The 69,840-nt window shown below is 37.3% G+C and overlaps 7 protein-coding genes across 22 annotated transcripts in view; 4 read left to right on the top strand and 3 right to left on the bottom strand.

Moving 5' to 3' along the window:
• Positions 1 to 1,065, bottom strand: part of LOC122403970 (protein fuzzy homolog) — a 1,887-nt gene extending 822 nt beyond the window's left edge. The window contains exons 1-4 of the mRNA XM_043407808.1: positions 976 to 1,065; positions 669 to 781; positions 202 to 594; positions 1 to 141 (exon numbers count right to left, since the gene is read on the bottom strand). The exon at positions 1 to 141 is cut by the window's left edge and continues 57 nt beyond it. Coding sequence (XP_043263743.1) covers positions 1 to 141; positions 202 to 594; positions 669 to 746 — 612 coding nt within the window. The 5' untranslated portion in view covers positions 747 to 781; positions 976 to 1,065. The remainder of the gene's footprint in view (positions 142 to 201; positions 595 to 668; positions 782 to 975) is intronic.
• A 1,453-nt stretch (positions 1,066 to 2,518) lies between these two features.
• On the top strand, positions 2,519 to 9,278 carry LOC122403983 (serine/threonine-protein kinase Warts-like). Of its 4 annotated transcripts, none has more exons than XM_043407832.1 (5): positions 2,519 to 2,952; positions 3,821 to 4,178; positions 4,278 to 6,858; positions 7,061 to 7,341; positions 7,802 to 9,278. In XM_043407832.1, the coding sequence occupies exons 2-5, from the start codon at positions 3,900 to 3,902 to the stop codon at positions 8,231 to 8,233; spliced, it is 3,573 nt and encodes a 1,190-aa protein (XP_043263767.1). In that variant the 5' UTR covers positions 2,519 to 2,952; positions 3,821 to 3,899; the 3' UTR covers positions 8,234 to 9,278. The 4 variants fall into 4 exon arrangements, with proteins under 4 accessions (XP_043263767.1, XP_043263764.1, XP_043263763.1 ...); XM_043407829.1 differs by having other exon boundaries at positions 2,519 to 2,958; positions 3,858 to 4,178; XM_043407828.1 differs by having other exon boundaries at positions 2,519 to 2,958.
• A 3,240-nt stretch (positions 9,279 to 12,518) lies between these two features.
• Positions 12,519 to 13,653, top strand: LOC122403986 (mitochondrial pyruvate carrier 1-like). Its single transcript, XM_043407835.1, has 3 exons — positions 12,519 to 12,819; positions 12,946 to 13,046; positions 13,463 to 13,653. Exons 1-3 carry the CDS (start codon positions 12,764 to 12,766, stop codon positions 13,615 to 13,617), a joined length of 312 nt encoding a protein of 103 aa, XP_043263770.1. The 5' UTR covers positions 12,519 to 12,763; the 3' UTR covers positions 13,618 to 13,653.
• Positions 13,654 to 14,724: 1,071 nt separating this feature from the next.
• Positions 14,725 to 18,412, bottom strand: LOC122403985. Its single transcript, XM_043407834.1, has 12 exons — positions 17,587 to 18,412; positions 17,386 to 17,504; positions 17,169 to 17,313; positions 16,959 to 17,088; positions 16,713 to 16,878; positions 16,450 to 16,630; positions 16,024 to 16,382; positions 15,798 to 15,954; positions 15,502 to 15,633; positions 15,233 to 15,350; positions 14,961 to 15,115; positions 14,725 to 14,836 (listed from the first exon to the last, which is right to left on the bottom strand). The coding sequence occupies exons 1-12, from the start codon at positions 18,231 to 18,233 to the stop codon at positions 14,734 to 14,736; spliced, it is 2,412 nt and encodes an 803-aa protein (XP_043263769.1). The 5' UTR covers positions 18,234 to 18,412; the 3' UTR covers positions 14,725 to 14,733.
• Positions 18,413 to 21,251: 2,839 nt separating this feature from the next.
• Positions 21,252 to 44,514, top strand: LOC122403964 (heterogeneous nuclear ribonucleoprotein Q-like). Of its 9 annotated transcripts, XR_006259665.1 has the most exons (13): positions 22,848 to 22,996; positions 23,932 to 24,317; positions 24,405 to 24,512; positions 24,628 to 24,804; positions 27,727 to 27,862; positions 31,570 to 31,775; positions 31,871 to 32,020; positions 32,241 to 32,383; positions 32,540 to 32,655; positions 35,013 to 35,161; positions 39,516 to 39,681; positions 41,313 to 44,433; positions 44,474 to 44,514. XR_006259665.1 is itself a non-coding variant. In XM_043407796.1 (12 exons), exons 2-12 carry the CDS (start codon positions 23,934 to 23,936, stop codon positions 41,558 to 41,560), a joined length of 1,983 nt encoding a protein of 660 aa, XP_043263731.1. In that variant the 5' UTR covers positions 21,252 to 21,708; positions 23,932 to 23,933; the 3' UTR covers positions 41,561 to 44,514. The 9 variants fall into 9 exon arrangements, 8 of the variants coding, with proteins under 8 accessions (XP_043263731.1, XP_043263732.1, XP_043263730.1 ...); XM_043407796.1 differs by lacking the exon at positions 22,848 to 22,996 and adding an exon at positions 21,252 to 21,708 and having other exon boundaries at positions 41,313 to 44,514; XM_043407797.1 differs by lacking the exon at positions 22,848 to 22,996 and adding an exon at positions 22,668 to 22,787 and having other exon boundaries at positions 41,313 to 44,514.
• Positions 44,515 to 45,958: 1,444 nt separating this feature from the next.
• On the top strand, positions 45,959 to 55,872 carry LOC122403969 (cubilin-like). Of its 4 annotated transcripts, XR_006259667.1 has the most exons (17): positions 45,959 to 46,733; positions 48,044 to 48,104; positions 48,221 to 48,319; positions 48,876 to 49,053; positions 49,119 to 49,145; positions 49,346 to 49,557; positions 49,839 to 50,046; positions 50,281 to 50,489; positions 50,556 to 50,787; positions 50,887 to 51,072; positions 51,232 to 51,477; positions 51,581 to 51,801; positions 51,884 to 52,066; positions 52,343 to 52,472; positions 52,623 to 52,807; positions 53,863 to 54,002; positions 54,946 to 55,070. XR_006259667.1 is itself a non-coding variant. In XM_043407805.1 (16 exons), exons 3-16 carry the CDS (start codon positions 48,229 to 48,231, stop codon positions 55,398 to 55,400), a joined length of 2,763 nt encoding a protein of 920 aa, XP_043263740.1. In that variant the 5' UTR covers positions 45,959 to 46,733; positions 48,044 to 48,104; positions 48,221 to 48,228; the 3' UTR covers positions 55,401 to 55,872. The 4 variants fall into 4 exon arrangements, 3 of the variants coding, with proteins under 3 accessions (XP_043263740.1, XP_043263741.1, XP_043263742.1); XM_043407805.1 differs by lacking the exon at positions 53,863 to 54,002 and having other exon boundaries at positions 54,946 to 55,872; XM_043407806.1 differs by lacking the exons at positions 45,959 to 46,733; positions 53,863 to 54,002 and adding an exon at positions 47,081 to 47,372 and having other exon boundaries at positions 54,946 to 55,872.
• A 3,793-nt stretch (positions 55,873 to 59,665) lies between these two features.
• Positions 59,666 to 69,078, bottom strand: LOC122403968. 2 transcript variants are annotated; one of them, XM_043407803.1, is made up of 11 exons: positions 68,729 to 69,078; positions 68,012 to 68,587; positions 67,792 to 67,939; positions 67,321 to 67,446; positions 67,010 to 67,161; positions 66,765 to 66,881; positions 66,575 to 66,635; positions 66,207 to 66,499; positions 65,951 to 66,085; positions 65,585 to 65,806; positions 59,666 to 65,478 (listed from the first exon to the last, which is right to left on the bottom strand). In XM_043407803.1, the coding sequence occupies exons 3-11, from the start codon at positions 67,911 to 67,913 to the stop codon at positions 64,334 to 64,336; spliced, it is 2,373 nt and encodes a 790-aa protein (XP_043263738.1). In that variant the 5' UTR covers positions 67,914 to 67,939; positions 68,012 to 68,587; positions 68,729 to 69,078; the 3' UTR covers positions 59,666 to 64,333. The 2 variants fall into 2 exon arrangements, with proteins under 2 accessions (XP_043263738.1, XP_043263739.1); XM_043407804.1 differs by lacking the exon at positions 67,321 to 67,446.
• Between the last annotated feature and the right edge of the window lie 762 nt (positions 69,079 to 69,840).

Here is a 69,840-nt window from a genome sequence, read left to right as displayed (position 1 = left end):
TGCAGTAACAGCTATTATTAACAATTTCCTTTCTATAGGGTTTAAACTCCACCATCCTTCTGTGGCAACTGCTAGGCAGCCATGTATTAAAATACATCCGTATATAGAATCCAAACATTCCACATAACCCTCTAAACAAGTCTTAAATATATTATTATTTAATACAGAAAATGAGTTTTCAATTTAAAATATTCAGATTACCTGAAGTAAATTATTTTCATTGCACATAATACATTCCGTCATATTAACAATATCAGTTTTTAAAGAGATTCCATCTCCAGCATCAAGACATTGTAATAAACTATCAACAATTGGACTACATAAGCGCATGTCTTTTTTAAGCTTTTCAATATTTTTTGCACTTTTTACTTCATCGATACCAACAAATAAAATCATAGCACCGAATATAGCATCAAGAAATTGAGTTAAAATATATTTTGTAGTTCCAGTTGCAATAGCTATTAATGTAACGCTTTGTTCAAACTCCTTCCACATTACAGTAGTATCTGGTAAGTCTGTGTATAAAAGTTTGATGTCTTGTGACTTAAGAAACATGTGTATTCCATTTAGAGATGCTATTTTAGAAAATGTCATCTACGAGTATTAGAAACAGAAATATTAGTGATATTTATGTAATTCTTATATTCTTTGTTGAATAAGTTTCCTACCGTGTCACCTTCTCCTTTTTGTCGAGAGAATAATGGAATTCCACCAGAAGAAGTTAAACACATAATGTGAGCTACCATTATAATGGTGTTTTTCTTCTTCGTACGTCAAAGATCTAGTTGTACATAAATTTGTATTATTCTTATTCAGTCAACTATGCAAAAATTTTCTCTTATTTCCTACTGTCCAAGAATAAATATTACATTTTCTTTCTGTTATTCTCAATAAAGCGTGTACATTCGTGCAAATATATTTTTCTTATTACAACTGTACTGCTTCACTTATTAAAATGAAATAAAAATTATTTACCTTTCGGTTCATACCGATCCAGTATTTTAGTTTATACATACTTATTTCATTTTACAATACAAATGCAAGATGGCGGTTGTCTTTTTTTTTAAAAACCTACATGTGAATAGGTACCTACGTAGGTATTTACTCATGGAAACATCAAATTTGTAAAGACTTCTGATTGATGAAATGATATTACTGACTTCTAATTGGTAGAATGTGACGCTGCCAGTGTCATTCCACCAATTGAAAGTCCAGTGCTATATATGATTTCACAATAGATTCTATACTGTTCGGTGTACACTATGCACTTCGTTCAACTAGATAAAATTTTAGAGGTCTCTTGCACAATATTTCGCAAGTTAATAACAGTAGTGATTTTACATGTAAATTCCTTAATATCGTTAACTTTTCAAAAATATTGTACAAAAAGCTATAGTAGATGGTATTGTTTGATGGGTTAGGTGACATTATTAAAACTTTATGATAGATAATCGATCCAATGAACAAATCATCGTTTATTAAGTATCATTGCATTTATATGTATCGAAATACATTTAACGACTAGTAATTTATTTCTTGAATTTATAACAACTTCAAAATGTACATACCACGGGGCTATCGAGATATTTCATAAGAACACACGAGAGCTGTCACATACAGATTATGTCTCAAATCCATTATTAAAACGTAACGATATACAATTAATAACTAATAATTTATTACTTAGCTTTGTAGCATATTTAAAAATTCTAATGTTGCAAAGTTACTAACAGAGTAAAACTAGTCATATTGTATAGATTGATTAATCGTGTCGAGGTTAGATGTTCAATATGGTAGGAACGTCATTTAGTGTTCTAGCTAGACAACAACTAGAAACTTATGGAAAAAAGAAAAGAGATCTGTTTGGTATGTCGTATTCCCCTCAAACGGCAAAAATTTATCCCCCTTAATGCATACAAAATATACATATGTCTATGAGCACTTTCAACAATTTTCTACATCAATACTCGTAATTGCGAATACGATGAATAAGTTTTGGTAAATAAAGTATTTGAAAACAATTTCTAATATACGCAAATATTAAGTTTAAAGAGTAAATTTTGCAGTAATACAGATAATTGAAAGAAATTTTATTCATAATTTAATGCAAGTACGAAATCAATAAATAGACAATTTTTTCTTTTTGTCACAGTTGGATTCAATGTTATTTTAATATTACGCCAATTTTAGTATTAATAAACTAGGTATATACTCAATAATGAGAAAAAGAGGAAACGTATCAGGGAGTTAGTTGAGTAATTTTCTATTTCTAATCAGAATTAAAAATGAATTCAACCAAAATGATTTAATGATAAGGGTTGAAGGGTGCGTAAAGTAATGTTTTAATTGAAAGCTATTTTTGTGCTAATTTTGTTATTATTTTTATATACATGAATTATTATGACCATAAAATTGATAAATGTAGCAAAGATGTACATATTCGAGAAGAGTTTGCTTAAAATTTGAAAGTAATTTTAATTGAAATTGGACCAGTTTGAATATTGTTAAGATAAAGGGAATAGCTTAGTTGAATAGGAGAACAGAAGCGATTGGTATAATGTTGACATCCATTTGGCACGAAAAGGCAGTTGCAATTCGCTGAAGAATCAACTTTTTTAATATAGCTTTTTAAAATCATCGTCCGTTTTTTCAACAAATGACAAACATTATTCATCAAACGTACGACAACGTTAATTGCGAAGATCAATTTGTTTTTTCGCGCACGAGCTTCGTGTATGTACACCGTAAATTACGAAAAAGAGTGTCAAGTCGGTGTAGGAATGTGGCACTTCAAAATGGCTGCCAGTTACTTTAGTAATTTACGGCTGTATCTTTCTTTGTTGTTGCTGATGTAATTACGATTGTGTATCGGAATATCGGAGAATTGATTTAAAGGAAAAATAGTGGATCGAAAGTTCTACGTACACATTACCCTCGTCACATGGGTTTTGGGTAAACGTGAGAATAGAATATGCTCTGAAGTCGTTCTCTCCCGATTGCTACTTCGATCGAATTTATTTCAAGACATTTCTCAGCCAATGCCTTCTCTTCTACGAAGAAAGTGTGTTATTGTAGCTTGTTCTACGTATAAAGGACTTTTTGGATCGATCCGTTACATATCTAACGAATAGGTTAGATTTCAGATCGATCTCAACATCATGTACAAAGATACGGAGTTTGTGAGATTACATACGAATCTGTTTTATTCTATAGTATGAGCTTCTAAATAATATATATGTATATATATATATATATATGTATGTATATATACATATATATATATATACATATATGAAATTATGGATGAACAAGCAAAACAATTTTATGCTACAGACAAGACTTTTGGCATAACGAATAACATATTTTGGTGTCTATCGACTCACTAATATCGATATAATTTTGTTATTGCATGTAATTATAAATATTTGAAAGAGAAGTAGTACATATTAGAATTAGCAATGCCTGTTGTTGCTCCTATATCAAAGCGACGTGTTTGTTGCGTGTGGCATAGTACACTACCGCTGCAATGACACTAGAAAAAGTCTGTGCTAAAGCTTATTAGCATAAAACTAGTTCTGTAAGCATCGTGTTAATATATTTATTTGATTCGCAATAAGAAACTTTGTACAATATATACTATAATTTAGTTAACACAACGATACAATTGTCCTTTAATAACCTTAGTAATCGTAAAGTACCGTTTGGATTATAGTACTTTGGGGAAAGTAACACACTCAAGCAATATCGTATCATGCGTGATACAAATGTGTCGTAGAATTTTTAAGACGCTATAAGAAAGCAACTGAATATTATGTTTTAGATGTATGTATGTATATATATATATATATATGTCACAGCCGGATTAAAGCTAGGTCTCAGAGGGCCTAGCATGGGCCACTATGAATCCACCCGCGGTTAGTAAATCGAGCACTCGTGGCTCTGGATACCATCAAAAGGCATTAGCTGAAATTCGTAATTCTTTGCTGCCTTTTGCAAATATTGGAGGAGCAGGTGAAGTAGGTTCCAGCGCTGCCAGTACTATATCTACTTTATCGACAACCAGTGGCATTAGTTCTGCCTCTGGTCTCAGTGGTCTCTCAGGAGCTTCGGGTTCTACTATCGACAAGTCTGATCAGCGACAACTATTGGTACAACTACTAGCCATGGGATATTCGGAGGTGCGTAAGTCATAGAAAAGTTTATCAATATCGGAAACTATTTTTATCCGAGAAAAGAGAAAAGAGTCGTAACGTGCCTTATAAATTCTTAATACGCAGGAAATTGCATTGCGTGCTCTGAAGTTGGCCGGTTGGCGTTTGGATGCCGCTATAGAGTTTTTGAAACAAGCGCAAGGGGAATCGCTGAATGGACTTGGTAAACTTAACACCAAGCTTATAAGGAAACCTAGTTTGGAAAGGGAGTTAAGTTTACAACGTGGTAGTCCTGCACTGGACAGTGGAGCAGGAAGCTCGCGATCCGATAGTCCTCGTTTGACAGAGCTTAGTCCGCACCCGCAGTTAAGTCGACAGTATTCTCCGAGCAATTTCGTAGAACGAGAACCACCTCCACCACCGCCGCCTAGATGCAGTTCTACGCCCCCACCGCCGCCGCCACCTCACGCTCCGTATAACCAGCCAAATGTACCTACTAATATGCAGCAAATGCTCAAACGCATGTCTCCTGCTCCAGTCGTTCCTACGCGACCGCCTCCCACCGCACCTGGCAATACCGGACCAATTTCGACATCAGTCAATTTGCCGCAAAGAGGTACAAGTCCGGTGGCGAGCTCAAACAATAATTCGAATAGCCGCCAACCTATGATCGTTCAAAATGGTCCTCAAGTTCAACAACAGCTTTCGCAGCAAATGCAGGCTCTCAGCATATACCAAACGAGCAACAACAATTCTAATACTCAAGTTGAACCGCCACCCCCGTATCCCATAGTCTCTTCTTCGTCGGCTGGTCCGGTACAACCACCATCTTACAGTGTTTCTATACAAAACAGGCAGAGTCCTACACAGTCTCAGCAAGATTATCGTAAAAGTCCTTCTTCTGGTATTTATTCCGGTCCGACATCGGCTGGATCGCCAAGCCCCATTACGGTCTCCGCTATATCACCGAATACTCAAGCTTCTATGGCTAGACCGACCCCGCTGCAAGCTTGGGGTGCGCGACAGGCCAAAACGCAGCCACCAATAATTATGCAATCCGTCAAGAGTACTCAAGTGCAGAAACCTGTCTTGCAGACCGCTATCGCGCCGACTTCTCCTCAACCTATTTCGACCACCAGCAACACACCACCACCACCACCTCCGTCTTATGCGTCTTCTATTCAGCAAAAGCAACAGCAACCTCAGCAGCAGCAGCAGCAGCAGCAGCAACAGCAACAGCAACAGCAGCAGCAGCAGCAGCAGCAGCAGCAGCAGCAGCAGCAGCAGCAACAGCAACAACAGCAGCAGCAGCAACAGCAGCAGCAGCAGCAACAGCAGCAGCAGCAGCAGCAGCAGCAGCAACAACAACAACAACAACAACAACAACAGCAGCAGCAGCAGCAGCAACAGCAGCAATCGCAGCAACCACCGCCTGCGTATCCACCGGTGAATAACGTTGGCACGTCATCTGCGAACAACATAAACGTAGGTGTTTCGGTAGGAGTGCCAACCACAGAGCCACCAAGTTACGCGACCACTATGCAAGCATTAGCGGCACAACGTGGTATGCATCATCCGCTTCCTCCTCCTCCGTATGGGACACCCACCACCGAAGACTCGAGCGGAATGTCCACGGTTGAAAATAGCACGAATCTTAGGTCGTCTCCCGTCGCACTGCATCCTCCGTTACAAAGAAAATATTCACCCGCGGACAATTGTCAACATCCTATTGAAACGCCGCCTCTACCTTCGGTAACATCGACTTCCGTAACCACGAGGAATAATAATAATGGTAACAACAATAACAGCAGCAGTAACGGTGGTAACAACAGCAGCGGCAGCAATAACAATATCAACAACAATAACAATCATTCACCGGATAGCAACGGGGCTAAGGGAGGAGGTAGTTCGCCTTCGTCTTACAAGATCAAGCATCAATCACCAATACCGGAGCGGAAGCACATGAGCAAAGAGAAGGAAGAAGAACGCAGAGACTGTAAGGTACGCAATTATTCTCCTCAAGCGTTCAAATTTTTTATGGAACAACATGTTGAAAACGTGTTGAAATCCCACAAACAACGATTATATCGTCGGCTTCAACTGGAAACAGAGATGGCTAAGATAGGCCTTAGCGCGGAGGCGCAGTGTCAAATGAGGAAAATGTTGTCACAAAAGGAATCGAATTATATTCGATTGAAGCGGGCGAAAATGGACAAGTCGATGTTCACGAAAATAAAGCCAATTGGAGTGGGTGCGTTCGGTGAGGTAACGTTGGTCAGAAAGCTTGATACCAATCAATTTTATGCTATGAAAACTTTAAGGAAAGCAGACGTATTGAATCGCAATCAAGTTGCTCACGTTAAGGCTGAAAGAGATATACTGGCGGAGGCTGACAACGAATGGGTAGTAAAGCTCTATTATTCCTTTCAAGATAAAGACAACTTATATTTTGTAATGGATTATATACCTGGCGGTGATTTGATGTCGTTGTTGATCAAGTTTGGCATTTTCAAGGAACCATTGGCAAGATTTTATATTGCCGAGCTCACGTGCGCGGTAGAAAGTGTTCATAAGATGGGTTTTATTCACAGAGACATTAAACCGGACAATATTTTAATCGATCGAGACGGACATATAAAGTTGACAGACTTTGGATTATGTACGGGATTTCGCTGGACTCACAACTCCAAGTACTATCAACAAAATGGTAAGAATAAACGCTAATCAATTATCAAAGTACCAACAAGTAAAGCGACGAAAGCGGAATCAGTAATATCCATATTATACATACATATGTATAAAGTCATGTACATAATTTGTGGTAAAAACAATTAAACAAAACAGATTGTAGCGTTTGTTTTACTAATTTATTTATACAGTTTATTAGATAATAACTATTACCACAAAAGCAGGTCACGGAAAGCAAGATTCCATGGATCCCGCTGATGACTGGAACAACGAATGTCGTTGCATTCAGTCAAAACCATTGGAACGCAGAAGGCACAGAGAGCATCAGAGATGTTTAGCTCATTCGTTGGTTGGGACACCAAATTACATTGCGCCGGAAGTACTACAAAGGACAGGATATACTCAGTTGTGCGATTGGTGGAGCGTCGGTGTAATTTTGTATGAAATGTTGGTCGGTTCTCCACCATTCCTTGCCAATACGCCCGCCGAAACACAATACAAGGTGAATACATTTTTAATTTCGTTCAAATCGGTTTCCATAGTAGAGAGGCCATAAATATGGTGTCCAAACTTTTTCACAGACACCTCCTTAACGATATAATTTTTTACTCGTTGAATATAAAAAATTGTTTAGGAAAACTGCTGGCCAAATTAAATACTTAAACAATTTCAGTCGTAATTAATATATTATGCATACATATAAGGTGATTGTAGAAAATGGGGCAAGCTATGTGTAGATAAGACAACCGGTATGTTGGAAATAACAAAAAAAAAGAAATATTCTTGTAGTTGTTAAACTCTGATGATTAGTGTATTGATAGAATGAAATGTTATTCCCATATTTTGACATTAAAAGTGTTTTAATTGTATGGTGAAAACATTACTGTGAAAAATATTACACTATAGATATAATTAATCAGAGTCTAGACGCGATAAAAATTTTCTAATGTTTCGCGTTACAGGTGATCAATTGGGAGACGACTCTACATATCCCGAAGCAAGCAAACCTCTCTGCAGAAGGTATGGATCTGATATTAAAGCTTTGCGTTGGTGCGGATCGTCGGTTAGGTAAGAACGCGGATGAAGTAAAAAGTCATCCGTTTTTCGCGAGTATCGACTTTGAAAAAGGATTACGTCGACAAGTAGCTCCTCACATACCTCGGATACAGTATCCTACCGATACAAGTAACTTTGATCCGGTGGACCCCGATAAATTACGGAATTCGGAGTCTTCCGATTCCAATAAATCGGACGAGTTATTAGATAATGGTAAACCGTTTCACGGTTTCTTTGAATTCACGTTTAGACGGTTCTTTGACGACGGTGGTGGTCCTGCGTATCCTAGTCGAATAAGTTTGGACGATAACGACAATCAAGGTCCTGTTTACGTATGACAGTAGGTTAATAAGTTTTATTCGTGGCAAAGATGAGATAATGCAATATTTCACGTTCGATCGGAAAATTTTTTGTAAATATTGTTCAAAAGAGATTATTCTGGATTAGGACGGGTGTTTGAGTGATGCGAACTGTGAAAGATTTTGTTAAATCGTCGTCAAGGAATGTATACCGTACTATATTATACAAGCTGAACAGAACGGCTGTCATCAAAAACAAAAACCCTCGCTTTCGTTCCTTAATTTCGATAACAGGATATATCGACGGTGTAGAGCCATGTGTTTCGTTATTTGTATTCTTGTGTTTTATTTTCCTAATTTTTCCTGTACCTTTCTCAACCCCATCTCCACCGCGACCACCACATATTTCATAATCATCGAATCCCATGTTGGAATCATCTTCTCAGAGATCAAATTTTACGAACGAAACTCTAATCGATAATACGACAGGACGGAGTTACACTTCATCGCGGAATCTAAAATTTATGGGCATTTATCGTGTGTTTATGATACAGTTTCTAGAATTTTATTATCACACAATGTGACACAATATATCTTGAGTTAAGATCTCGAGTTATAATAACTTTTAGAATTTCATGAATTCTGCTAAAGATTGTACGTACAACTTGAAAAAAGAAAGAAAAAAAAAGGATACTAATTCGTTTACAGCGAGGTATATGTAATCTCGAATACAATTATGAACGTGATGGTCGATCGAAAAATAAGAAAGTAAACGATCGATGGTTAGGCAATGTATACTCTTGTGTAATGTGTTTATCGAAGAAAAGGTATTGTGCTTGCCATTCTTATTGGAATTGGCTTTCGTGCCTATCGGAAACACCTGTTTGTATGTTTCAGCAAGTACTGTGATATTGCAAATAATTAGAATAATGTGGCTTTTAAATGTATCGGCCTTCTTATTTAACGTCTTTTTTTACATTGAATGCTACAACATATAATAATTATTAATAAATATTAATTATTATTGTATAGATTCTTGAATGGATGTAATGTGTTCATTGCATATTTTATGCAGCTTTCAATCGTCAAGCCTTTTTTCACTCCTTTTATAAATATTTTGTAATTTTAAGAAATATCTATTTACTGTCATGCCGTATATATTGTATTTTGTGTGTGTCTCTTATGTCTTCTCGTATTAATTAGATATAATTAAAATTAAGAAACTCTGAAATGAGTGTGAGACGAACAGTTGGAAAGTTCTCAATTGCACAGAAAAATCGTTAATTTAATTTAAGTGAAAACACGAGTAAATGATACGTAACGTCAACCAAGTAACAAACATTCAATTCATCCGTATCATTTCATGAAACAGTTTCTGTCGTTCGTAAACGACTTCCTACTGTAACACTTCCTAACACTAGACGTACCGAAGGAACTGATGAAACTATCAATTGCAATATTTACAATATGGATAACAAAATGTGGAATTGGGAAAACGTTTTTTTCCATATCTCATGTCACATATGCATGCAATTTTATGCAACACGATAATAACACGATGTCGTATTACTTTTAAAAAATACCTTCATGAGACACATTTGTCTGTGTATTGTTTTTCCCTTTTTTTCAATTAACTAGCTTTTATTTAAATTGTTTTCGAGTGTCGAGGAAATTTGGCAAACGAGACTTAACATCCAAAACGATAAATTGTTTAGTGTCTGTTAATATTTTGTTCTCGTTGTTAAATATACAATATGTAAAGTAGAAACGGTTGCGTGCGCGCAGTTAGTGAAATTGATTCGAATGGCTGGTGGTAACGAGAACCAGTCCCATCTATTTTAAACAACATACGATCGATCTAGTTGTTGCATTTGATCGATTTTGTAAAAACTGAAAGACTTAATCGTTGACGTTACTCGTTTGATAGAAGAGAAAGGGTTGAACACTGCATTACTGCATCAAGAATGTATGTACCATGTACAAATTAAAGATAAATCGTTTTATTCGTACTGTTAACGTGTTGACAATGGAAAGTGAAATCGTTAATTTCTAATAGTTAATTGTACCTACAGAGGATTGACAAAAATCGATTGATTATAAAAAAAAACACTTTTTATGGTGTAACATTGAAACAGTAACGATCAGAAGTTAAAAATATGAATAATTGTACGTTTTGTTTTTTATCTAAATTTTTTTCTAACTAGTTTAAATAATTACTACTAATTTGTGTGGTCTTTACATGCAGTATATACCAAAGGAAAAGTAAGTCTTTTATATAGAATGAGAAGATTGCTAGAAATGTAATCGTCTGAACGTTACTGTATTAATAACAAATGACAAATGACAAATGTTTAAATACGTGTTTCGCATGATTTATTCGTTATTATTGCGCGTAGAAGAAAAATGTATGTATTGCAAAAGAAGATGGAAAGAGGAAAAAAAATGTAAGAATGACTTAGGTTTTGTTACTGATTCTCACTGTATTTAGAAACTGACATTCTTCTTGGAAAGTAGATTCGATACATGAGAAAGAAAAGGTTTCCATGTAACAACAATAGGTTGCCTGTGAGAATTGAAAAAGTTTCAGTAGTGGAAAAGGCAGAAAGGAGGAATAGTAATTTCGTAGTAATACGCAACGCATTTAAGTTGTATTCATGCCCCACAATGTGTAAACATCTGTTTGTTTTAATTGCACAAAAGAAAGAAAGAAAAAATAAAAAAAAATAAGATCAGACATTTGGCATAGAAGATTGTTGCTTGACAAGAGGATTGAGTATTGTGTTACATCACATTCGACAAATAATGAATACCAAAGGGATTCACTCTTATTATCATAAAAGTAATCCTTGTATACTACAATTGCTAATCTTACTCTTTGTATACATAATTTTGCATGTGTAATTTTAGTTAATAGATGGTGTGCGATGCTAAAACGAATTTTCAACGAGTATTGGTTGTTTTGTATCTGTGTTATAAATTGCAAACAGACGATCGAAATAATCGAAAACATACAAAGCATTATTCTGCACGTATGTATTTGTTGCTCGATCATTAAGAAATTTGCGAGTGCTTCCTTCGGTGGATTTAATTCGTTCTATATATGTATTATGAAATAATCGAAATCAAACGGTAATCTAATTTTACACCGTATATACAAATACATACAACGATACCTATTAAAATGATTCCTATACATATATCTGTTAACACGTTGTGGCCTTACAATATATATGTATTATCTATGTGTACGGGTAATCGCAGAAGATAAAACGAGAAATATAAAACTATTTTTACTATAAGAAGGCTGAACACTGGGTACAAAAAGTAAACAATACCATATTATTATTTACATTAAAGAATATAGATAGAACAAGAAAAGGTTTCTAAAGTTAGTGAGCGAAAACAAAAGTTTGCTCTATAAAAACCATCAGCAGTCAACGTGTTAAACTCGAAAATTTCATGATCGACATATTGATACCTCCCACACTGTATTGAAAAAAAAATATTTTTATACCATGAAATATATATGTATATAATAATTTAGTTCTAAATGTTATCCATATATAATTATAAAGTAATATCCACTGATTTAACTATGCGCTAAATTAAGCTCGGCTCGACTAATAAATTGTAGCGTTGTTGCCAGCGCAAGATCTTATGTCATTGAATTATCTTACAGATTATATCTATTGCAATTACAATATAATATACAGATCTGTTAACCCACATGTCAAAGGAAAGTGATTTTGAATTATATAGTTGTACATTTTGTAACATCCTTTTCTGCTTTGTAATTATGTTATGAAAGTAAGCGGAAAGGCGTATTAGTTTTCTAAGGCAGTATAATATATTAAACTTTGTATATATTTTCGATAATTATTCTAAATTAAAAATATGTTTAATGCTTATACGTTATGAATAATTATTTTCCACGTATAAACATATTATGACATTATTTGTTATTATTTAAATTCTCAAAATGTAATTTAAAAAGTGCTACATTTTCATAATGTAGCGATGTTGCTGTACATTTATCAATTGAAAAATTTATGTTTACGAATTCATTATTCAAATAAACTCGATTAAGTTGGAAATATTTCGATGAAGAAAAACTGATGTAATGAAACTAAATGATGATTGTGATTAACAGAAATATATTTTCCTTTGATTAAACATCGATTCTAATCGGTAAAACTTTAAATTCGAAAGAATCTTTAAAACTACCGCGCGTGTCATGAACTACTACACTGGTAACTTTACACATCTATGACCAACTAAAAAATTCGTTATACATAGAAGAACAAGACGCCAAAGATCGTAATAGTACGAGCAAAGGCAGTATGGCTTTTACTTAACATTAGTAATGTCATAAAATTTTCGTAATCTTAATGATACAAAGTCTATTGAATGTTTTTTGATTAGTACAGGAATGTTTTTTTTTGTGATCGATCGTTTATGTAACTATACCGTACTGATGCTTGTTTCTTCGAAGTTTACTTGCACGGATATTCTTTTGAAAGGTTGATTCATCGAGGAATAAGAAAAGACGATAAAGGGAAAACCATCGAAATGAATCGTGTCAAGAAACTTCTATCGAGTAAAGAAACTCGTGATTATTTGATGAGGTAAGCAACATAAAATTCACACTTGCATCGCTCACGTGTGCAACCGATTTTATTAATCGATATATAACTGTGTCTATTGGAGAGGAAAAAAGAATTTCTATACATGAAAAACGCTTTTTGTTTTAGTACACACTTTTGGGGACCAATAGCTAATTGGGGTATTCCAATTGCTGCAATCGCCGATATACGAAGAGATCCAGAATACATCAGTGGAAAAATGACACTCGGTTAGTTTGTCAATTTTAATATTTCCTATTACAATTAACGAACGTTTAAATTTCACTTATATAAATTTAATTTAATATAGTATAACATAAACAGAGACTTTAAATATTAAAATATCTAATAATTATATTTTTTATACACACGGTACGTAATAAATACATTCATAGTACGTGATACGTATACAGACGTCTATCCGGTTGGCTTCGTGTATTCTGAAAGTCTACAAATTATCTATAGTGTAATCCAATTAAATAGATATATTTCTAGCATTTATAATATCAACTATTATAATTAGGGTTAAAAAGTTACATTGTGTATGTTTAAGTATAGAGACAAAGGTATTATTAAATAATGAAAATTGCATAAGCCAACAGAAAATTTAACAACATTTACAAATTGTTATACTAATCTTTTTCAGCTTTGTGTTTATATTCAGCAATGTTCATGCGATTTGCACTCAAGGTTGAACCACGGAATTTGCTTCTCTTTGCCTGCCATTTTGTTAATGAAGGTGCACAGATGACCCAAGGTTTTAGATTCGTTAAACACCACTTTACACATAAAAAAGAATAATAGCAGATGAAAAAGGAATATTTATGAATCCTTAAAATTACAAATATTTTTAATTTTCTGTTCATAATTATTTCATATAATGTACATTATTGTGATTCACTATTATTTATAAATACAATCTAAAAATAATCTTAGTTACTTTTAGAATGAAATATAAATGTAAATATAATAATAAATAGTTCCTTTCTTTCGAATAGAAATTTGAGTACATAGAAATCGAGTGCCAAATATTAATAAGTCTAGTAAACAAACTTTAATCATTTTTACGCTGCAAATACAATAAAATAATGAGTTGGAAATGTAAACAAAGTAATGTATTACTTTATGCATGCCGATGAAAACATTAATCTCCGAACAATCGAGTTGCATGTGTTGCAATAGTTCTGCAAAAGGACAAAACTTTTGGTTTTATTTTATATTTGTTTATAGATTAAGTAATGTGTTTGTTTAAAATTAAAGCACAACTGATTGGCTATCTCCGTTTCGCTAAAATTTGATATTATATACATGTATATGCAATGTAAATTAATAAAAAAAACTGATTCTAGCATTTTTAATGTTGGGGATTATCGTCAATTCGCTTAACGATCGAGGAAAACTAATAAATTGTAAAATGAAATAATAGAAAACAAGTTATCGTGGTTGTGTATAGAATGTATTATCAAAATATAAAAGGTACAAAATATGTTTAAAAATTACACAAGTTGTAACACGACGATGTACGTCACGGCATAATAAATTCTCGGTGATGCTATTCGCGTACATTTGTATAAATTTCAACTGGACATACAGTATGTATGTGCGTATCTACAATTACAATGTATATATTTGTTTTTTACAATTGACGCTACACCGACCGTGGCGATACCGCCACGTTGGTGTAAATACGTTGAACGAGTTCTCGAAAAACTTTAAAAACGACGGCGACAGGTGATATAAGTTCTACACGAAACCTATCGGCGCCAAACAAAAGAACCTCGACTACACGTGTGGACGGCATACTGTTAAGATTTTATTACATTAAAGTGTTTTAAAATGACTATAATTTTCCAAGCCTTGGTTTATTGGACGGCATAATCAGTAAATTTTTATTTACTTTAATATTGCTTTAGTTCATTATTTATTTCTAATCAGGTAATAAAACATCGATGTGAGCAATAATATCCAGCTACTTTGGGCTGACGAAGCACCAGCTAATCGACATTTAAACATATCGTATCTAAAAAAACAAACACCAATTTAATTACATTGTAACATGTGTTGCACGTATATGATAACTGCCCACTGCACAACAATTTTATTTATTTATTTATTTATATATATATATATATATGTTTAATTACCTGGTTGCTTGATCGTTAACTAGATTATTGAATTCAGCCTCTACTAATTGGCCATCGTAATACGTAATTAAATCTTCAAATGGATATTCAAAACCTTGTTTACATTCACATTTATATCCACCAGTTTCGAAACCTCTACCCAGAATCGGTACGCACTGTGACAAAAAAAAGCGAAACGATTCTTGAATACAATTTCTGTATAGAATGACATTATTAACGAAACGTTAATCGAGACACGTGAACATTTATCTAGGTAGAATTTAATATCTTACGTATGACGTTTTCTTATCACATTTATGTGTACCCTTAAACGCATTGGGTGTGTAAAACACATCGTCGCATTGGTTGATGTCAAGCTGAAGCAGGTCCATAGTAACAGCTATAACACCTCTGTAAGGATTTTAATACAAAATGTGATCTTGCTTCTCTTCTTTCTTTGTAATAAAACTGGTTTTCTATCCGTATAGGGTATCTCACATTCAATTTCTCATGCACATACCACAACTCTGTACAGTTGTGTGCGTTGGACAGAAATACTTACTTGAATTCCAGTTTCTCTTTCAAGCTGTCCCAGCCAAAAAATGGGGATGCATAAGTAATTACCCATTTCTCCATTTTACCGTTACAATCAAAGTACGGAGTTGTCCAGTGACCATGGTTCAGGTTTGCGGCCCTGTACAGACGAACGCGTGTTCCCACACATTAAAATAAATCCTATTTGGGAGATCAAATTCCTTTTGCTTCTCGATCCCACAAATATAATCTCTTTATACTTTAATCGAATGATGTAGATTTTATGTAAGAAATTTATTATTTTAATGTATTATTTGCAATTACCTATAAGAATTTGGATAATGTTCGTATTTTTTTAAATGTTCTCCAGTTTCATTGTATCTAATTTTTATTTTCATATAATATTTCTCTAATTCGTCAAAATTTGTTGCCCATCTTTGTTTCAGTATTTGAAAATAATTCTTTTTAGTGTATACTTCGCCTGAAAGCATACACGTACGATTATAATATTTATAAGAATCCAAGTATTTTTTAGTAATTTCCATGTTACCTGTGTTATTGAACCTGGCTAAATCTTCGACTTTGAATTTTCGCGTGTTCAGTTGAGTTTTATAGGCATATGGGGCAAAGAATGTTCTATTTGTGAATTTGTTACGATCCCAAAATGTCCCAGCAGACCATATTTTCGTATCTCCGAGAACTAAAGCTAGAGTTTCTCCGATCATTTGATCTTCGGTAAGCGATCTGTCTGCTACTCTCTTACCAGAATAAACTTCATGGGAATCCGAAATTTGTAAAAAGGCACTGATAAAATTTGCCAATCGAGCCGCCATTTTTGCTTCATTTTCAAAGAATTCTTTGGCATCAAAACCTATGTCTCCGCGCAATGTTAACTCTTCTTGCGTGTAACTATAATTTTTACATTTTTAATCTTAGTCTCCGAATTTAATTAAAGGAATAATCACTTTATGCTTACTTTTTGCATGTTTTAGCATTTACGCTTAAGATAAATTTAAGGGCTTGATCTATATTTATTTTCTCAGATCTAAGAGCATCTGGTCCAAGAGAATAATTTCTGTAATGATAAAATTGCTCAAGGTATTGTTCTCTAAGATATGGATTTGCCTTTTCCCATTGTACTGGTGTCTTTTGGATCCCTGAAAAGTAAAATACATCATTCAATGCGCGATACGGTACGAAAAAAGAAACGAATGAAGGCAATAGGAATGAAACACGTACATCCTATTCTAGTGCAATCAAATCCATTATAATATTGTTCTTGAGTTGCCCTTTCTACAATTTCTCCAAGATATGGCCGTCGTACTACAGTAGGTAGCCTAAAACCTGGCTTACATCTGCATTGATATCCTCCCCTTCGAAAACCCCAACCATGTAATGGTTCACACTGCACGCGTAGCAAAAATTAAAATTGATAGAATCAAATTATTAAGTATAAAACATAATAGTTTCATTTAAGTTTAATACCTCTGTGGTTTCTGTTTTACATCGAGCAGTATTTACAAATCTATTTGGTCTAATGTTCCCTTCCCCTTTAGGACACTGATTTATATCTATTCTTTCAAAATCCATTTCCATTACAGATACTGCTGTATATCTGAATAAAAGATACATAATTTGAAAGGTAATTCAAACGAAATTCATTACTTTAAATCTGGCAATACGTATAAAACGTACGTCGGATACTCGATGTGTCTGAATCCTGTGTGTCTTGGATAAATGTCTGCGATAGGTACAACCGCAGCGATCAGCCATCGATTTGATCTGCCACAGTCAAAATATGGCCTAGTCCATCGTACAGGTCCAGGATATTCGTCCGCGCCTGTAGAAAATATGACGAAATAATTAAACACATAACTACCTTTGTTTCGATCGATCGTTTTTATTATTGTACCTGGTGGTCCATGAAATGTAAATGTTTCATTAGTATTATTAGCATACCGAATTTCAACTTGATAAGTGGTTTTAGTGTCGTGTCTTTTCTCAACATGATCTGGCAACCATTTTTTGTACCTAAATTCATAAACCGAATACATTAGAACGCATAAATAATCAGAGAGTTTGTTTAAATATCATTGATAAAATGTTTAGTTACCATTCATTTATCCGATGATAATCCGTTGTATAATCTTCGCTGAGACTACCGCTTGGAAAAGCTCCAAGATCTTGTACCGTAAATGTGTTTCTCGTGGATATTCTTTCCAAATGTATCGCATCGTTGAAATCGTCTGCTCTGAATGTTCTTGGAGCAAATCTGGGCATAGTCTTATTAAAAAAACCTCTGTAGGATGGGGAATAGGACATGTTTGGAGAGAAATATATAGCAGAGGCATTTATATGCGGATTCGAGGAAACGTCTGCAACTGTAGACAAGAAATAGTACATCATGCCCGGATCGTACGTATCGTTGATGGCTGGACGTATAAATCGTGACTGTAAAATGTAACTCCAGAAAAAAGATCTGCTAAGAGCCATATTATGAAGATGCAATAAAGCAGTTCGATTCGGAAACACGGGATTAATGTTAATGTCTTTGATATCGGGTAAATGAGAGACCGAGTCCTCTGGCAGGTAAAGATCTCCGAGATGTTGAATAAGACAATTATATTGATTAATCTTATCCATTCTTAGACGAATTTCATCAAAAGAATCTCGAATTTGCCATTCGTATTGTCCGACAACGCCCAAACAACAGAGGCACACGATCACCGTCACGTATTTTTTTAAATCGACAAACTCCATTTTTCGATAGGATAGAGTCGTTATTTATGTTTTATCATTCATTCCATTACTTCACTAATTCGATAGAACAGTAGGAATATGGAGTATTTGAGAAAACAAAAGAAATACGTAGCTTTTCTCCACCCAGCATTAATTCACAACCCACGCCTGAGTAACGCATTGACAAACGAGTAAACACACCCAATTCATCCGAATCGTACCATACGTTCGTGTTGTTTCGTAAATCCTACATGTTGCTTGAGCTTATGACGTCATCGATTCTATACCAAGTTGGAATTAACTTTTGATGTAAAAACTAGATTTTTACCAACAGACACGATGCGTGCCGGAAAATCCAACCGTCACCGGTCTAAAGGTACGAATAAAAAAATCTTAATGCATACACGAGTTTACGCATAAAGTGTTTACTCGTTTGTCGAAGATTATTCATCTATGAAAATAATTTTTCCTTGTTTGAATTTAGACAGTATCTTTATCAACAGGAACCAAGATGATAATAGTCATACAAGTATAAATAATATACAGCTTTTACGCTCAATGTCATAATTTTATTTTATTTTATTTCATTTCATTTCAGGACAGCATGCTGCAATCTTGATCCCTATTCTTTTATTCAAAGGTAAAAAGATCGTCGCGGAAGCTGTATCTACAGTATTTTCAGAAGAAAGAAGAAAAAGAACAAAACTATAGCTTAATATGAGATAACATTTAAATATTTTTTATTATGGTAATTCAAATAGCGCCCTGGTCCAACGACCCCCCAGGGGTTTGACTCTCCCAAGTACCTAAGTATTCCGCTCGCTGTGGCATTATTGTCCCAATACAGGTTCACCCCTATTTACCTACGAAAGAAAGAGAATTTCTCATACCTAAACAAGAATTTCGAGGAGACAACTTGCTGGGGGTCTCCTTCGTGCGGCTGCCCATGCTACTGTGGTTCCTGAGAAAATTTCTATGATCCCCGTTCACAGTTCAAGACTCTCGATATTAACGTGGGAAATAGTCTCCCGAAGGAGACTAATTATTCATCAAATATTACCGTCAGAAACAATAAATTTCTTTATGCACCACCATTCTTCTTTCGATTAAAATATTTTTGTTAAAAATATTTGAAAGTGACTATAATATTTACTGAAAATTCTCGATAATAATATTGATTTCATCTAAAAATTTGTCAACAATTTTCTTCCCGTAAATGGTAATGTAAATTGTCGTGTAATTTCTTTAATTAAACTGATTATTCGATCGTGTACCGTACTTGATACGACAATGTATTAAAAACGTGTATCGATAAGAATGAAATAGATTTTCAGATCAGCGACCATTTACAGGACTTTGTCTGTTAAACAAAATTCAGTAACCTTACGGTAAAAGAAACAACCGAGATGTATCGATGCATATTTTATAATTTCGAGGTAAATGATCTGACATGTATGTATTTTTCTACTCTAAAATCCCAACCTCCCACGACAATGGCTCCAGAGTCGAGCAAAAAATGCATTGTCTGCGGAGAGTGTAGACAGCTAAGTAATGAGAGATAGAACGAGAGACCGGATCACGATAGAAAAGAGGGAGGAAGAAAGAAACAAGCAATGCAATGATTAAGTAAAATATAATTGAACGATATTCAATAGTCGAGAGATTGTAGATCGTTTTTGTATCGATGGTTAATTTTTAATAGGCAGGACATTCAGACGAATAAAAATAATTGTTAAGAAAACGGAAAAGTTCCGAAGGAACAGGTTTCTGCAAGCGAGTGTGCAAGCATTACCTTTCTTTGTTGCTCCTTCTCGTTCGAGGGACGCGGGTGCGTGCTCAACCAGACAGGCGGTTTACGGTTGAATTCAGGACCGTATCATGTTGTCTGTACCCTGTTCTCCTATATTGAATATCACCCACTATATTTAAAGAAAACTAAAAACAAATTGCATATCGTTTTCTCAAGTATGAGAGTACCGATGATTTCATGATTATGATATTCATATTTCGATGCGAGTACAATCGACAGCAAATGTAAAATACTATATAAAATGTTTCATTCGCGTGGCTACGTAAGTAAGTAAGTAGGTATACATACATACATACATACATATGTATGTACACCAGCTACCAAAAAATCGCGTGCGCCTATGTATGCAGAACACCTACATAGTACTTTATCCTCTTACCGTTCCTTGACACTATCACGTTAACCTTCTGCAAGTCCCTAAATTTTCCAACGTTACAGGAATAAGACAATAAGATTGAATATTCATACCATTTCATTCTTTTACTTTTCGATGTATGTACTTGGACGAGATAAATTTTCAATCGAGACAATAAGAGATTGTATGTTTAGTAGTGTAACTATTTATAACAAATATAAATTTGAAGTATGTACATACATATATCGAGAGGTAAGAAAAATAGATGGTTTCGTAATTTATGTAATTATTCTATACGTAGAATTTTACTTATTTCCCTATGCGTGTAACAACCAGTGTAAGCCACTAAAATTTTGTACAAATATTGGGCAAAAGTGGTATGTATTGGTAAACTATTGGCATGTAATGTTTGATACATTCCTTGATATTGCTTATAATTCACGGTAAATCAAATTGTCAATTGTCTGCGCGTTGTTCCAATATTTTAGCGCTCTTTATTCGATCACACGCACAATACTTACACACATATGCTGCGTTAGGTTACAACTAGAATCATAAAATAATAATTTGTATAATCGTAAATTAATCATGTTTCTTTTAAATATCTTTTGTTATACCGTTAATTGGTTAAAGAGCATAAAATATGTGACGATACGAAGAAATAGGATAATAAGAGCCGAAAGAACATATGTACTATGTAAATCGTTGGAAGAAACGATTGAGAAAGACTCGAGGAAAATACGAGTGATTGTTGAACAAAACTGGGAACAAGCGACAGGGAACCAGAGGACAGTTGCGACGAGTCTGACTAAGGCGGGGCTCGCATATACCGCGAAGAGAGGTAAGCGGTTGAATCGGATTGGATTGGGGCGCAACTAGCAAGCGAGCGAGGAAACTGGTTTGGTTTTGTGGGGCTTGCACCACTGCACCGCTCTTTCAGCGAGACAGTCCAATTTATGCATTACGGCTATGTAGGCACTACACGATATCAAAACGCTGCGCCCGGGCTTACTCCACTTACTGTCATCATCGTTGCAATATTATCAGAACTTTGCAAGTGCCTACAAGACTAAATTCACTGCATTACATCTTCTTTGGTTCTACAACAAAGTGTTTATATTTTTTTAAACATATTAGAACACAGTGGCATATAATAAACCGCGAAAGTGAAGCGAGATACACAACACGTTTGAACACGCGTTAACATTGGTGGAATCCGGAATATGAATTTTATATCAGTTAGAGGATTGTGACTGTTTTGTGACGTATCTGGTGCTCCGTCATATAATTTGCTCAAAATTAATACTGTGAAGATTTCGAATCTCGTACAGGTACCATTATTTTTATATTGTATAATCGTTTCCTTTATTTCGTCGCAACGAGAATCCGAGTACATGTTTTCGTATCAAATATACTTATTATACGTACCTACGCGTATACTGATTTTTCATGGAGTCGTCGTATTTAAGAGGTTATGGTATTTGATGCCGACTCGGTTGTTGCACCTGTGGGCAACTTTTTTGCGTTCCTGTTGATTTCTTTTCTTTTTCTATTTATCATTTCTTAAAAAGTAATATAGTAAAAATATTTTATATAACGTATGTATATACGAACACGAGGCACCCGGAGTTATCGTAGTGCTCGAATATTGTCGATACGAAGTAGAAATTCTCGCTGGAACTGAGGATTTATATGCAATCACTTTTTACTATAGAATTTCGAATTGGAAGAAGTTTGTGTAATTATTTAATATTTTTTATTCAGTACTTGTGGCGTACGAAAGTAATAATTTCGAAAAGTAATATGGACAAAATAGATTAAAAAAGAGTAAATTTTAATAGGCTCGTGTGTTTCTATTTTTAGTTTAATTCAATTATTCTTTTACTTTCATACATTTCAACTCGAGTTACCATTGAAAATATTAGTATTTTCGTGTTTAAATTCTGCATATCGGCTGAAATGAATATATTTATTGGAACAGTGTAAAAGTTCGTTAAACATAACGAACACATATGTATACGCTGCCAATATTCCAGAGGCATTCCGTACATCCGGAGATTGTATTGTTTTGAAAAAGGAGTCGAAGCGAGTGGAAATATTTAGAAAAACCAGTATATGAGAATGATTAAAATTCACATATGGAAAAGGCTACGTAATGCCTTGTGTACACGATTCAGTTGCGAGATTCATTATTTTATACAAGTGCATACTACACGGTCAACTTTTTCTTCTCGGTTTTTTGCACGAGCCAATCAGAATTCGCGAATGCGCCTCAAAAGAAAATGGCTAACTCGTGTCGCTGGGTTCGAGCGTATCTTTGCGCGTCGTTTTGTGAACCCCGTAGTCTGCAATCACGTTGACGTCTATCGCCATTTCCTCGCAGGAGGATTTCGTTCATTTACTTTCTAAGGTATACGCAACTTTTTCGGCCGCAAGACTTGTGAATCTTTTTTGTTGGCGCACTTTTCTAACAATGTGTTTCTAAACGCGAGTGGAAATTCATTGATTAAAAAGGCATGTGTTGATGTTATCGTGAGTGCAAAAGTGCATCGCATTCTTCAAGAAATATGGATGCAGTTCCATTGCCGGCCGGCAAGCTACACGCACAAAATTTCAATTGTAGTTCTCTCGGGTTCTAAGTTGTGTTTTATACGTTCGAATGCATTATTTCAGGCTATTTCGTTCTGATAATTAAATTATCGTGCCGAAAAGAATTCTTTTATGAACGACAGAAATTTTTTTTACTCTAGATTTCAAATTGAGGAATAGATTATAAAATGTCATCAATGATAAATTAGGAAAATTGAACAAAATTTTTTGATTTATCGGTTCCTTGTACGTCGAAGGATACGTGATATTTTGAAAACAACGTGGCTTCTGTTCGTTAACGCGGGAAATTGTATATTCCACTCGTTATGTGGTGTCGGAGGCAGATGGTCGGACCTTAGTTTCGAGTGTTCGTTGCGTTTCCTGTATTTTTTATATAGTCCATTTTTGCTTAGGACTCGCGAGAGAACTGTTCAATTTTTACGTATTCTTAAACATATCTTATGGTTTTTTTTACGTCAAATGTAATTTTTTAATTGTTTTTTATTTTTTATGATACGTGTTTAATCGATCTTTTATACAAACAGTATTTTTAGCTGAAAAGTCTAAGATTGCATTACGAGTTGTGTTAAAGCATAATTTCATATAGGTATCTGGTAGAAGTATTATTTAAACTATACGAAAAGCTCCAATAGTTTACTGTTTTGCTATAATAAACGGGTCATGTCATTGTGTTGCGAGAAATATGTTTCATGAGACTAATAATATACTTAATGTCGATTTTGTATTTTCGTTTATCGATATTAGATATTATTTATGTATATAGTAGAAGAAAATGTTAGAACGGTACATTTTTAAAATATACAAAAGATAACATAGCATAGAGAATGTGTTAAATGTTACAGAACGAATAGTAATTTAATAATTTACCTAACATTTTATATGTAAATACATGTTTCATTTTGTATCATAAAAAGTTACGTCGAAAGTATAATTACTTTTTCTAGCTATGGCAGAAGGAAATGGGGAAATAAAAATGGAAGAAAAACAGTCTAAAGAGGAAATGGAATATGTAGAAAGAACAGAAGACTTTTCAAAACTAATCCAATACGGACTGGATGAAAAAGTAGCTGCAAAATTGGATGAAATTTATAAAACAGGAAAATTAGCTCACGTGGATTTGGATGAAAGAGCATTGGATGCTTTAAAGGAATTTCCTGTCGATGGCGCGTTAAATGTACTCACACAATTTCTGGAATCAAATTTAGAACACGTATCAAATAAATCTGCGTACCTTTGTGGTGTAATGAAAACATATAGACAAAAGAGTAGAGCTGGTCAAGGCACTAGTACCAGCACAACTCCTAAAGCACCAGACGAGGATAAAATAAAGGTAATCTTATATCTTGTCGATACAGAATTTTTACTATTACATTTATAAATTGCATGGGTGGTAAAAAACTGTATGAAAATCTTCCAGATGATTCTCGAAAGAACCGGTTATCCTCTGGATGTAACAACGGGACAAAGAAAGTACGGAGGGCCTCCTCCAAACTGGGAAGGTCCTACACCAGGAACCGGTTGCGAGGTAAGTAAAGTTTATTCGCGTCTACCTTGATATGTATTTCCCATTTTTAAAGCGAAGGTACAATTGGAATTAATTTTTTGGTTTTTATGTCAAATACGCGGTTGTTTTTTCAAAGGTGTTTTGTGGAAAAATTCCAAAAGATATGTACGAAGACGAGTTGATTCCATTGTTTGAAAAATGTGGAAAAATTTGGGATTTAAGACTAATGATGGATCCAATGGCAGGTTGCAACAGAGGATATGCATTTATCACTTTTACTAACAGGGAAGCAGCACAGCAAGCTGTTAGGGAGGTATGTAGACATTCTCTGATTTCTTTATTATTGCGTAGGTACGTGTTTGTGAAGCGTACAAATTCTGTTACCCTAGTTTACGATATCTTGCTATGGACAGATCGATTCCCTTCACTTTTATTTACAAAATTTTTAGAAATGTTACAAAATTGTTATTGCTACCAAAATATGTGGTCATTCGAAATGTTTAAATATTATGTATAGTACTTTTTTTCATCTTTTTGTTGTTTTTCCATTTCATGGTTTAGAGATTATTTTATTAAGTTTTTCATTCATCATAGTCGCGCTTGATTCAAAGCGAATAAGTTCAGTTTTGTTCGTATAAAATTTTAATTATCGTTTAGCTTTTAATATTTACTATTTCGTTGATTAAATATAATAAACGAGTTTTATGGTATTAAATTCTGCTCTACTTTCTTTTACAATTTTGCATTAAACATTTCGAACGAAGTTTTTCATATTCCCATGTGGCTTGTTCTATGTTGTCACTTGCGTTTTCTCGCTTTTTTTTCCGGTAGTTTCAACGCAAATGTCTTAGCATTGTTTCACTAATGGTAAAAAGTAACGAAATTTTAAAATTCAATGTTTTTAGTTAGGAACAATCCACATATTTGTCTCATATGCGTACATATATGTCCCTGACCATCGATTCATGTTTAAGTACATAATTACATCCAACGCATTCCTAAATATTTATAAAGTACTACACTGAAAACAGTAAAACATTGATGCACACGCACACGCACACGCGCGCACACACACACGCACATATATACGTACATACATGGATACATACATACGTACACGCCGACAATCAATAATATACGCATACTTACATGCATAAAAACGTATGCACGCGCGTATACATGCACATATAGATACATATACCATCCATACGCTCACTCACGCACACACATACTATACATATACATATACATACACACGTACGTACATACATTAATGATATCCTATGGATGAGTTTCTTTTTCCAGCTCTCCTCTTTGCTCAGTGGGCAAAATTGGGAGTGGAGAACCTTCCTGAATAATGACGACGAAAAAAAATAAAAAAAAATAAATAAATATATATATACATAAATATATATATATATATATATATATCTATATATCGTGTGGTCTAATTGGTTAGGGGTATATTTACCTAATTGGTTAATTTTCATTGGACAGTGACAATTTTTGTAACAAAATTTTGAAAATTGGTAGGCTTAAAATTTGTTTACAGGAGCACATGATACGTGTACGCCGGTTTCCTATATTGTGAAGACTCGAGCGACAAAGCGCATGCCACTTTCTCGCTTTCATGGAACCACGCCATGTTAATTATTTCACTAAATTGCACATTTTGAAAAAATTTTCCTAAATTTTCTCCTGTTTGTCGCAATTACATAAAAACACGAAGTATCTCATTGGAACAATATTAGGCATGTGTCTGTTTTCTTCATCCCACAGCTCGATAATCACGTAATAAAACCCGGCAAGAATCTGAAAGTAAACATTAGCGTTCCTAATCTACGACTTTTCGTGGGGAACATACCAAAGTCAAAAGGCAAAGAGGAGATCTTGGAGGAATTTGGTAAATTAACAGGTAAAGTGAATTCGAGGCGTGTGTACCTACCTATCTACCTATACCTACCTGTCTACCTGTATTGTAACTTACGAGTGGTAGCTTTTAAGTAGTGGTTGTAGATGGTATGGAATTATGGAGCATCCAAGAAAAAAAGACGATCGCGCGTGTGACCGTGCGATCTGCGATATAACCTGTGGCACCTTCAGTTCTGGTCAGTCTCCTTGCCTCTCGGTTTATTAGTGAACAGTAACACCTCTCTGGTCCAAGTCTTCTTTTCCTCGCATATTTAGGTTGAGTTATGAGTTAATCGCTTCCCAGTTTTATTCATCATCATCATCATCATCATCATCATCATTATGTCCCTAAATCATTTCTTTCTCATTTACGTCCATTCATTTGCCTTTTGCTGTTTTCATTTTCTCTTGATTATTCTCACTGTCATCGCTGCCGCCGTTGTGCCGCTGTCGTCATCGCTATCATCAACCGTCGTTTAACCGCTACCGCTGAAACCATTCATCGCTACCATCACTGCGATGAATGTCATCCGTCTATCCTTTTCTTTTCCCATCTCCTTGGTCTTTATCCTACAACCATTTCTCCTCCTCCTTCTTCTCCTCCTCCTTCTTCTCCTCCTCCTCCTCCTCCTCCTCCTCCTCCTCCTCCTCCTCCTCCTCCTCCTCCTCCTCCTCCTCCTCCTACCGCTATTATAATTTCTGCTAATTTCACCCGAGTTGTCCTGATCTTATATGTATTTCACGGTCGATTCGTCGATCTTCTTGCCTATATCGATGTACGTCTTCGTGTTCTCTCTTTTGTTAGTAAAAATTCGATAAAGAGACGAAGGATCTGAAAGAGAAAATGTGGAAGCACCAGAGCACGATTATTCTTATCGTTGATCGTGTAGAATGATTCGAATTGCTATAAAGTACCGCGCGCTGTCTCACGTGGTTACTTAGGAGTTTCTCGCGACACACTAAAACGCGATTACATGACTGGGCCTCGAGCATGGGGGTATGGGAGATTTGCGTGGACCGCTGGGGCGTTTGGCTCGCTAACAAACGGACAGGCACTCCCATCTACCTACCCACTCATCCATCCGACCAACCCATACACCTGCTCATCAACCCGAATTACTAAGTTATTCCTTCATCTCTTGCCTCTACTATTCACAATTCCACGATCCTCGGTAAACATTGCTTGCCCCGACCCCGAACGTACGATATGTACAAGTCTCCCTGAAGGTCGCTTCACGAAATCCCACGTTCAGACAGCCAATAAGCAGGTGAAATTATAAAAGGCAAGCTTAATTGGCACTCTCCTTCCACATTATTCTTACAGCTGAATGATTATGAGATTCGGAAAGGGAAAAAGATTGGTGTTACCGTATCTTATAACAATCACCGCTTGTTTGTGGGAAATATTCCAAAGAATCGAGACCGAGATGACTTGTTCGAAGAATTTACAAAGCACGCACGTAAGTTGACAATTGTCCTTAAATCAGCAAGCAGTAACCAAAGGAAGTTCTATGGGAAAGATGGTGGGACAAAACTTTTAATCTCTTAACGATCGGCTGTTTTTACTCCATTTTGAGGTCAGACCTGTCAGATAGGTTTGTTTTCAGCCCTCTTGCATCGTTAATTAACTAGGCAAATTTCTTTCCAAAATTTGGTATATACCACGCGGTAAAGACATTTCTCACCCCTACATACATTTCGCGCGTGTTCTCGCAACAGAATCCCAACAAACTTTATTTTTAATTTCCATCTAGAATTCTTGGCTTTGTGATTCCGTTTTCTTCTTCCTTCATATTATTCATTAATTTTCTAACGAATAAAAAATGCCTGTAATCGACTAACGGTGTCCCTGTACTAAGCTGTGCCCCACAATCAAGGAAATTTTTCGTCGGTTCGTATATTTTCGCCCCTCTTTATATACGTGTATTTTAATTTCTGCTTCGCGTCTGTTTTTCTTTCTTTTTTTTTAATACCACCGTTCCACTATATTCCACGTTCGTGAAAGAAAAGAGATTTTTCTCATTCTCTTTCAATTGATTCTGGGACACATGAAATTACAAGAAGGGCGATAAATAGTAAGCGAGAACGTAGAAAAACAAGTAATGCACAGTGTCGTCTAAAATTCTAAAAGAGAAAATCGTTCCATATGCATATTACGATTTACTGGTCAGCGGTAGGAATACAACGGGAAAGTTTCTATTCTTTTCTCGAACGTTTTCACATTTCCAGATTGATGATTTGTTACCGACGCGATAGGTCAGATCAGAGTGATTGAAGCGAATGTGTGTGGTATTTCTCACATTTTCAGTGTGTGTTTGCATAGCATTCTTGCATGTAATATTAAAGTCTGGACACAGAGAGGAGATAAAGAATAAAAAAAAATGTTTTTTTAAATATACAAAGTGGGGCATTAATGTCGGATTCACGAGGCACATAAGGTGGTTAAAGTTGAATATACGAATTCATTGAAGGAAGAGATGGCGACAGGGCATCTGAGTTTTCTTAACGATACATTAAAACATTCAATTTACTCTGAAGAATCGAGAAACGAGCTGTACGTTTTTTTCTTTCTTTTTTTGTTGTTGGGAGGGGGTGTATTTTAAGACGAAACGTCGGTTTGTTTGCGTCGGACGCCTTGTTTTCCAAGTGCATACATACACATACATACACACATGGCACACACACATGAACATATATGTATACTCAGCTTTTAAACTGAGAGGAAGGAGAGAAGAACTATGTTTTAACGATAAGATCAAAGAATAGGTAGCGATAAATAGATAAATAACGTTTAGAAGCGAAACACTTGTGTTCGAGTATTCTTACAGAAGTTTCCTTGTTTAGTCACGAAGATCAGTTTGTTACGATATCCATCGGTCGTGCGTACAAATCCCATACCTGACTCTAATCGAAAACCGTTCGAACGAAAATTCTGTTTCCTAGCGTCGATTTTACTATGGATTCGTGATTCAGTCGCTGCAGTGCATGTAAATTTTAATAGCATGTCAACTATTCTATTTAATGATTCTACATTCTGTTTCAAATCGTATTACATATCCAACGAGTAAAAGAAAGCGTTACGCTTTTGCAGAGTACGCCGATAATATTGTTTGTCTCGGTGGATTTGATTAGCCGACATAAAAAGACTTACCGTTGTGCCGTATTCATTAAATACGAATAGAGCTTGGCATATTTTTTTTTCTTCTAACAATTGTTAACGATACTCCTGCGTATCAGAGTGCTTTTCTAACGGTTACGAGTATTCCTATGGTTTTGTTTTTCCAGGCGACACAACGATGTTCGTTAGTGTTTCGTTCGGTAACGTTTACTATCTTTCCCACTTCCTCTGTACTTGGATCCTGAAAAAGGTTTGCCCGTTCAGCTGAGTTTCGAACGAAAATAATGTTTCGAGCGATAAACTGACCAGTACGTTTGCTATCCTCGGTCTACGAGTAGATGTTGTGTCGAGTGTTTTTTTTTCTTCTCAAGCTTTTGTTCGTAAGAAGGATATCTTAAATGCGGGTTTTTACACTTCCAAGAAGAACTACGTGTGCGTATATACGATATGTACGGATGCATGTTGCGTATATAAATACACGTATACACGTCACGTGGAATAACACTCGCGCGTATACACATTACGATTACGGTTCTATCATTATAATCGAACGACAATTTCGACAAATAACTAAAGATTAATCTTCAAAGAATCTATATTGTCAGGTTTTAAGAGTAAAGTTACGTGTGTTCTATTTACTTTGTTCTTATGGCCTAATAATATACGATATTTGGACGTTTATCGATTGATATTCGATCGAGTAAACGGAAAGTACTTTGCTTTTATTTTATTTATAAAGATTATCCGTAATGTAATTCGTGTACGCGTTACAATGCGATTACGAGAGTTGGTATGTGTGCGGGCGTGTTGACGCGCGCGTGTCGGGTGTATGGCTATGTGTGGTGTGTTTTGTTTTATACACGCGTGCGTATGTACTCGCCCAGGGACCTGACAGCTACATATATATACGCTGCTGGTACCACGTACACACATCGCGTTTTCAAAATACGTAAGAGATATTGTTTTTTTTGTCCAAGTATCGATCTAGCGGGAGGGAGGAGGGAGGAGGGAGAAGAAACACAATTTCTCGCATGTGACGGATTTTTCGAACAGCGCGTGTGCACGTGGTACCGTACATGTGAGTATCGGTTGCGAAAAAAAAACAAATGGAAAAGTAATGAAAATGAAAAGATGTCATATTTTGTGTGTCGAGGTTTGACAATTTCAGAATCAGAATTTCGCAGTGAACGAACGAAAGTTTGAGACTTTGGCCGTGTGTTTACCGAGCTGCGAACAAATAAATTAAAGAAATAACTGTATGTTGCGTGTTCGACGGATAACGAATTGTTGGAATGTAATTTGGAGGAGTTTGGTAACGCGGCAAAGTCGCGAACACTCGTATTTTGGCTTCTTTGGATGACAATTTAGATACACTTTGTGCATCAGTAGTATAAAGTTGGAAGAATATCCGAATGCTTTTTAGGTAAAGATAACTATCTTTGACGCAAAACGATTATTTCCCTTCTCGATCGTGCTGTCACTTTATTATCTTTCGTGAAACAATTCCGATATTTCTTAGCGGTCAATCGAAGCGTTTACGCATAATATTTTTAATCTGATATTTCGATACATCATACGTATTATCGAATTAGCTAATTAGATGACAAATTTGACACGTTTTAATTTTTTGACAACTTCTTTTTTTCATTTCCTTTTTTTAAAATGTTTCTTTTTTTTTCTTTTTTTTTCTTTGACCCTCAGTTTTACTTGTTTCCCGTTTTTCCATCCTTTCTATTTTTTGTCCTATTTATTTGAGTATCGCTAACGCCGATAGCATAGTTAAATAGTATTCTACGGACACTTTTTTTACCGTGTCGAAGAAAGTACGAAAACTCAACCGGCATTAAATAATCGAGTGTTGCAATTTTTCTTATTCGCGCTTATTTCTTCAACTTTCTTTCATTACCATTATTATTATTATTATTATTATTATTATTATTATTATTACTATTATTATTTTCCTTTAAACGTAGATGTACATATTCGTTATACTCTCGTCGTATCCGATAAATTTTATTGATCGCTTTTGTATAATTTTTCGTCGTACAGCTGGCCTGACCGAGGTGATTATCTACAGTTCACCGGACGATAAGAAGAAAAATAGGGGTTTTTGCTTCTTAGAATATGAATCTCACAAAGCAGCTTCCTTAGCGAAACGAAGACTAAGCACCGGTCGCATCAAGGTGTGGAGCTGTGATATCATAGTCGACTGGGCAGATCCTCAGGAAGAGCCAGATGAACAAACCATGTCTAAAGTAAATACAATATGACGCTATAAGGGGCAGAATTTCATTTGTTTGTCAACGGTGGTGTCAGTGAATTTATTTATCTATTGAATGATGTGTTTCAGGTGCGCGTACTGTATGTAAAGAATTTGACGCAAGATTGTTCCGAAGAAAAGTTGAAAGAGTGTTTCGAAGAATACGGTAATATCGAAAGAGTGAAGAAGATCAAGGATTACGCTTTCGTGCATTTTGAAGAACGAGACAATGCTGTTAAGGTAAGAATTGTTTTATCGATACAATATATCCAGTTAAACCTTCCGTCCTCACATTCTTTAATATAGAGGTTTCTAAACTTTTTTTGAAAGCTTACGGCCTCCGAAATTATTCGTACCTTTGTGCGCACTAGATGACGGATGAAGATGAAAGTATCGATACCAGCATCGTTCGCTGCTCGTGAAACGAAACCAAACGATTAATTGTGAATGTTTGTTTCAGGCAATGAACGAACTAAATGGAAAAGAAATCGGAGGTTCTCACATAGAGGTATCGCTCGCGAAACCACCGTCCGACAAAAAAAAAGAAGAAATGCTTCGTGCAAGGGAGCGAAGAATGTTACAAATGTTGCAGGGTCGGAGCGGGTTAGTTGTTTCAAATAGTTTTCAATAATTTTGTTTCGGATTAATTGAATTTAACGACGCAAGGATCTTTTATTCTCTCGTCGCAGCCTTTTGTTTACACATTAATAATAATAATAATAATAATAATAATAATAATAATAATAATTTCCATTGTAGAGGTTCCCCGTCGCATCCGAGTATGATGGGAGGACCGATGCCAGTTCGCGGACCTGGCCAGGGTCCTCGTGGCACTGGTGCAGGTATGCGAGGACAAATGGGACGAGGCGATTATGGTAAGTACTGATTAAATTCTTTATTAATCGCGATTCGTTGGTATTTCCAGACCTACCCAGAAACTCTATTTTATTTAAAAAATATTATATATATATATATGTAATAAAAACACAATTTGATCGCATTTCACCGTCCCCTTAACAAATACTTTTGTAAAAATGCAACGTGTACGCGTACGTGCACGTGTTTGTTCCCATCTAATGAAATAACGGTTTGTTTTCATTTTTTTTCTTTTCGCTTGCAGTCAGTTTTCGTTTACGTTAGGCTTAGACCATAACGTTGTTTTACGTATCGATCCGGTATTCGTTCCTTTCTTAATACTGTCATCAAATTGTCGTTTCTTTAATCGATATATAGATTATGCGCTCAGATGATGCAAATACACTATACAGTTAGAGTAAGATGTAGTATATATATGAATATGCAATAGAAGTGTCGTTTAAATTGACTAGAATTGAAAGAATTTTAATTAGCGCACGTAGAATGCTAAAGATAGCAACGGTAAAAGAATTAGATACACAACGATCAAAGAATTTGCCGATAAACTTATCGATAGATTTAAAAATATTAATACTTTATTTTTCAGATTAAATAAACACAAATCATTGTTAGATCATTTATAACGATGTTTTATGGTAATGTTATGTAACACAAACATCCCGCATGCTTTTGGGGATTTTTCACTATCTCACTACATACCTTGGCTTACGCGCATGACACGTCAGAATCTTTTTAGAAAAGCAAATGTAACAACGGCAAATGACAGTACCATCTAAAATATTTTCATCTTGACTTCTATCGAGAAAACCACGTTCTCATTACTCGACATCTTCGATGATTGCTGTCGTACAGAAATCTTATCGTAGAAACGAATGTAAACGAGTCGTAAGTCTCAACTCTGTAAATGTAGAAATGATTTTTACGTATCTCGATGCGTTTCGTACGAAACTTATGTAAATTTCACACTGTATCGTGTTGGAAGGTTGTAGTGAGAAAGTGCTCAGATGATGGAACACTCCTATTTCATTAAAACTAGTATTTTTTTTATTTTTCTATTCGTACAGTGTTTTTTAAAAAATTGTTTATCTCGTCGACTGAATTTGGTCTGAGCCTACCATTTTCATTTTTTTCAATTCGGTTATTAATTTCTTTGTTATCGTTACTTTCGTCGGTATTTGACGCGTAATTTTTAAGAAATATCGTGCAACGAACCAAACTAGCAAGCTATTTTAGAGAAAATTCAGCGAGTTCGTATTAATTGAAAATTTAACCAATTTTCTTTCATGTACTTTCATGCATATGTACGTTCATACATACGTATGTATGTATGTATGTATGTCAGGTGTGGCTTAACGTTGTAATAAGAGCACCTTGTTGCCTTACCACTACCACTTCCTGTGACACCTGTTTTCTTTTTTTTGTTTATATATATATCTATATCTATATATCTATATATCTATATATAGTTAGATATATAGATATTTTACAGAAAAATAATTGCATGTGTATTGTTTGTTTTGTATTTACGTATTATGGTGCCCTAGTGAGAGTTATTTTGCGGCAAGTGTACAATCACACGCATTGCCAACGACTTGAACCTATTATTTTTGTTTTTATTTTTCCCATTTTTTGTTTGTTTACGTTGTTTGTTCTATTCCAATTTACTTAAGCGTGTGTATTTCGTTGATTTTGTATGCATCATAAATTCAAAAATTTGTTTACAGCTCTCATGGAAATAGGTAAGATGCGATATCGAATGACGAGTGGAACGTAGTAGAGTACCATCTGTAGACTTGTGTATTTTTCCCCTTTTGAATTATGCTCAACGTTGAGAACATCGTACGCTATCGGATCCTTGAAAATTGAAGAAATACCGAACATTTATCGTTTTCATATATATGTATACCTTTTTTACATTTTATACCTATTTGTTAAATTTCAAATTAAATGTAAAATGTGTACGAGCTTAACAGAGGCTCGGTCCGAAATATTTCGAAATTTTCGGCGATCCGTACGAAGCGTAGACTCTATCAGGATACGTGATGGTGGTAGGGTAATCGTTGCGAAGTTTTTTCTTTGCCAGTATCATAATAAAAAGAAAAAGATATTTAATTTTATATCACGATGACTTGATTAAACCGTTTTATAGTTTGTTTTCTGAGTAACGATCGTAACGCTACACGGATTTACGAAATTTTTCTTTTCTTTTTTTTTTCTATTATTGGAGTTTCAAAACCATCTTTTCCCGGCATGCCTTTTCTTATACGAAACACAAGTATTAGTTTTTGAATAAGTTGTCAATTGGATATATTATCGTGGCTAAATTTGGGTCTATTTGTAATGTGTGTTTTTATAGATTATGATTACGAGTATTACGGTTATGGGGATTATCGAGGTGGCTACAGTGATCCATATTACGATGACTATTATCGATACGAAGATTACTATTTCGATTACGCGCCGCCTCCGCCACCTGCCAGAGGGAGAGGCAGGCAGCCTCAACCGGTGGGTCGCCTTTTTTAATCGTTCTAAAGTCGTTGCCGTTCTTGAATCATTATTACTTTTAATATGATTCGTGTATGTATGTGTGTGTGTCTGTATACGTGTATATACATTCGTTCGTATACATGTGTATATATGTGTATGCAAATATGCACACATCAGCGGTAGTTTGACTGTGGCACAGTGTTCACGGATAATCCCAATTACATTACATGATCCACTTTACATCTCCAGAAACGCCTGCTCACTTCATCGTTTACTAAGAGAGTGTTCTCTTTCATTCTTTTAATTTTATTTATTTATTTTTTTTTCTTTTTTTCCCTCTTTTTTTTCCTCTTTTTTTTTTATTTTTTTTTTTTAACTTTTTCCTAACTGCCGATGTAAGTATACGTATAGGCATACATGTGTACATAACTTAAAAGCGTGTGTCTGTGCATACGTAGCATCCCACCTACGTATAACTATCTATAACATTCTTTTTGTGATGCGTGCGCTATTCCTCACGTATGTACGGCTGTATGTTTGTGTTCTGTTTCATGGGCGTGTGTTAATATGAATGCTCTATACATATATGCATACACGAGCGTGTTTGTTCATTTTGCGTGATGCATTACTAATAGTACCAAGGACACGCGAGTTCGGTATTAGTTCCGAACGAGTGGAGGACGTTGCACTGCATTTTATGCATTAACAGTGTGTACAAATTGTGCGGAGGAATAAGCGATTAATGAAATTGAGTGCAATGATTTTTTTGACATTGTTTCTCTGTTGCGACAGGAGAGAGAGCGAGAGAAAGGTGTGTGTATGTGTGTATGTGGTTGTGTGAGTGTGAGTGTGAGTGAATGAGTAAGTGAGTGAGTGAGTGAGTGAGTGAGTGAGTGAGTGAGTGAGTGAGTGAGTACATTTATGCCTGTTGTGTGTACACGAATAGCAGAGAAGGATTGAACGAGAATGAAAGTGTCGGAGGAAAGTGAGTCGCACACTGTGCGTGTTAACCGTGTACGAACCCATTTTTAAGTCCTGATTACGTGTATCTACTTACTAATATCATTGCTTACACTAACGTAGTCCTGTAATCCGAACACATTGCCACTTTCAAATTGCTTGCCAATCATATCTGAGCCATAGTAGACCCATTCTAAATTTTTCAACGAAAATACAGCCGGGAAAAGCTATTAGAAAAAGGAAAGTAAGAGAGAAGTGGAAAATAAGTAAGACAAGCGGTCAAACGAAGTTACGTTGTTTACGAGAGAGCGAGAGAGCGAGAGAGAGAGAGCGAGAAAGAAAGAGAGGGGGACGATACGTAAAAAAGGCTTAAATGATTACGAGTCTCTCTCTCGAGTTTTTTGATCCTCCTCCACGAGAAAGGAAAAACAAGGTTGCAAGTGTTTTTTTAGCGTCGTAGGTTTCCCTAATTACTATATGTCCATCACATTTATGTAAACGTTTGATGAAATTCCAGCCGTAGGCAGAAAGCACGTAGGAAAAGCTCGTATTGTCTTTGTGCGTCAATGCGTGAAATATATTTATGTATATATTATGTATGTACATTATATTTTACACGCGACTACACACGCGCGCGCACAAATACATTATGTGTACGTAAAAATGGCGTTCGTCGAGTCGATGACGTTCAATGAACATGTACGTTTGTTTTCTCTTTCCGCAGAGAGCGACGTGCGTCTCGTGGCTCGGATATGATACGCATAGATAGATATATATATATATATATATTTGTATGTCAAGTTGCAGGGTTATCCAAATACCGTAAGAGGGCATTGGGCACCCTGTGAACATCATTACGACAATGCCATCATTACTTTAATTTGACCGACTATAGACTCACCGACTGACTAACAGAGTGATTAGATAGATAGATAGATAGATAAATAAATAGATAGATAGATAGATAGATAGATAGATAGATAGATAGATAGATAGATAGATAGATAGATAGGTAGGTAGGTAGGTAGATAGGTAGGTAGGTAGATAGGTAGGTAGGTAGGTAGGTAGGCAGGCAGGCAGGCAGGTAGATATATAGATAGATAGATAAATACAGGCCGATCGATCGATTGCAATGAAAACTTTTTTCTCTTGGCAGCTTCTGCTAATGATGTGTATACACGATTATGCGTTTACCTCGACGCTGTTGTTGTATTCTTTGCATCGTGGTAGTGTCTGTTTCTTCGATTTGTCGCTTCCAAAGAAGCAACAATTTTTTCGTACTGAATGTGTATCATTTTCGTTATTCGTTATTTCGGTCGTACGTTTACCTAAGTTTCTTCATCCAAGTAGATCAGACGCTGATGCAATTCCTATTATTATTATTATTATTATTCTTTATTCTTTTTTTTTCTTGTTTTTTAAATTATTGATCGATTCGCTCGATCAGAATATATTCTTCGTATTGTCGTTTAGTGCGTAGTTATGATTGAGATGATACCGTAATTCGTTGTATTATTCGCTTGTTTCGAAAGATTATTTTTATCTTCGTTTAACCTGTTTCGGAAATTTACGTAAACCGGTATTATTTGTATCTGGCACAAGTCGTTCGTTGGAAATGTTTGTTGCATTAGAATGTTGTCTTCTTTCTCTTACGTGTGTATGGCTGCGTGTACGAGTGCGAGTACGTGTCTACGTATTGACGATAAAGAACGATGCTGTTTTTTAATTTTTTCAACGAATTCTCCGACCAAACGAGACAAGTGTGTCCGTTTCCTTGAAATCGAGAAACACCAATGACAAAAGTTACGCCTGTTTGTAGTATCTTGTGCGAACATATGAGTCGTATAGTTCGAGTACGTTCTGTATCGGTCGCAAGATGAGAAAATTGGTGCGTGCATGTGCTTTGTTAGGTTTTGTACGTTTAGATCTGTTCGATGTGCAAACAATTTTACAGTTATTTCGTAATAGTAGGAGGAAAAAGGAAAAGTTTTATCGAAACTCGCGCCACTTCGAGCGTGTACGTGTAACGAGGATTGCGCATACACTAAGAATCTATAAAAAGAAATGGGAGAAGGAGATTTAAAAGTCAAATATACATTGTTGTGTACATAGTTCGTGCAATAGAAAGAAAGTGCGGGCGCACGCGTGCGTGCGTGCGTGTGTGTGTGTGTGAGAGAGAGAGAGAGAGAGAATCGATCGAAAGAAAAGTTACGATCTGCTAGCCGGTGTTATTAGTAATCGGTAGCATCGATAATAAAATTTTGATGGCTGTTGCTTGCTTCGGTGTACAAAGTACCGCTTACGCTTAAACTACCCTGCTGTTGTAATGTTGCGCCGCTTATTTAAACCTTGATTTGTTGAATTTTGTTCTAGCTGACAGTGCAGTAGGTTGTGTCGCTTAAAGTTCCCTCGCCAACCCCATACAGTTCGCTTTTCGCTTTACTACATTGGATAACTCTGTGCTAATACTACTACTGCTGTCTGTATAAAAAAAAAACAATGTGGTTAGTAAGATTTGGTTCTAGGTGAATCCCTTCTGTTGCATCGTTTTCTACTACATGCGTCGTATCGACGCATATATATATATACATATATACATACCATGAGCATCTGTCTCTCTCGTCCCATTTACCTTTTAACTTCCTCTGTTTCTCCTTGTTTACATCTATCACGCAACGCACATTCTGTCTTCGCCTATCCCTTTTTTTCTGAAATAATGTGTCAGTATATATATGTATATAAAAATACGTTACACACACGTAGGTGCAGTACAGACATACGTGATACGTATATTGTGTATATGTACATTATGTTGTTTTATATGTATATAACGTGCGTGACGTCTCACACACAATTATTACACTTACACGCGCGGGCACAGAGATTACATGTATGTATACTTGTGTACCTAGCTACCTGTAACGTGTACGGTGTTTTGTACATAATACGTGTATATATATATATATATATATATATATATATATATATATACATATATGTATATGTTTTAGCGAGTATAGAACGTTATTATACAGTAATAGGATTTAGTCGATCAGCCTCGTAGGAGGTTCTGACGATCGGTATGAAAGTCAAATCAGTTTTGCGTTGCATCGCGATATCGTTAGGGTTAGTTTCACGAATAGACGGTGTACGGATATTACGAAAGATAGAAAAAAGAAACCCGTGATATAGTAAGAGCATTATAGGATGGAAGGAAGGAAGGAAGGAAGGAAGGAAGAATTAATTAAAATGTGATTAAGGAGAAATGCGCGCGCGCGGGATGTGAAAAAAGTACGCGATTAACGAAATCGAAAGAAAGTAAAGAAAAGAAAAAAAAAGCGAGAGAAAAGTTACGCTTGGAGCGTAATAATTATCAGATGGGGTAACGTTTGGGTGTGTGTTATTTGGTCAGGCTGGACGTGGCCGTGGAGTAGTGCCGCGTGGCCGAGTCGGTGGTCCGCAAACCCGTGGGCCAGTCAGGGGGGGACGCAACCCCGCAACTTCAGGGGCCCGTGGGGTCCAGCGGCTGTCCGCTCGTGGGGGGGTCCGCGCCAAGGGAAGTTTACCAGGTGAGGATGGTCTGTATCTCCACAATTAAGTTAATCATCCTTTTACACTATTATTATATTTAGCCGCTTTTCTTATTCTTTTACCGCTTACACTACTATTTCTTTCTTTTTCGCGCTATCGTCATCATCCATATTGCACTTATCACACTTTTCGCTTTTTCCGTCGGTTTTCATTTCCCGTTCGATTTGCTCGCGGACGCGATCCCGAATCCAAATTCGAATCCGTTCAAGTTTCCAACATGGCGACATCCCGTAACGTCCATGTAATTGTTCTCCACGAATTCTTGTCCCTCGTTTCCATTTTTGCAACAACTTTCATCAAGCCTTCAGCTGTGATACGTCCCGCGGGTTATATACGACCCACGTCTTTATAATTAAATATTTCTTTTTTTCTTTTAACCGAAGGACAAAAGTATAATAGTAACGGTATTAGAAATAAAAAGTTTGATTCAAGTTAGGAGATGTTCGCACATGAGTGACAAATGAATGACTACATGCCATTCGCAGTTAAAGGTTTGATGACAACAAAGTTCTTTAGTGAAAATCGAAACATACCTATGCGCGACGGATAGGTCTGAATGTAGGATATGTCTGTTTTGTAAACGCTTATTGTTTACGCATTTGTTTAACCACGATTATTGTGCTGGACGAAAACTCTTTATATCAGTCACGATCGGTTATTATTTCGATTCTCATGAACAATCATACGTAGCTCGTAAATTGCAAATTTTGTCAACGAGTGTACACGATGAACATGCGATTGGATCTCTAAAACTTATTTTGTTCCATTCAGGTTTATATTTCTTAACTATTTTGCAATAATAATAAAGAATTTAACTCTGTAATAAATTATAAATGATTCATTCCGAGTATGATGCATCGCACGAATCATCTTGTATGCTAGACGAAGTCGGTATAGTATTTTAAATAGAGAATCGTGTACGTGGCCATTATCGGCATCCACACTCTTATACTCTATCCTTTCCAGATGTGTTTCTATCCTCGATTATTTGAGAAAGCGATCGATCGTTTACTCGATCACTCTCGCCAATAGTCGGTCCTCCATCGATCCGATCCAATCGTCGATTCTCCAACAATGTTTCCTTCCATCGAATTCGTTGTCCTTCCAATCGATATACGTATAGTTTTGTTTTCTTCTATCTTCTAATCTTAGTTGATCCTTTCGATCGTTGCGTTATTTTGTCGGTGAGCGAACGGGTCGTACACAATTGTGTTTAGTTATAGCAATTGGAATCGTTGTTCCAGTCTCGATACGGTTCTTTTTACTTTTTACGACAAGAACATAGAATCCACACAGTAACGCACGCACGAATTCCGCCTTTTCCAACCGTCAACCGACCGGTTAGGGCATACTTGATGGACTAAATACAGCGATTTTGTATAATTTTCTTTTTTTATAAATGCTGCCGATGGGCGTTAACGGACCATTCAAAATTCAGTTTTAAGCGAATTGCTATATTTGCTCCAACAATTATAATGTTCGCTCATTTAGGAGCGAGCCAGAACCGACGAGAACGAAGAAGATATTTGGTGGTGGAGGAGAGGTGTGATGAGAACGGTGCGGGCGGCATCGCGTGATCGTTAACGTGACGGGCGTTTTTATTTCTTTGTTTCTACAGCAGGTAAACGAAAATTTGACGGGGGTCACCAGAACCAGGGGGAATCTAAGCGTCGCTTCCAGAGCAACTGGGGAAACCAACCCCTCGCCCAACAACCACTGGGCAATGCGTACGGATTGGCGAGTGTGAATGGTGGTAGTGGTGGTGGTGGCGGTGACATTGGATTCGGAGGCAGAACCGCTACGCTCGGCGGCGTTTCCGACGAAGATCACGAATGGTATCAAGACTCATACCAGGCGTGGAGCTAACTTCTGCAAGTCTGTGAGTGAATACGCACGTACACAAGCACGCACGCATGCACGAACGAACGAACGAAATCAACGAAACAACAACCGGGACGGGAATCGAACGAACAAATACGTACGAGACGGAAGGGAATACAACAAATATCGAGAACGTTGCTGCGCAACAGAAGAGGCAGAGGATAGCGACAAGAAGGTGGAAGAGAGGTAATCGGGAAAATAAACACGAGGAAAGCGAACAATAATATAACGATGGGAGGGATAAATGAATAGAGAGATCGATGGGAGGGAATGGAAGTTGATTCGCTTTATACACATTATTTACTCTATCGATCTGATGATTGTAAATGTTTTCGTATATATTTAACAAAACCGCACGTACGAACGGAACACGAACGTAAAGAATTAATGCGCGTTAAAGCATCGTGCTCTCGGCGCCACCACCATCGCCCCGCTGTTGTTGTTGTGATTACGTATACAGTGATGTGCCACTGGGACTAATTATTACATCGGAGTGACCACCCAACAACCCACCCCGTACTATTATTATATATATATATACACATACATATATATATAATACGATAATACTAAGTACCGCTACTGCATTGTCACATTGTTTACTGCCAAGTGATACGAAGATCGGCGATGTTGACATCGGGATTGTGATGATGGATCGTATTAGTTAAGAGAATTCGCGAAAGCCTGCGGTTTTATTATGCGTCGATTCGATTTTTTGAGTCTGCGCGAAAAGGAGCGTGTACGCTTTCGAATAAGTCGAAGTAAAGAAAAATCGCGTTGTACGAAAGAGAGCGAGAATGAGCGCGAACGATTGAGAAACGGGGACTGAAACGAGCGTGTCGTTAAAGATCGTTCGTTGAGCAACAGCAGGTGTTTTCCCCTATTTTTGTGGACAAGTTAATGGGCGCGAATGAGATATTGCTATTCCGCCGGTACTATACCGACACGTTTGGATCAAATTTTTGCCGCAAGTTGAAGAAGGAAGAGGGAACAGGTGTGTACGTGTTAATGGATGCACGTGTGCGTTGTGTGTGTGTGTGTGTGTGTGTGTATGTATGTGTGTGTGTATGCGTGGAGCGCGCCAAGCGCCGCTAGACCTTCTATTGTTGGTCTATAATGTGTACAGTCAGTGAAACTATTATTATTATTATTAAGGGTCAAACAGGTTTTACGGATACGAAAAATGAAACGTTGTAAATCAAATTTCTTGGGAGTGTCTATGGAAAGTGTCTCACATTCGTTCGGTTATGGTAAAGGAAAGGAAGGAAGGAGGGTTTTATATATCGGGTATAATATGGAACAAGAGGAGAGAAAAAAATTAACGGTGAAATTAATCGGAATAGAAGCCCAATCGCGTAGGAAATTTTTCGATGACGGTTCCCAAGTAGCGAGAAAATTAGAAATCTAAATTATTAGTCTATTTATTATTTATGTCTATCTTTTTTTTCTTTTTTTTTTTCTTTTTTCTTTTTTCTTTTCTTGTTTTTTTAGTCCAAGGACGATAAAAGGACCGTTAAACACGGACGGACGTACAAGACGAATAGAGAAAAAGTTTAGCTTAATACGTTTCGTTTTTATTTTTGTCATAAATTTTACTGTCAAAATTTTTATGTCGCATTTTTGCGCGATTCCTGCACCACGTGCAACAATGTTTTTTAGGAACGACGATTGACTACCGAGTTTGATAATGATAGTCACGGATTGATTTAGGATGTGTAAAGTGTACGCAACGTTTACAAATGCATGAACACATACAGCACACATTTTGAGTGTTGACTCGTTGTTATTGTTAGCCTGTTAGTTAATTAGTAAGAGTTGTAAGTGCGGGCTGTAGTTGGTCCCTGTCCCTGGAGCCCAGACACCCCCCTGTTCTGGAGAATATTCGAAAAAAGGAAAACATAAGTAGAATCCAATACTATTTTACATGCACCCCCGAATTATGACGGAAACACAGAATCGGATAAACGACAAAAAATAAATAAATAAATAAAAAACAGAGGAAGAAAGATTATAATCCAGTTGTAATTGAGCGACTGCGCATATATCACCGTATCGTCTTATAGTACAGCATCGACGAAAGAACTCTACCGTGTATTTTGGCCCCATCGGACATTGCACATCAGTAGGTTCGAAATACGCAATTTCATACGGAAATAACGAAAGGAATGATAAGGAATTAAACGCGTAGGCAAGAAAGCACGATTCCCATACAATGAAAGTACGAATCGATCGATTCCCTTCGAACAAAAAGAAAAAAAAATTATCTCGATGCGGATCGATTGTTCGCGAACTCTCGTATTTATGAGCATTTTGTTACATTTTATTCACATTTTACTTAAGTCTAATTCTTCTTCGTCATCGATACTGTTTTGGTAACGATGATAGATAACTATATCTAGTAATATAACGAATGAAAACCCCTCAATTTTACTTCCTGTCCCCAGTCAATGCGACCATTGTTTAAAGGAGAATGGCGACGGAGAGCTTTAGAGAGAGGGAAACGGAGGGGCGAGGGAGAAAAAAGCCAACAGTCGAAAAGAAAGAAATTGATCATATCTATACCGATCAATATGATTACCTTTCATTCCTTTAGTCCCCCTCCCCCATAAACTCATTATTCACTTACCGTATTTTATACCTACCTACTCTACTTACCTACACACCCTATTTATAAAAAACATAATATTGAGGATATAATAATAATAATTAATATTAACGAATATAATAAGGATGATATTGCTAATCAATACTGAGTGGGTTTTTGTGACACGATAACGTTTCACTATAAATTCTGGTTTTCCTGCGAAATTATAATAAAGGAAGATTAATAAACATATGTAAGGCAGGCAGGCAGGCAGGTAGGCAGGCAGGCAGGCAGGCAGGCAGGCAGGCAGGCAGGCAGGCAGGCAGGCAGGTAGGAAGCAAGCAAAACAAGAAAGTAAGAAGGAAATAACGAACGGACGGACGAACGAACGAACGAACGATAAAAGAGTGTAAAAGTTCAGCTTGCGGGGGGCAAGGAAGCATAACTGGCAAAAGCGGAGGCAGTTCACGGTGACGAGACTTTAGACTGATCTAGGTACTAGCGTTACGATATTGGCCCTGCCCCAGCTTCGAGGCACCCCACAATATTATATCACTTACCCTTCGCTATTTTATACTTTGACCGGTGTGGCAGCTGGGGTGCCTGGGGGGTTATCGGTCGCATTTAGGATAATGCACCACTGTGGCTGACGATGCTGTAGCCGCAAGCGCGCCCTTTTACCCGGTCATTGCCCTAATTCGCGGCACACATCCTTGGGAACTTGACTCTTTTTGGTTGGCCCGTATCAGGCGGATGTTGTGTGATTTTTGGGTCGATCAATTTATGTTAATAACGACCCAAAGACGTGTTTTTTTTTAATTATATATAAATATATTATATATTATATTCCTGCGAATATGCATTTTGTGACGTGATGTTATTTAGCACTAATGAGGAAAACAAATTACAAAAATGAACTATTGTACGAGAAGAAAATGAAAAAAAAATATTGTACGTAACAACACTATTCACACGAACATATATACGGTTTATGTTTCTCGCGCCACATTGCCACGTGTCAGCTCCACGGCTAAAAACGAACGACAAATTCCTTACGACCAAATTCTTCTATCGTTAATAATTGCGTTTTCAAATTTTTCTTTTTAATTATTCACCTTCCAATTGCTTTGCTTTTTTTTTAATTCCCGCGATTTTAAAAGTTGCCTCTAATTTTAGTGTGACGTAGTTGAACGTAATGATTATTGATGAATTTAAAACAATGTTGAAATGGTTCCTTTTTCGGGCTAGGAGCTTGATTTAAAGTGTCAAAGATTTTTGTGTATGACCAGATGTATTCTACATGTCTCAATAAACAGTTGTATGTGAATTACCTTTCTTAACCGGTGCTACTTTTATTTTCTACCCTGAGCATTGTAAATCATTGAAATAGCGTTAATTAGAATAGTGTTTTCTTGTTATTGTTCACTCTGTTCCTCCTGTATCGATGGATAATAAAATATGTTTGTTTTAGCGAGTTAATCAAACTTTACTTATTTTTACTCCTTGGGTTTTTTTCTATCCGAATCTGTGCAGTTGAATATGAGAACAGCTAAAACGAATCGAATCGATCCTTCGTTTAAAATAAAAACAAAGAAATTAATTTTTTTATTTGAAACGATTGGACCGAACTCCTTTAATCCATTCATTTACATTTTACGTTCGAGTAAAATCTGAAGTATGTATGTCGAGTAAAATACAGAAAATTGCTAGAACGAACTTTAAATGAACAAAATTCAATGATATATATTTAATATTGCATTAATTATTATTTCTAGTTTCCGTAGTATTTTTGTCTGGTGTTGGAATCCTCCACCGCGGTCAGATACTCCCCCACCCTCGGACTGTACGACTCTGGCGACATCTGTTCCAACAGTAGGGCGTGTTGGGGTTGCCAGTATCTCCGTAGAAGCTGAAAGAGATTAGGGATTGCTTAACATTGTATCTATCGTACCGCTCTGCCACCCCTTTCTCCTTCTCACTTTTCCTCTCTCCCTCGCACACGCACACACACGCACACGCACACGCACACACACACGCACACATATACGCATAAGCAGGCACGTACATGCACATATAAATAATACACAGAGCCTTTTATTTTACTCTTATTCGTAAAGTAATTGTAACGATGGTGCTGTGTTGATTCGATTCCTGAGATACAAGGTTTATCCTCGGTACAGAACAAATCGTGTTGTGATGAGATCTGAAAGGATCGTTTAACGCGTCGAGGAACGGTCACTGTGCACCACGTATATTCTACGAGGAATTTAACTCTATTCGGTGGAGTTTGGTACTCGTGTAACCGTTAACGTTTACACGAGTACGAATATTTTTGTTTGTCGGTTGTTTAATTTGTGATTCCCGGAATTCGGTAAACATGATTCTGAGAAATTGCAGTGTACCGTAAAGCAAAGTGCCTACACATCGTATATTCGAGTGTAACGTTTGCAGCAGAAGACATTCGAGAATTCTTTTGACGGTATCGCGTACAATCGTGTACGCTGCAACTATATGTAAAACACTGTCAAGTATCGGATAATATTTAAACTCATCTCAGACTATTGTCCTTTCGAGGTATGTATTCATACACATATTTATCCACACATACTAATATGTATATATATATATATATATATATATATATGTATATATGTATATATGTATTTGCGAATAGAAAGCAGACGACACGGAGAGGTAGTAGTCCGTTTTGTGCAGTGCGAGAGGGTGGGTGACCCATCGGTACTCGCAACGTTCTCTATTCTCTTTTTCGAGAAGAGAACTTGGCGAGCGTGTGAATTGTTAAAAAAACAAAAAAAAATACGGGAATTTATTTGATAAGTAGGCCATTTGCGCGTTCAGGCAAAGAGGTTCACGCGTCGCATGTTAAATCGTAAAGCGCTCGTAATCGGAGGTGTGGCAAATCGCGCGTATTGTTCCCAAGTTTGTGATCGACGCGTCTTATTCATTTATGAACGAATCGTTGCGAATCGTCTCTATATTACTCTTTCTAGTTCTGTCATGACACTCGAACAAGCTCGGTTTTTTGTCGGTAGAGCAGAAATGTCGTCGTAGACGTCGAAAAAGACGTTCGTAGCGTTTCGTTCGTAGAAAAGGTTCTTTGTTTATCGTGTCGTCGTGGCATGCGTAGAAAAGTCAGGTTATTTTGTACGGGAGAAGGCCCGAAATCGACGTAGCGCGTGCACGCAGAGGGAGGTTAGTCTGTTAGTGCAGAAACCGACGTTTATCGTTGGCGGCGCTGCTATTGACCATCTTTCTATCCTTCTCCAAACTCAGGGGTGCGGTTCTAAACTCTACGAGTATTTTTTTCCCCTCTTTTACTCAAATCATAACTTCTGATCGTGTCCGGCGGTTCTTAACAAGGGTAACGATAGAAATGCATCGCGAACGTAACGATATTTAATTGAATTACGTAGAGTCCTGTAAGATGGGACGTTCACGGTTTGAGGGTGTGGCAAATTACGACGAACTGCACGTGTCTGTCACTTTATAACACTGTTTCCTTCCACGTTTGCGCGATATTTTAGGTGTACCTTTTTATATGGATCTATTTGTTCGCGAGTCCTCCTCGAACCATAAAAAAAACAGTATATGAACAAGGGGAATGTACGATACAACGATCGAAGACAATTTTATTCGCAAATGAAAGTATCGTTTTGAATTAGTTTCCGCGGTATTGTCAATGCGCTCGCGATACATTATTATCATTGTTATTAATTTTTAGTAACCAAACTATAATTTGTTGTGTCAATCGCGCATCGTTGATACAATTATTGTCCATGATCTTTCGACAAATTAATTTGGTTGTAAAGTGTAGCGTGGGTGGACTTGCAAGGATCTAACGATTGGAACGCGTATGTTTGCAGATGATCTTCAGGATCGATTTTTTGTGTTCTTCCTGTGCGTGGAATAGAGACTGACGATATGGTAAAGTCGCTGTTGTCACTATTTATATTTTATTAAAAAAAAATTTTATCGTTAGATAGTCATCAGTTTTGATTGACGCCAATCGAGCGAAATGTAAATGAAATATGTATTCTTAGGATGCAGTATGGCTTCGGTACTCTGGCATGTTTCTGGAAATAGTTTCGTTTCTCCCGCCTTTATCTTGTTCCTGCTACTTTGTCCTCGCAACAGTACAGGTTAGTAAAGTGTATGTATATCGAATAAACCAGCGTTACTTGAACTTAAAATTAATTGTACATGTTCAAATTCAACTCCAATCTTACCTAATTTTAAATTACTTCTCAACTCTTAATCATATTCACCCTTTAATTTTTTTCACCGCCTGTTCCCTTCTCTCATCCAATACTACTTCTCCCCTTTTTCAACTTACTACCCCACTCCCCTTTCTGCTCCATTCTCGACCACTAATTTTTCCACACTTTACATCCCCTCGCATCCCTTTGTTAAGTGGTTTAATGTCGCCCGCGCACCTTCCTCTCACGTGTCCCCCATTTTCTACCCCTATTACCGCTTTTTAAACAACCTGATCTCGCACCTGATACGAGGATTGCAGATAATAAATTATAACTTTTTATTGGAACGAAACATTAGTCGTGACTAGCGATGGGATTCGAAGCACTTTGAATCGGTTTCAATCACCCGACGCTCGCGAATCTATCGAGATCATTAAGAAGTTTATACATTTTTTCAACAGCCCGTTCGCCTAAAAAATGTTACTGCGTGTAATTCCAGAGTGCGACCAGAAGTTTATAAGCACTCCGGATGGTCCACCGAATGGAACCTTCCACGCTCCGATGTTGATTAATCCCGATGGAGATTCCCGGCAGTGCGTGTACACGTTTTTCGCTGGTCCACGGCAGCGAGTCGAATTGTTTTTCACTTCGTTCGGTCTTCGTGGGACTCCGCCAGGGTGAGTTTTTACTCGTAAGTCTCACTCTGAAATCTCGGAATTATTTACTTACTTATGTTCGACAGTGGATCGGCTGTTGGAGAATTACCTGCGTAAGTGTTAACATACGTTACGTACATATATGTACCGGGTAAATCGTACAACTTATCCATCCATATTATTTTCGTTGTTAGCAGACCGAGCAAAATTCATTAAGAAGAATTATGTCGCTTGGTTAACAACAAAAATAATTTTGGTTGTACATGTTACGTGGTTCATTTTGTATATCGAGATAATGTAACTTGGTTTTCAGCTGTGTTCACGAATATATGGACTTGTACGCGGAAATACGGACGGAAAATACTACCAAGTTGATAGACACACCTTTCGGTGGACGTTTCTGCGGTCCGATTCCACCTCGCAGACGTGTTTCCCTTTATCAAGGAATCGCCCTTAGTTTCTACACTGATAAAAATATGACGTTACCTAGCCTATTCAGTGGTATCTACACGTTTATCAATGCCTGTACGTTGCTTTCTTTAGTTTTATAAACGAAATGAGGGGTCAACCGGGGGGCCATTTCACCCGTGCCTCACATCTCTATTCTTCCTCGCACCGAAAATGTTACTTATTATCGAAAACTAGCTCACTAGATTTTTAATTGTATATTCTAGAAGGGCTAGTGAGGGCTTTTCAAAGGTAAATGACTCGGCCCTCTTTTGATCTCTGAGAAGCTCTTGGTATGGTGGTGTATGGTTTGCATGACACGATGTCACGATATAAAATCGAGCTTTCAATGTTTGCAGCCGAATACGAGGTGGGAACGCCTGCTCCTAGCACGCCATGCTCTTTTACTGTAGACGCAGCGGTGAAAGGTAGCGGTAGCATATTATCTCCAACGTATCCGGGTGCATATCCGAAGGATCTCGTTTGTAGTTATCAGTTTATCGGTAAACGTAACCAAAGAGTACGCCTGGAATTTCGAGACTTTGACTTGTTCTTTGGAGGTCCACAGTACGTATAACGCACACATAACGCACACATAACGCTGGACTTGAAAAATACTTGTTTATTCGAAAGATGGGTACATACGAATGGCGGGTGGGGGTGGATGAAAAAAATTAACCGTGCGTTATTGTACAGATCTGTAACAGTATAGACAAGTACTTTTTTCCGAGCAAGTGTAATAAGCGAATCGTCTGCAAAACTCTCTCTCTCTCTCTCTGTTAACGCAATCCTGTGTCACAGCTGCCCCTTGGACTATGTGAAGGTGTACGACGGTTTGGATAACACGTCTGCCGTCATCGGAACGTATTGCGGCCAGCAGCGAAATTTAGTATTATATTCTTCGGAATCTAGTTTGTTTGTGCTATTCGTCACGTTGCAACGTACCGCGAACACGCAGAATCGTGGATTCAAGGGAATCTTTGAATTCTCGGAGGGTTTCGTGAAATTAGGTGAGTCGAAATTAGGTTTGCGTCGAAAGTAGTTGCATTACTCTGGTCACTTTAATGTCTACCCAGACTTTATAACCGCTGACAATGGGGAGCACATCCGTGGATCGGAATGCGATCAGAAGATTTTGAGTAAAAAGGAGTCGTTTGGATACGTGGTTAGCCCGAACTATCCATTTCCATACATACCGAAGGTTGTGTGTCGGTATTTTGTTTACGGGATGCAAGACGCGCAACATCTCGAGCGCGTTCGATTAGAATTCATGACGTTCGACGTACCAAAAAATAAGACGTCGGAAGAGTAAGTGCGGCTAGAATTTTCAATCGTACGGAATCGCTTTTAATCATAAAAAGACTAATGTTATTGACGTTACGCTTTTCACTTTTGCTTGTCGTCCAGCTCGTCGTGCACCGACGGATACTTGAAATTATATTTAAAAGGACAAGAAGCGACGGATTCGTACGACAAATTCGATCATGAACTGTGCGGTTCGACGAGCAATCCGACCCACGTAGTTAGCGATGGACCGAGACTCGTTATGGTGTTTAGTAGCGGCGAGTCGCAAGGCCAGGGTTTCCAAGCACGGTGAGAACGAAAGAAACGAAAAGAATTTGCCGACGAATTTGGTGGAGAATCGTCAGACTGACAATTTCCACCGTTCCATCGAAGAACGTAGTGTGTGTGTGTGTGTGTAATGTAATATAGAGCGGGTTTTCTTTTCTTTTCTTTTCTTTTGTTCTACAGATACAGTTTCGAGACGGAGTATAAAATACCAGGCACCGCGTCACCCGATGGTAGTTGTACATTCACTTACCGCAGTTCCTCTCGCAAGAAGGGAGACTTTAATTCGCCACGACATCCTAGCAACTATCCTAGCGATACGAATTGCACCTATTACTTTTTGGCGACACCGAACGAACAAGTTACCTTGATATTCGATAATTTTAAAGTTCGAACGACAAACATGAACGTGACAGGCGGTCATTACGGGTAAGCAACAGGGTGTTTGGGAATAACTTTGCGAATCAAGATGTTTTCATCATGTACCATATGTAAATGCACTCACTATTCGCCTCGTCGCTTGTGTTTCTAGGCTTGACATTTGTCAAGACGATTGGTTGGAGATATACAACATGTATCGGGACAAGACGGAGAAATTAATAGGCAGATATTGTGGGACTACAGCCCCGGGTCCAGTGGAATCGAATCTAGGCGCTCTCGGTTTAAAGGTGATCCTGCACTCGGATTCCGAGCTCGTTTACAGCGGTTTCAAAGCTCGCTACACGTTCGAGGTGGCCAAACCCATATTCGGAGGTATCGATGCAAAGGGCCTTATTAAAAGTCGATAAAACCGATTCGTTCATTACCTCTTTTTTCCATGGTTTTTACGTTACAGATTGCGGATCGAACATAAGTAGTTTAAATTACGGAGTGATCGCCAGTCCAAATTTTCCGAACAAATACGATAGACCGGCGAAAAACCACGCTAGCAAGACTTGTAATTGGTTTATAAGGGTGCGACCGAATCAGCGAATACTGTTGAACTTCATGCTATTTTCCGTGGAGGGTGATCAAACAGGTATATATATATATATGTATATTGTTAGCATATGTACGAGAGTCTATATATAACCAAGGTCTTCGATCCTATTAAATAAGGGATATTTGAGATACGGGAAATTAATGAAACTGATGCGAAAATAAAGTAAATTCTTATTTTTCTGCATAATCGTTTGATTTGTAAATAATTAAATTTAGAACAGAATTATTTTAACCATGTGTATCCCTCAGAGGCATTCTTCTCGACTGCCCAGTGACAATATATACGATAAAAGAGACATTGTTATTTCTTCAGCTCGTGGTTGTCCAGCTGCAGTCCTGCGCATGTGGTATTCCGCTTTGTCAACGCCTGTCGAGCTCTGTGGCGTTAAAATGTCGGACAAAGAATGGACTTATCTCTCCGAAGATAATAACATGCGTCTTAGGTTCGTTGTACGCTCCTACCTCTCGTCCCTCGACTAACCCTGTCCCTACGCTCCACGTTCTTTCTTACGCGTTAAAAGAGTTACTTGTCGCACAGCCGAAGAGAACGTATTGATCACCTTTGTTGCTTTTTCTTTCTCGTCTTCTTTCAGCTTTATATTGGCCGACAAAGCGGTTGGACAACAAGGTTTCAATGCTACGTGGACCGAAGTAAGCACGAACAGTGACTGCCAGAATCAATTTGTCTGCAGTAAAAATAAATACTGCATTGCAGAATCGCTTCGGTGTAATAACATTTATAATTGCGGCCAGGCTGATACTTCGGACGAGGAAAACTGTAAGTTTCGTAAACGTTAGAAACACCGAGAACGACTCCTTATAAGCAGTGTGGTTGGTTTCTTCTTCTTCTTCTTCTTCTTCTTCTTCTCCTCCTGTTTCTTATTTTACTTTGCTTTTACGACTGTTATATATATATATATATATATATGTATATATATATGTATATATATGTATATCTCTTTCCGCTATAGACTATACTCCGGTCCAATGAGTATGTAATTCCTTCGGATCGTTCAATAGACACTGTGTTCTACAAATTCTCCAAGCGTATTCTCTCTTTGTATTATAACACCTTAAATAATCGATCCTTTACATGTATACGTATACACATATACGTGTACATATACATATACGCACGCATATACATATACGCGAGTGTGTATGTATGTATGCATGTACGATGTATGTAAATACATAAAACGCGAGAGAATCGAACCGGGTACCGGACGCCGTAAATACAGATGCGGAAATCGAAGAAATTTTAGAAATTAAATTTTTCAAATACTTGGGCGTTTTAATTGGCGTTTGAGAAAGGAACGGCGTGCGACAAGATTTCACGCTTTCCTTTCCATCTTTTTCCATTCGATCGTGACAACGACCGTAACTGTTTGAAATACATTCGCCGCCGCGGACGGTGATTTCTGAATTATTTCAATGGAGAAGAAAACAAACACGTCGTACTTGCTAAACAAAATTCGTAAATATTGCACGGAGCATGTATCGTCGAGTTCGTTTTACTCGAAATCGTCAAACATACTTTAACAAAATGTATTCCCTGCTCGATGTGCGACGACTTTGCTCGCACACGTTCGCCGGAACATAGTACAACCAAGAACGCGCATACGATGCGTTCGTTAAGATAGTCGCTAAATAGTATAGGTGACGATATTTGATATTCGATTCGAAGAAACGAAAATGAGAGAGTAATAACAAGTACTCGAGGACAAAATATGTACAGAATTGTAATTTTCTAGGTAAGTAGTTATGTAGTTGTATGTACAGATGAGAGAACGAAAGGATCGAGTGGGTGAATGACTGTGTGTGGTGTCGCAGGTGCAGCATCAGCCCCATTGTCGCCAGCACTGGCTGGAGTCTCTGCCATGCTTCTTCTCTCTCTGTGCTTTGTGTTCGTGGCCATCTGAGCCCTTCATGAAGCTTCCGACGATCCGGCATGTTATGATCTCCCCTATCACGTGAGTTCACTCACAGTATTGCACAAGTACCGTGTTTTAGTTTTTAACAAGTCACCTATAATTATTACGCCTCTCTGATAAATAACCTTGAAGAAATACAGTATTTCTCCGATAACTGAAACCAAGTCGGGACAGCAACATGATTTCGTTTCAGTTATCCGAGCATTATTGTACCACTCATATTCTTAGGAATATGACGAACGATATCGTACCGATTATCGTTAATCATATTATTGACGCAAAACTCATTTACTCGAAAGTCGAAATTGCGGAGGCAATACTTTGAAATTAATTAATTAACAGTCACACGTACCCGGATTACGAATGTTTACAAATTTAAGTTTGATCGGTTTCATTATTGGTTTCACCTTTGAAGCTCGCGCATGATTACGGTGAATGCAAGTTCTCTTCGTATATCATAGCATGTAAATTCTCTCTATCTCTCTTTTATACACAACTACACACATGTAATCGTCTTTTTCTCTGCATCCGGCAACTCCCAGTTTCCGTTTTTCCCTTCGAGTTTCGATCAACGTCGAGTCAAGATATGCGGAATTGTAAATAAACGTCGCGCCAGATCTATAGATAACAAGCTCCCTCTTATTATCGTCTATTACGGTATAATGCGAATATTTTCCATTCCCGTATAAGACTCTGTTCACTAGTGGTATCATATCGTCGATATTGAACAAGAAAACGAACATCCTGGATCCCGCATCGTGTGTTTGTTAGAAAATAATTCGAGAATGGCCCGTAGCTGCGCTTTAAAATTGCCACCAGTATTAATGCAGAATGCTCGAAATCGAGAGGATTCGAAATCTGAAAGGAGGGAAAAACGACAGCGATCGTTCTGATGGGGGTTGGGGGTCGGAAGAAAGGCTTTCACCTGACCGATTGGATATTCGTTTGAATCTGGAGCTGAAAGAGACGAAATGCATTTCAGGTAACACGGCCGTGGTACGAACAGATAGCTACGGCGAAGTCGCGGGGTACGCCGCAGGCGCCGTGCTGGTGGCTCTGGCAGTTTGCCTCTTCTACCATCGAAAGCTCAAGAGACGGGTGCAGACAGTGCACCTGGACGACTTGCGTCAACGCGTAGACGAAACCCATCGATGTTATCGTCACGAGAATCTCCTTCACCATCATCGCCATCATCATCATCATCATCACCATCAACATCAGCATTATCAGCATCATCATCAGCATCAGCATCATCAACAGCAGCAGCAGCAGCAGCAGCAGCAGCAGCAGCAGCAACAACAACAGCATCATCATTATCAGGATCAAACGGACGAGTTTAATCCGAGATATCAGCTGGAAGCATCGGCCAGTCCAGCCAGCGAGAGCGAAACGGAGCAGGCGTGCGTCGAGGAGGCGAGTAGTCTCGACAGTGTGTGACACCGTGTGCTCGCTTATGCGAAACTGTTCGTTGCTGTCCGTTGTTGGCTCAACTCTTTCTACTGACTTACCGTTTTCACGATGATAACGTCCTAGACACTGTCGAACACCGGACACCGGGCACCAGACGCGACGACACGATCGCCATCGTCGATGCCAGTTGCCGTGCAGAACACTCTACGAATTCGCTTGGATTTCCGCCGCTCTGAAATAAGAACATGGATCATGGTGATGGGATTAGTGCGCCGTGTCGGTACTATTGATGCTAGATAGTAAAGTAACATTTTGTATCAAACCGTTTTGATACCTACACGAAAGTATCGATTATACGCAGCACGTACTTGATACGGTAATGCACGATTAACATTCATAAGATTTCAGACTCAGCAGTGAAAGTTTCGTGAGTAGGATAGCGTATTTTTTGTAGAACCGAACTCCAACATTGCTTGACAAAGAAACAGAATGATTGTAACAGGAGGAAACGAAATGGATATGTCAAACGGCGACAGACGAGACGTTTTTCAACGCTTCAAAAAGATGCCGCTATGATAAAAAAAAACATAATCACGCAATGTATAAAATTTTACTTTCTCCAGTTTTCGTATTATCATCCGAAAAATGGTACTAATGCATTCTTCTCACTAAAATGATGAGTCCAAACACGACATAAATCAGACTACTTTTAATTGCTTTGATATATGCAATAACACATAATATGTACAATGACTGCTCATAATTAAAACTTTATACGATTTAATAATTTAGTTTTTGTTCTTCGCTACACCTTGAATAGAAGTTTTTCTATTTAAATTTCTATAAACATAAAGCCTTTTATTCTTTATGTAATACCTTAAACTATACATACGTGATATAATTTAAAGAGACGACTCTGACGAATTTCATAACATTTCTTACCATAGAACGGTGGCGAATTAAAAGTGCAGTGAAAATATGTTGTGCTTACATTATGTTAATATTAAAACCTAAATACTATACAGAGTGTTCGGTCATCCCTGGGAAAAATTTTAGTAGCCCATTTTTCTGGGGCTCCACAGCTCCATTAATACGCATCGTTTGAATTTTCAATCATTAAAATCCTTCGATCCGTCCAGAAGTTACGATTTTTTTTACACACACGCATGAAATTTCGGGAAAACATTTCTGGCCACACGGTATAGTTTCGGTAAGGAATTTTTTTTTTTCTCAAAAATACGTAAAAATTCAGGGGTATGTCTAATCACCAAAAATGATTGTAATTGACCCCTGCATCAAACATAATTTTTTTAGGACGATTTAAAATTTTTTAATTTAATTTTTGAATGACTTTTTAGCGAAACCTCGATCAAAAGATTGATATTCTTGATTTTCGTCTTATCTTGGCCTTTAGAATCTCCCATTAAAATTTTTCCTAAGGATGTCCGAACACCCTGTATATCAATTTGTGAAGTGAAATTTAAATGATTTTTCAAAAATATCGAACAGTGAAAGAAACATATACATATGTATGTTACAATAGTTAAAAATAATCTAATTCATGTGGTGTTTGGACTTGTTTTAATCAGAAGAAACGCCAAAAAACATTGGTATCGTTTTCAAAAAGGTAAGATAAAAAATACGAAATGTAAAATTTCTCTTATTGCATGATTATTAATCTTCTTACGGCATCTTCTTGTACTACGTGTCTCATTTCTTTTCGTTCTACCGATTCTCTTTCCGTTTCTACTGAACCAGATTTCGTTAAACTCAACATGCTGAGTAGAAGGGATTGAGGGGAGGAATGAATCGTGGAAAATTAATCGCGAAGCTTTTAGTCAAAGATAACCGTGCATTATTGTGTCGATCGGTATTAATTCCAAAAGCATCGGTATTGAAACTCGATACCATGTGCTTAAAATCTCAATAACTTTCGACATTTCCCATTAAGTGCTATGGTATTGAATTGCTTGAATATTATTAATGTGTATAATATCAGTACCGTCATTAATGTGGATGCACTGTCGTGTATCATCAAGTATCGTGCATCCTTGTAACAATAGTAGTATGGATTTTGTTAAATTATTCGTGTTTGATTCATATGGGGCAAATGATATATATGTATATATATATATATTTTTTTTTCATTGATGCGTTTGTTTCACGTACAAGTCTGTAGTTTCTGAACAAAATATTGAATCGCACCTAAGCGATAGTAGTCTGCGAGTGTATGTATGCGTAATATACGTACATGGTAGCAGTTGTGTCGTATAGACATTCTGTAATATTACGTACAAGTTTTGTATACGCGCGTTCAACGCGTGTAACCTGTGCACACGCACGAATGTAGACATAATTTAAAAGTGGTGTGAGAATTAGTGAATTTCTACACGGTAACTTGTAGGTTTCAATGTCGGAATATTAATTTTGACCGAAGAGCAGGGATGGGCAAAACGAATTTCAAATAGTATTCGAACGACGAATAATTAATTTATAAGATTGTACTCGATTAGCTACCCAACTACAGAAAACTTTTATGCAGTTTTTGTTTCTTCTAAGCACTAAATACATATGTATGTTCAATATTTTAATTGCATTTAAATTGCAAATGATTCGAGCATGCCCATCCCTGTGGAAGATGTCGCTTTGCCCATTTTTTGGTCAAAGCGGAAGTTGGAAAGCGTCGGGTAATCAGCGTAATTGTGATCAACGACATCTCGAAACTCTTGTTCCTTCGAAAGAACGCGAGATATATTTTTACGCCGAGTTAATTGGATTCGTTGATGATGATGTTGTTGTTGTTGTTGTTGTTGTTATCGCTGTTACTGTTGCGTAGCCAATGCCGTTACATTTCACTCGAATCCCAAATCCTACTGGCACCATACATCGCTTTCATGTAACTCTGTTTTCCAATACTTGAAGTTTGTACATGTAGTTACGTATCGTTATTATTTTAGTAGTTAACAATCCGTTCACACGACATCCCTTTAAGACATGTGTGAGAGCCGAACATGTGGCGAAAATGTAAAAAGGTGTAAACGCTGTTTTCAAATATTATCGTATCGCGTGAACGGACTGTAACGATATTAATATTTTATCGAGTTTCATTACACGTCCAAGAAAACCGTGTTAGTCGAAGGCATGTAATTTTATGGTTTCGATTTTCGCCTAGCCTCTGTTTGGTTTTATATGCTACGTATACGTCTTGAAGAAAGATGTGCGCGCACTACGTAACTTGTACGCGATACACTTTGTACACGTAGATGTAATGCTTTTTTACCGCGAAAAAAAAAGAACAGTTACACCGTAACGTAACACCGTTTTCTACGCTTAAACTCGAAAGAAGTACCGAATACGATCCATCCATGCGCAACAGGTAGTCGTTTGAGGATACGAACGCGTAATTATCTTTGTGTGTTAGGTGGGAATCGTACGATCGTTTTCTAACGCGATGTATATCCGTGTACAAACGAATATACGCATTCCAGCCAGTGTTGATAGACGGGCCCACATTTTTTGGTGCACGTACGCGTAAAAAATTATGTCGATAAAGTGTTCGAATTTAATGAAAAGGGATGTTTGTAGTTCCCTTGGTTGGCTGTTTCTACAAACAGCCGAAGGTAAGATGAAGCGAGACACATGCTACATATTGGGAGATAAGATGTTGAGACCAGTGTAGCCAGAAAAAGAAGCGAAATCCTATTTTTGAGGGGTAGGAGAAAGCAGCATGATGTTGGGGCCTTCTTCTCTAGATATGTACATAAGTACAATGTACCTCGCCTCGTGTCAAGTGGTGGGGGAACCAACGAGCCGATAAGAACGCTCGTTGCTTCTCCCACTAGTTCGCACGGCGCATGCTGCTTTACTCTGCTCCTCAAAATTCGATGTAGTTTCATTTTTCTAGTCACACTGTTCGAAATAAAAGTTCGTCATAACTGTTTCAAGAGCTTAAATCTATGAAAGTTTACAAACGTTGTTTTTAACGCTCGTGTGACGCCGGCTTTACCCTGTTCGGTTGCGTTCTTCGTTACGCGATGAACAAAAGGCGCGATCGACTTGGCCAATAATAACCAAGAACCGTGGACCAAGAAAAGTGGAAGGGATCAGGTATAGCGGGCAGCCGGCAGTCCCCTTACCCTTTGCTTCGGTTAGTTCGTCGGTAGTGGTTCGACTTCTCGTCTCCCAATAGTAAGTACTTAATATCCATGTAAATACAATTATGAAATGTTAAATAATTTACATAAAATATTAATATATGGATAAGCTACAATGAGGAAGGATGTTGAAATAACTTTAGACGAAACGTCAGTTTTATGTAACTCGAAAGAATAATTGTATTTGACAGAAATTATAGAGAATACATTTAAAAACTAATTTTATTCGATCTACTTGTTGGGTTGGGAACCGCCAAAATATTGGCGGCCATAACGTTGGCTACATATGTGTGTCGCGCATGTGCCGAAAACCCAGCCCGTCTACCAACACTGAATTCCAACCCCTCTGTCGCCATTCATCGAACATAATTTCTATTTAAACAAATTGACGATCATTTGTAGACAGATATTTTAATTACGCACGTTGTTTGTGAATACACCGGTATAATACTCGTGCGAATGTGTATGCTTAGACCGTAAATGCTGCCATTTAAAATTGTAATCGCGTCAACGAGTGCGTCGAGTTACATGAAATTACCTTCCGAATATAAATTTAAAAATACTAGTGTCGTGCACCTAGTCGAAAGAAAGAAAATAAGGAATAAGACAACACGAATATCGTTTGTGCGAGACAAGCAAATTTGTGTAGGTATTAGTACGGTGATGTTTGAACGATTTCAAAATAGGATCACGTTTCCGGTACGTCTGTAAAAAGAAAGGGTGAACAGTCGCAAAGTGTAGTTGGACGCTCATACAAAACGTACAGCGTGATTACACTTTTGTGTCGTAGTTAACGTTAATTCGATAAAAAATAATCGAAAAATGACACACACGGCACACTTTGTAGAACGTTTAAAAACTGCGTTTTCCAATGAATAGCTAAAGCATCGCACAAAATTGTATATTTCAGGTTTTACCGCACCAAACGGATAACTGTACTTGTACGGAAACGTGTAATTCAGAATTGATCGACGTAGTAGCGTGGTGTAGCAATTTGAACAAATCTTCGTAGCGTGTATTTATGACATTCAATAGGCGATATGCATGTGATTGCGGTTCTAGTTCCGGTTATTCGATACAATCGAGAATCAGGGATGGGCAAAATATATTTAAAAAAGTACTTGACCGACGAGTACTAATTTGTAGTACCAAACGATTCAACGGAACCTTTATTTTCTATAACTGTTACGAAGAACCGAAATAAATTCATAAATTTCATTATAAAATCGTTTAAACGTGTCCATCCCTGTCAAGAATACATGAGTTTCAAATCGAGCATTTTGAGCAATTAAAAAGATTGGCAAAGTGATTCCCTTTAGATCGCACACTACGTTACAATAAACGTGTTATCCATCGTAATAGCGTGGGTATGCATTTGTTATCGAGCACGCTGTACGTGATAGTTTAAGTTTCATATTTTTAATCCGATACAATATTTTGGATCAGGTTTTCACCATTTACTGGTTTCAAGTATTTGTAGAAATACTTCCGATCCGATCGAGACGCGCAGACAAAAAAACCATACCTCGAGAAAGAACCGGCTAAAAGCCGTAAAATACACCTCCGGTTGAAGGAGAATTAGGATTATGTAGAGTAGAAAGCAATACGCAAATTTCTCAACGAAATACGAACATGTGACTTCCCTATGTGCGTGTGTGTGTGTTTTTAACATCTTTGTTACCGCATACTAGGAGAACGTGTACTTACGTACCTACATACACGTCGTTACAAATGATTGCCTAATCGTATAAAGACCAAGTGTACAGCCAAAGGCTGCTTTTAAACCTAACCTTAACGTTTCTCAAATTATCGAACAAGCGTGTGTCGTTTTTGAAAATACTTATCTTCCTAGAACGATACCAATCAATCGATTCTAGCGAGTTTCAACGATGAGACTGACTTGTGAAAAAAACGAACTATCTTGCGTTTAAGGTGCCAGGATTCAAAGAGAATCGCTAACCAAGAAACTTGCCTCTTCGAAGCGTCTTGAACGATTTTGCTCTTCCTTCTCCCCAGATCTTCGATCCTTCCTCTTCCGAAATCATTAAATTTTTTTTTACGAATTACCATATGTGATAAGAACGCGATTAACAACAACGATCGTACACTTTTACGTAGAATAGTGGAAACGAATCGAGTATGTAAATGAAGCGTGCATAACCTTTACCTCTTTGTTGTCGAATGGTAACGAGTAAACAAACAAATTTAAACGCAGTTTCTCGTTTTTCCAAAAAAATCTGACGGCAGATATGTGTATTCTTCGTCCAAGTAATCAGTTCTAGACCCTGTTATGACTCTAATTACGAAAATGAAAGTTAAATTAAAATATTGGTTCTAATTTTTCCTAAAATACAAACTAATGGTAGGCGTTTTGTAATACCTAAAGAAAAAAATTCTTCGATTTTATATTCGAGTCTTTTATGTAAAAGACTATAGAGCATCGTTTGTGGTTAAGACAAATTAGAGACGAACGAACCGAGAAAGAGCAAAATGTTTTACATGTCGTAAAGCGTTTCGATTCTTTATTTTCTGAAGAGAAATTATAGAAAAACGAAAAAAACAAATGAAGCAAATTGCCTGCAATGTGTGTTGTATTCGTTCTGTTTTCAGTATCGATCCGACCACAATAACACGATGTTTTCGTATCTGCGTTATCTCGTTGCATCGAGACACCGTAGGAAACTGAAATAAAGGGGGGTGTTCTAAATTGATATGCACTCGAAATGCTATCAAAAACCTAACAAGGCAGTGCTTCCTTTCAAAGCTATCTTTTATTGTATATAAAAACGGTCTATTTCATGATGGGGTATAAAAGAATACAAATCGTTTGCGGTTATAGTAAGCACATTTCGTTGCAAAATTGCCATGGTTTTCTTTTAATTCGATGTTATTAAGTAAGAATGCATTACGCTCAAAAATGGATGCACACGTCTAACTTGTATGTGTACGTAACCATACCACATGACCGGTAAGTTTCGGAAATTACGCGTGTCGAAACGCAGACATTTCTTTATACATGTACAAATATGTTTGTATAATTTCAAGTTACTGTACATAAAAGTGAACCTTAGATATACATATGTATATATACACGACTTGCGAATCTATGTGCAACGAAGATTATTCGAGCGCGCGCGCGCGAGAGAGAGAGAGAGAATGAAAAATAATAATTACATTGATTCGAATAAATAAACATTTGTTTGTACGTTATTATCGTATCGTATCTGTGCCATGCGAATGCTAAACGACTATCCATAGTTTTCTTTGCTAAACGGAATAGTATCGACAATTGTGCGAAACTAGACTTTTCTACAGACATTACGATGCAAAATTAACGAGTTTATTTAAAAAAAAAAAGAAAAGTAAGAATGGATTATTTATTCGATGATGTGCGAGGTAATATCAACTTGAATGATACAAGTAACTTTATTTTATTTTGATTTCGTTTCTGTTTCTGTTTTTCCTTCGTTCTCCTCTTTCTTTGGCAATTTGTAATAGATAGGATGCGTGTAAATATTTATTCTCCCAAACTATAGTTGTCCCACCGAACGTTTTAAAGATCGACTAATGACATCCTTTGGAACGGTGCTTCTCAATCTGTGGGTCGAAAGACAAAAGTTTCTTAGTTTCAAGGGAAAAATACAACTATCCTACATACTTTTTATTTGTTAATACTTTAATGGCCTCACGTTGCACACAAACACTGTTGCCTATTGCCAACAATTTTCGCAACAATGTCAATATACAAATATCAGTTTTATTAATTTATATAGCGAATGTTATCTAGAGCTCAAGCTCCTAGATCGACCACTAAAAATATCATGGAAATTTTCGGTGGAACAACTGTAGAGTCCCCTTGCTGTTAGAAAGAATCGTCATTCGCAAGAACATTTAACGTAAGAAACTTGGTCGCAGTACGCCTACAATCAGTAGATTTTTAATGTCTATCGAGAAATAGATTAGAATGGCATTATTCAAGAAACGAAATCATGTGCTGTGCATCGTCCAGTCCGACAATGAAATAATCAACACCGAGTATGCGAATAAAAGAACACGATCGCACGGTATTACGAAAAGTAGAAAATTTTATTAACAAACTGGTAACTTTAAATATTATACGCTTGCAAAAAGGCGGAAAGCATATTGTTTCAAATAAGAATAATCGCAAAAGCGCAAACCATTCTGAATTTGTTCAAAAGCGTAGTTTGTTTTCGTCGTATTTAAAGGGTCTTCTCACATTCAATGTTCCAAAAAATTGAATTTTTTGTGATCGCATTTTCTAAAAGTATAAAGTGCCTGGAAAAGTTGACAAATTCTTATTTATAAAGAATATTGTGATACTTTGTGATCGAAATATTGTACTACACTGTGTGGACAAACATTTAATTCCTTCTACTCGAAAATATATGTTAGATAATTAGGTATTTATTGTTGGCCGGCACACTCACCAGACCCAACCCTATGTATATGTATATGTATATACTTATAATATTAAATTTAAAAACGATTTGTATAAAATAATCCAAGATGCTTGGTACTATTACTACTACTACTATAACTAATTTTTTGAAACTTTTAAAACGAAAAGACCCCTTGGATCACGTCGCGTTGCGTGCGTATTAATGACGAGCAAAGCGTTCATGCGATAATAACAGTAAGCAATAACAAAAATACGATATTTGTGTCGCGCATTAAACTATGTACGAAGAACCGAACGAATAGTTGTACGTTGAAGCGTGTAATTTCGGTAATTGTCGTTGTAAACCGGTAAAGTAAATGAAAATGTAGCGTCGTCGGCGCACACGGTTACACTTGCACGTATTGCTCATCGTCTGTGTCCCCGTTGCCGATCGGTTCCGTAGTACGTTGCAACGGTATCCTTTCGTAATCTGCATTGAACAAGTGTTTCTTCACCTTCTCGTATCCGTCTACGCAGCACGGTTCGGATTTGAAGGTATTCACTTGCTCGTACGGTGGTTCCTCGGGTCGTGCGACGCTCATGTATTTCACGCTCTCGTAATTTGGATCTCCGTGATTCACGGATTCGTAATTAGGATCAGTGTCGCTATCACCGGGACGAGAAACCGACGCGTAATTAGGCTCTCCTGAATCGTGCGGCATACTCTCGTAGTTTGGCTCGGAATCCGTATCTAGATCTGTGTCAATCCTTCTTCTTAATCTCACTTTCTCGTAGCCAGGGTCTTCGCTACTGGCGTTGCTCGTCTGCCTATGTTTCAGCGGTATCATCGAATACGTTGTTGTTAAATCGGTGCTGTTTCGAGCAGGCACCGAGGCAGAGACGACGTTGTTCGACCTGTAATCCGCCTCCTCCGCGATAAGCCGTTGCGGTCGCAAAACTTCGTAGTTCGGGTTGCAAGACGCGCGGATCATCATGTTCTTCTTGGCAATTTCGGAACTAACGGCCTCGTAACCATGATCGAACCCCGAGTTTTTCGACGCATCGGGACTCGTATTCGCGTCCATATCCGCGTCCACGTCGTCGCATACGATTCTGGCTAATTTTGTAACGTCCATTTCCAGGTCAAGGTTCCCTATAGAACTGTTCGATGCGGAGTAATGCGTAGAGTCGAGCTCCTTCTTTTGTATCTCTGTAGAATCATGACTAGACCATGAAGTTCTGTTTATCTCGACGAGGCTCAGCTTCCTGCTCGAAACGGCGACAATTTCGGCGAGATGCAGGCTCGACTGCGCGTCGCTTTGCTCTTCCGCGTCTTTCTTTTTCTTCATCACTTTAGCGTACATGTCCTCCAACGATTTTCCATTGGACAAAATCGGCTTGGATCGATCCTCGGGTTTCGTCCTCTTCTCGATCGACGCATACATCTCGGTCGTGATTTCCGGTGGCGGCGGCAATGGTGAATTAGCTTGGCGTTTCTCCGGTTTCGGTGAGCCAGGGTTCATGATGGAACTGTTGGCACTCGAGGACGAAGCTACAGCCAATACGAGACCGTGTGAATATTTCGTGACGGAAATGATGAAAAGTGCCGCCGTGCATAAAGAAATAAACAGCTCTCGTGTGAACGATTACTAGGTTACCTTGTCTCGAATGAGCGTGCGCCACGTGCCGTAAACTGTCGACGCTCGGAGGCTGTGGAGCAGGATGAACTTCGTCTGAACGGGACGGAGCTCGCGAATATAACGTTTGCTCGGTTTGTACGGCTCGTTGAACCTCCGTCATCGTCGGTTGTATTTGAGCGTACGTCTCGCTACCGCTGGTATAGATTTTATCTTGTTCGTCGATCGCGGCATACATTTCGTCTGCAAACGGAACACGCTGTATTTGCGAACCATAATAGAGAGACAGACAGAGCCTGATTGTAATGTTTCCACACGAAACTAGTAATTACTTAAACAACCGTAAAGCGGAACTAGATGTATAGATGTTATGACCAGAGTCATTACCAGAGTCATCCGAGACGGTCGCATAATGGGGGTCCGTGAGGGGTCGGACGGACTGATTCTGTCGACCGATCGACGTCTTTGTTTGCGCGATTATATTGGCCAGAGGCTCTCTTACGCTTATACTAGTGTACCCTTCTGTGGAGTGTAAGATCTTGGTATTAGAGATCAATTCGTTCGAAAGCACTTTGCATAAATTAAGTATCGCGCAAGTAAAATTGTAGAAATGAACGCAAACACTGCCTTCTAAAATACTTACTCGAGTCTTGGGAGTCGCCGCTAAAGTGTTGTTGAGGGCTATTGGATTGAGGTTGGGGCGGCTGGGGCAATAGCATCAAAAGCGGGGGCGTTATATACGGTAATTCCTGATTAGCTTGTATTCCGCCCGATATAGCATTGGCTGCTTGAATATCGCACGGAGCAATGTCGGTGGAGAGAAGGGAATTGTGGGAGGACGATCGACGAGTTCTTGGTGGAGCAACCGGATTTCCGGCAGCTGGACTCGTCGAGGTAGATGGTTTCTCGGTATCAGTCACTGGTTTAATATTATTTCTGCAACGTTAGTGTGATATACTGATAACAAAACTGATTATTATTAGATAATACTTGCAAGTTTTCAACTATTACCTATTCAACTGACTAGCCTCGGCCTTTTGAACGTTTTGAAGTTGAGCGTACGGATGTTCGACTAGGATGAGAAGAATAAGTGTTGAACGATAGAGAGAAAAAAAGAAAAATAATTCGGATTATAGAGGTTTAACGGAAGAACATCTATTAAAAAGTAACGACACTTGACAATGGAATTTCTTATCCGTACCATTATCAGAGTTGGGGGACAGAAATCTTGAATACGGATGAACAGAGGTTTCTCGAGTCGAAGCATTTTGTTGCGAAACTTGTTGCATTTCCTGTTCCGATACCTCTTCTTCCACACCTACGTTAAACGTAACGCTATTATTAGATCAGATTCGTCCTTGTTTCGAACAACTGCTCGAATGTGGAAAATTCGAAAAAAGGATCAAGACGTATTTGTGGGTTGCACCCGATTTCGCTTCAACACACCTGTGTCCTGTACCGTAGCATAGAGTTCCGATTGGTCGCCGATCGCTTCCGTAGCTTCGTAAATATCTTGAGATACTGATTCACCCGGGTCTTCGAGTCTCTTGTCTTTGTCTTTTGGGATATCCGGGAGACTTCTATTCGCGCCAGTTGTCCTATGTGCATCGCGTTAAAATATTTCAGTTTTAAGACAGAAGATTTCACACGTAACATGATTATTGTTGTTGTTTGTATCGTGTTGTAATTGCGATCGTGTTTGAAAGTATGTTAGGAAAAAGAGTTGCGCATTGCCCGATCGCTTAGGCGATAGAAACCTTTTTGCATTGTCGATAGCATCTTGCGCCGCTATACGAGAAATATTTGTGGTCGGGATCCCGTCAAAGCCCTCATTTTCGGTATTGTTCAGCGTTACCATACCGGCGAGCCCAAGAAATTCATTCCTGTTCGAAGGGAATCACAACTGAACGTATCCGCGTAAACGATATTATATACACAGTACAGTGAAATCTCCATATCCGTATTCTTTATTCGAAATTTTTCTTATATAAATGCTTAATACATGCATACTATTATCGATTGGTTTTTAATATAATTCAAACAGTCTTTTAGTAGGTATTATAGTATAGTGTACACGCAAATTCTTCCGTTTATTACCCTCGTAGTAAAAAAATATATCCATTAGCTTATCAAGAATGTAGACAAAGAACAAAAAAATTACACAAATTTCAATACGTACGGTAAAATCGGTTTAAAGAGCATCGAGATATGTTGATGGTTATAATTACTTGTTCTCGTTTCGACGACAGCTGCAGATACAAGCAAAGATGAAACCAAGAAAGGACAATAAAGCTCCGACGGATACAACCCAGTAACACCAGGCATCTTCCTCGAGAAAAGGACGTATCATGTTACGAAATGTGTTTTGTATGTATCCTACAAAATATTTATATTAAAATATTGTGATTTAAGGTGTCTTTGCGAGAAGCACGAGACAATAAAAGTTACCTAGCGATCAAGTCATTCTTAAGAAGATTTTATATATATTCAGTCTTTCATATTTTAGCAAAGTACTCGCTCTGTTGTACCTCGGTGCGTAAAAAATAATTTCTGCAAAAGTAATATGTATCCGGGGTTGTAAAGAGACAAAGCAACTAAAACGATTTATAGCTTTATTCCCTGATATCGTGCGCAAAACATTCTTGTAACACTTTTCCTTTTTTGCTCTCTCCCTCTCTTGTGCAGATTCTCTGCTCTTGTATTACATTTTGAACAAATAAATTGCCAAATATGTTTCTTTGGAAATTTACAAGACCGATGCATAACATTTAACACAGCATAGTTGTTTGATATCGATCCACTGATTTCGAGCAATGGTAAACATTTTGCATGTACCTTCGTTGTTTGTATTTTATCTCTTGATGATTATCAAACAGTATACAAATTGAATCTTGACGAATCTTGACAAAGAATTCACGGAAACGTTTCGTGAAATAAAAGCATCGGTTTCGAAAGTGCACACAAAACTAGCATCGAACGATTTTTATATTGTTTAATATAATGGGCTGTGTAATTATGATTCGGCTGAAACAAGACGAGAAAAAGACAAAATACTTTTTTTTTCAATGCGAATATACGTACGTACCTAAGTATCATAATACCGATACATTGTGCATATATACGTATGACATATCACGATCACGAAATAAGGTTATCTATGCATACCTTGTGCATCAAGTGTACAGATACATATATAAATTGTGCCTACTTCTCGCGGATGCACGTCAGTGTGATACACACTATGTGATTGTGCATAAACACGCCTTGAAAATCTTGAAATTCTCAACTGCTATATTTTGATAATCGATAGAGGATTACGAGCACGAAACGAAAGTTGTTAATTGTACTGCGATAAAGCGATTCGAAAGAATTGCACTAGTTTAAGAAAAAATGTACATTTAACGAGGCAAAAGGGATAAATATAACAACGATGCTGGAATTGATGGGGCATTAAGTGGGATCGTTCAGGTTATGGACCGCCAAGTACTATAGCCATCTAGCAGGCAAGCATATAAACCAGAAGAACTTTTAAAGATGCATAGATGTACATATAGATTATTCATAAATAAACATAACGTTTTCCTAAATTCATAAATATTTATTGTTGTTTATTCATGAAAACCAGATACTAAATACTTGAAAGAAATAACATGAACCAGTGATGCCAGAAAAGCACCGTCGGGTGCACACTCCCACATGCCAGATACACGTACGTGAGCTCGTAGAGTTTCGGAAAGACGACAAAGGCAAACTGACGCATGCCCTCTTTCTCGATTCTCCGAAACTGCCCGAAGTAATTTCGGACCGCTTCGTGGAAGTCTAGAGAGAAAGGCTCACATTTGCCTTCTCGCTCCCACACAACTGAAATCCGACCTCCCGTCAACGGCATACGATTTGGATTCTCGACTGCCCAGGCATTTTTACTTCGCGACCTATGTAGGCGCACATAAGCAAATTACCCATAATGAAAAAAAAATTTTGTAAAATTTATTTTACGGAAATACACGTTTTAAGACCTCCTGATCATATTTTAATTATTGAAAAAAAAGAAATGTTTTTTTATTCCCATGTATGAGCACACATATGTATGTATATTATTAATACGATTTTTGAAAATAAATAAAGTAAAACTTATCTCATTGAAATTTTTTCTAGAAGTAGTACCTAGAAAAAAGTATTAGACAACATTTGATTTTGATTTACACATTCTGCATCGACGGCGACACTAGTAACGACGAACTTCCTTAGCTTTTAACAGAGTGGTGGGGAAAGCCGAC

The sequence above is a fragment of the Colletes gigas genome, unplaced genomic scaffold (genome assembly GCF_013123115.1).
Source record: "Colletes gigas isolate AHSC1104 unplaced genomic scaffold, ASM1312311v1 Colletes_gigas_Sc00087, whole genome shotgun sequence".
NCBI classification, from domain to species: domain Eukaryota; kingdom Metazoa; phylum Arthropoda; class Insecta; order Hymenoptera; family Colletidae; genus Colletes; species Colletes gigas.
The sequence above is the reverse complement of the archived record's forward strand: the minus strand, read 5'-3'. Positions and strand labels throughout refer to the sequence as shown.

Coding starts and splice junctions, on each gene's coding strand:
- LOC122403986 (XM_043407835.1), top strand. CDS start 12,764: ATGAATCGTGTCAAGAAACTTCTATCGAGTAAAGAAACTCGTGATTAT. Junction 12,820..12,945: donor ACTCGTGATTATTTGATGAG/GTAAGCAACATA, acceptor TTTTTGTTTTAG/TACACACTTTTGGGGACCAA. Junction 13,047..13,462: donor CAGTGGAAAAATGACACTCG/GTTAGTTTGTCA, acceptor AATCTTTTTCAG/CTTTGTGTTTATATTCAGCA.
- LOC122403968 (XM_043407803.1), bottom strand. CDS start 67,913: ATGATACGTCCTTTTCTCGAGGAAGATGCCTGGTGTTACTGGGTTGTA. Junction 67,447..67,791: donor TGTCGTCGAAACGAGAACAA/GTAATTATAACC, acceptor CCCTTCGAACAG/GAATGAATTTCTTGGGCTCG. Junction 66,882..67,009: donor TGCTACGGTACAGGACACAG/GTGTGTTGAAGC, acceptor CGTTTAACGTAG/GTGTGGAAGAAGAGGTATCG.
- LOC122403969 (XM_043407805.1), top strand. CDS start 48,229: ATGGCTTCGGTACTCTGGCATGTTTCTGGAAATAGTTTCGTTTCTCCC. Junction 49,054..49,118: donor CTTCGTGGGACTCCGCCAGG/GTGAGTTTTTAC, acceptor TATGTTCGACAG/TGGATCGGCTGTTGGAGAAT. Junction 52,067..52,342: donor CGTGGAGGGTGATCAAACAG/GTATATATATAT, acceptor TTATTTCTTCAG/CTCGTGGTTGTCCAGCTGCA.
- LOC122403985 (XM_043407834.1), bottom strand. CDS start 18,233: ATGGAGTTTGTCGATTTAAAAAAATACGTGACGGTGATCGTGTGCCTC. Junction 17,089..17,168: donor AGACACATCGAGTATCCGAC/GTACGTTTTATA, acceptor TCTTTTATTCAG/ATATACAGCAGTATCTGTAA. Junction 14,837..14,960: donor GTTAACGATCAAGCAACCAG/GTAATTAAACAT, acceptor TTGTTTTTTTAG/ATACGATATGTTTAAATGTC.
- LOC122403964 (XM_043407790.1), top strand. CDS start 22,945: ATGGATGCAGTTCCATTGCCGGCCGGCAAGCTACACGCACAAAATTTC. Junction 22,997..23,931: donor ACACGCACAAAATTTCAATT/GTAGTTCTCTCG, acceptor TACTTTTTCTAG/CTATGGCAGAAGGAAATGGG. Junction 26,407..31,569: donor GGAATTTGGTAAATTAACAG/GTAAAGTGAATT, acceptor TTCGTCGTACAG/CTGGCCTGACCGAGGTGATT.
- LOC122403983 (XM_043407832.1), top strand. CDS start 3,900: ATGAATCCACCCGCGGTTAGTAAATCGAGCACTCGTGGCTCTGGATAC. Junction 4,179..4,277: donor TAGCCATGGGATATTCGGAG/GTGCGTAAGTCA, acceptor CTTAATACGCAG/GAAATTGCATTGCGTGCTCT. Junction 6,859..7,060: donor CAAGTACTATCAACAAAATG/GTAAGAATAAAC, acceptor TTACCACAAAAG/CAGGTCACGGAAAGCAAGAT.